Source organism: Caretta caretta, chromosome 14 (assembly GCF_965140235.1).
Source record: "Caretta caretta isolate rCarCar2 chromosome 14, rCarCar1.hap1, whole genome shotgun sequence".
Classification (NCBI taxonomy): Eukaryota; Metazoa; Chordata; order Testudines; family Cheloniidae; genus Caretta; species Caretta caretta.
Genome location: NC_134219.1, coordinates 14,659,985 through 14,712,256, shown reverse-complemented (window position 1 = coordinate 14,712,256; position 52,272 = coordinate 14,659,985). Strand labels below are relative to the sequence as shown.

Here is a 52,272-nt window from a genome sequence, read left to right as displayed (position 1 = left end):
GCCCAGAGGTGCTGGGGCTATGAGCTTCCAAACCGAGAGATGCTGGGCTCAGACCTGGCAAGCCCCGGCACAAATTAAGTTGACTGGTCTATAATTCCCTGGGTCCCTCTTTGTTCTCTGTTTTAAAAACAGGTACCATGTTTGCCCTTCTCCAGCCCTCTTGGACTTCACCCGTCCTCCGTGAGTTCTCAAAGATAATTGCTAATAGTTCCGAGATTGTTTCAGGTAGAAAGGACAGTGTACGTGTTCGGAAGAACAGCGGACATTGTGCATTCCTAAATGCTGTGATATGTATCAGAAGACTCTGGTCAATCCATGAGCAGCACTGTTTGGCTCCAGAGAAGCTTTCTACTAGAAGATGGGTGGTCACAATTCAGAGGGCCTCATGGACCATGGTGGGAAAGGGAAATGAAGGGGGGAGGGATAACGAATTTCCAAATAACTTCTTCCCTATTCCCTCCCACAGCCTAAAAAAATCAGTAGCCAATTTGTATGTCTCCTTCCTTCCTCTAATCAAGCTGCAGATGAGGATCAAGGATTGTCTTTCAATCCTGGGGATTGTTACAGTATCCTGCATTGTTGAGTTAATGTGATGGGTCTGACATCCATGCCCGGGACTCAGGTGATCCTGCACTCCAGCTCCTTTCCACAGGCAGTTTAATGAACAAATTAAAAAATCTTATCTATGAAAAATAAAATAATAATAATAATAAAAATGATTCTGCTCCCGGCTACAAATCAGCCTCACCTATCTATACAGTGTGGCCATTCTGAATGTGTGAATGATCGGATGTAAACTCCTAGATCATTAGAAGGTGATAGTCATGCCATGTGACTCTGGGAAGGTAATTTCCTCTAGATCTACACTGAGGTCTCAGATCTGATCTATGTCCTTGATGTGACAAGGTAGTGAGGATTTCTAGACAGGTAATATGCAGGCAAAATAACCACAGAATTATGCCATCTGCGGACCTGTCCACAATTTTGTTTTGTAAGTTTGGTAAACTTTTATTATTTTATAAGAATAAACTCATTTAATTGATCCAAGCCTTTAAAATGCAATTTACTTCCGCCAGAGAGACGTACTTCTAGTCCAAGGAGCACTAAGAAGGTGCAAAACATGTTGCCAATAGATTTAAAGACAATTGTAAACATAAAAATATAGTCCCCTTTGCCATCTTAAAAACGTACTGTCCTCTACCAGGTGCTTGGTACCTCAGTTCAGAGCACACTTTGAACTGCTCAGTATTGGCCAAATCTTTTCTTAGACCCTGATCTTGGAAAGAGCGCTAGCCATGTAGATCCATTCACTTGTGTGAAGAGCCAGTGACTCCATTGCAAAGTGGCTTTGTACTTAATCAAAACTTTCTTTGAAATCAATGGAGTGAAAACTGAGTGAGGCCCTTAGGATTTGGGCCTCAGTTAAGGTAGGAGAAAAGCAGGTTCTCTCTTTCTTTCTGCCAACCCTGCCTCCCCTTCCATCTTCCTGCTGGATCTTCCGTACAATTCACAATCCTATTCCACACAAATGTTATTGCCTCTTGGATGTGAAGGATTTCATGATAAATGGTGGCAAGATGGTACTGCTGATAAAGTTTGGGCCTGAGACCAGCTAAGCATAAGGCATGAAAGGAGAAACACGCAGACATATGGGAATGAGAGGGATATGGAAAGAGGGATAGGATGATGAGGTGATGGGGCAAAGGAAATGGAGGGGGAAGAGGATACAATGAAGGTGAAGAAGTGCTGGGCTGCTGGCCTACCAGAGGCATGAGGAAGAGCAAGGAGATGAGAGATTCAGACTGTGTCCTATTAGCATAGAAAAATGTCCTTGGAGATGAAAGCAAAGAGAAGGGAAGATAAGATACAGGACACAACCAAGGGAGTGGGAAGAATGACAGATAAAGCAGGTGAAGGCAAAGAAGGAATGATGGAAAAAGCAGGAAGGGGAAAGAGAGATGAAAAGAAGAGGAGATCAAATGAAGCAGGGAAAAGGCCAGGTGAGGAAGAGGGAAGGGGTGTAACAGAAAAGAGGAAGGTGACACAGGGAGATGGAAAGGGAGTGATATAATAGGGAAAGGATAAAGAAAAGGGCATTGGGAAATTGAGAGGAGAAATGAAAAGGGAGGGAGGGAGCAACAGAAGGGGAAAGAGATTGAGAGAGGAGGGGATGAAAGGGAGGGATGAGACAAGGAGGAGGAGGAAGGACTCTGAAGGAGGGAGAAGAAAGAGTGGAGGTGGAACTGGCAAGGATGTAAAAGACAGAGGAGGAAGGATGATTACAGAGAGGAGGACCAGTTAGAAGTAAAAGGTGGAGAGGGGAGAATGGGTAAGATAGGGACTTTGAGGGTACATGTAGGAGAGGAGAAGGGAGACTCAAGGGTTGAGAGAAGATGGGGCTGTGGGAGAGAGGAGATGGCAAAAAACTGGAATGGAGAAGAAGGTTGGGTAGCACCAGATATAGGAGTGAAAGGCTGTGTGCAGGGGGAGAAAGGGATGGGGAAAAACAGCAGTGATGAAAGGATGGGAAGGGGCAGGCAGGGATGGGAGAGGAAGAGGGGCTGTGTGTGGCAGCCTGGAAGGAGGGATGGGGAGGAGGAGGGGCTGTATGTGGCTAGGAGGGAAGGGTGGAGGAGGAGGGACTGTGTGGGGGGGGAAGGAGGGGCTGTGTGCTGTGGCAGGAGGGAGGGAAGGGTGGAGGGGGAAGGAGAGGCTGTGTGCTGTGGCAGGTGGGAGGGAAGGAGGAATGAAGGGAAGGGTGGAGGGGGAGGAGGGGCTGTGGCAGGAGGGAGGGAAGGAGGGATGAAGGGAACGGTGGAGGAGGAGGGACTGTGTGCTGTGGCAGGAGGGAGGGAAGGGTGGAGGGGAAAGGAGGGGCTGTGAACTGTGGCAGGAGAGAGAGAAGGGTGGAGGAGGAGGGGCTGTGTGCTGTGGCAGGAGGGAGGGAAGGAGGGATGAAGGGAAGGGTGGAGGAAGAGGAGGGGCTGTGAACTGTGGCAGGAGGGAGGGAGGGAGGGATGAAGGGAAGGGTGGAGGAGGAGGAGGGGCTGTGTGCTGTGGCAGGAGGGAGAGAAGGAGGGATGAAGGGAAAGGTGGAGGAGGAGGAGGGGCTGTGTGGAGGGGGGAGGAGGGGCTGTGTGCTGTGGCAGGAGGGAGGGAAGGAGGGATGAAGGGAAGGGTGGAGGAGGAGGGGCTGTGTGGAGGGGGAAGGAGGGGCTGTGTGCTGTGGCAGGAGGGAGGGAAGGAGGGATGAAGGGAAGGGTGGAGGGGGAAGGAGGGGCTGTGTGCTGTGGCAGGAGGGAGGGAAGGAGGGATGAAGGGAAGGGTGGAGGAGGAGGAGGAGGGGCTGTGTGGAGGGGGAAGGAGGGGCTGTGTGCTGTGGCAGGAGGGAGGGAGGGAAGGAGGGATGAAGGGAAGGGTGGAGGAGGAGGAGAGGCTGTGTGGAGGGGGAAGGAGGGGCTGTGTGCTGTGGCAGGAGGGAGGGAAGGAGGGATGAAGGGAAGGGTGGAGGAGGAGGAGGGGCTGTGTGGAGGGGGAAGGAGGGGCTGTGTGCTGTGGCAGGAGGGAGAGAAGGAGGGATGAAGGGAAGGGTGGAGGAGGAGGAGAGGCTGTGTGGAGGGGGAAGGAGGGGCTGTGTGCTGTGGCAGGAGGGAGGGAAGGAGGGATGAAGGGAAGGGTGGAGGAGGAGGAGGAGGAGAGGCTGTGTGCTGTGGCAGGAGGGAGGGAGGGAAGGAGGGATGAAGGGAAGGGTGGAGGAGGAGGAGAGGCTGTGTGGAGGGGGAAGGAGGGGCTGTGTGCTGTGGCAGGAGGGAGGGAAGGAGGGATGAAGGGAAGGGTGGTGGAGGAGGAGGGGCTGTGTGGAGGGGGAAGGAGGGAGGGCCGGCCGGAGCATCTGCGAGGCTGGGTTTGACAGGCGGGGAGCGCCGCGGCGGCAGGTGAGGGCCGGGGGGATGGAGGCCGCGTAGGGAGAGGAGGAGGGCGAACGGCGCTGTTCGTGCTGACGGAGGGGAGGAGACGGCCCTGCCCGCCGCAGGGACTCGCCGGGAGGAGCCGAGCCGAGGCGGATCTGGGCTCGGGCAGGTCCGGCCGGGAGAATGGGCAACGCCGACTCCAAGCTGAACTTCAGGAAGGCGGTGATCCAGCTCACCACCAAGACCCAGGTGAGCGGCCGGGCCGGACCGAACCGAGCGGGGCTGGTGTCCCGGGGACACCGGGCCGGGATGTGCCTTGAGATCCAGGACGGGGGGGCGCCCGTCGGGCCCCTCTCCCCTAGGGCCTGGGCGGGGGAGGCACCGGGAGAAGCGGCCGCAGCGATCTGCGTGTCAGACGGGAAATAAGGGGGCCGGTCCGCCATGAGCCAGGTGGGAGCCGCCTGGCGAGGGGGGCAGCTGAGGGCCGGGCGCAGGGAGTGGCTGTGGGGTGAGGGCAGCCTGGGGGTTGGGTTAAGGGAGGAGGCCCCTGGGGGGCTGGTTGGGACCCTGGAGGCTCCTGGGCGGGTGGGTGTTGGTTTTGGGGGGAGACTCCTAGGAGGTTCCTCTGTGCGTTTCCTGGATCCCCTGGAAGGAGGTAACCCTGCCCTTTAATAACAGCTGCTGGGTTTCCCTCAAAGCCCTGCATGGTGGCACCCCTCCTCCCTATGCCTTTAAATAGCACCCACCAGAAGGAAAGCCAGTTGAGGGTTCCCAGTTTCTAAACTGTCCCTCTTTGGGGCTTAGACTGGCAAGGGGGTGGGGTGGGGGGTTAAGGCAGGATCCTTGGGGACTGGGCCTTGCAGGTAGAGGGGACCTGGCTGGAGCAGAGGGTAGCAGGGGGCAGTGACAAGGAAGCCACAGCCCATGTGCCCGAGCCATTCCCATCACACACCTTTCACAGTATCCCTACATCTGTGCAACCCTGCCTGGCAGCCTGGATAAATTATATGAATTTTATAATCTCCCCTAGCTAGTGCTTCTCCCTATAATAACTGCCTTCCAGGCACAGGTGAGAGTGACTGTAGGTGTAACAGCTGTTGGATGTCAGCACCATCCCACACACAGAGCCAGTTAGCTTGCAGTACTGCTTATGGACAGAGGTGGAGAGTTATCGTGCCATGGGATCTTTAACTTGTACCTGGGCAAGCATGAAAACCTGAGTAAGGGGAAATTCTCTGTGGGAGAAAGGCACATTCACCACTACACTGCTCCTTGCCATGCTATGTAGTTAGATTATCTCCATTTTCTGAAGATTAGGATTGGAATTTGGGACCTGTGGTTTTAATGTATTGGTGCTAATCTACAGCCCTTCTGCTTTGTATCTGCTGCCTTGTAACAGCTGGGGGATTCTAGTTCTGAGGAAAGTGAGGACCTAGTTTCAGAGTAGCAGTCGTGTTAGTCTGTATCTGCAAAAAGAAAAGGAGGACTTGTGGCACCTTAGAGACTAACACATTTATTAGAGCATAAGCTTTCGTGGGCTACAGCCCACTTCATCGGAGGCATAGAATGGAACATATAGTAAGAAGATTATATATACGTACAGATAAGTTGGAAGTTGCCATACAAACTGTGAGAGGCTTATTAGTTAAGGTGAGCTATTATCAGCAGGAGAAAAAAAACTTTTGTAGTGATAATCAAGATGGCCCATTTAGACAGTTGTCAAGAAGGTGTGAGGATACTTAACGTAGGGAAATAGATTCAATATGTGTAAAAAGAAAAGGAGTACTTGTGGCACCTTAGAGACTAACCAATTTATTTGAGCATGAGCTTTCGTGAGCTACTAAATTGGTTAGTCTCTAAGGTGCCACAAGTACTCCTTTTCTTTTTGCGAATACAGACTAACACGGCTGTTCCTCTGAAACCTGTCAATATGTGTAATGACCCAGCCACTCCCAGTCTCTATTCAAACCCAAGTTAATGGTAATAATAGCTCATCTTAACTAATTAGCCTCTCACAGTTTGTATGGCAACTTCCAATTTATCTGTATGTGTATGTATATCTTCTTACAGTATGTTCCATTCTATGCATCCGATGAAGTGGGCTGTAGCCTATGAAAGCTTATGCTCTAATACATTTGTTAGTCTCTAAGGTGCCACAAGTACTCCTGTTCTTTTTGAGGACTTAGTAACTATAGTTAGAACCAGGCTGTACAAGTTTCCCTATCTTGCTCTGTCAATGCATTTCAATCCTGACCACCAGTAGCCCATACTATTCCACTGCTGAGCCTTCCCTGTATTGAGATTGGCAGTTATGTGCTAAATTGTGTGATGACTTTGTGACATGGATTAACATCCAGTCAAGACTCAGTTTTAGCTGTGATGAAATCTGTATATGAACTCATATCTTTAGATGTTAGATGCATTTATTAAAATAAGGGAAATCGATACTAATCAAATCTTATGCTTCAGGGCACCAGCTCATCACCATAGGGGTCGGTAAGGATTTTCACCCTATTCAACATCTCACAATTACATAGGTGCATTATGTTTTTCTTCATTATCCTCTGATGCGTCTGCCTTTGGCTATTGCCAGAGGCAGGTTACTAAGCTTGGTGGACCAATTTTCTGATCTGATAAGGCAGGTTCTGTCCTCTTATGGTATTCAGCTGCTCAAGGTTTAAATCAACAGAGGATTCCCCCACTTTTTCTCATGTCTATGCATTTTCATATAGCCCCTTCAGGAGAATCCTCTCTGTTGGACAGGAGGTAGCTGAATGAAACTGACATAGCTGATATGATTGTTGTTAGTTTCATTCTAACCCTGACACACTGATGGGGAAGAGCTAAGAGCCACTTGTATCAGAGGAGGATCAAATCTGTTGTGCTCCAGTAGATGCTGTATCTCTGTAGGTTTAATCGGGAGAAGGAAGTGAAACAAAAATCGGAAGTGTATATTATAGGGAAGGTGGCTGCCCTGGTGAAGTAGCAGCTGTGGATCTTAGTTTGGGACTGAGCTGAAGTCTCCTTTTCTTAGGACAGCAGATAATGGGAGTCTAATGGAGGCAGCACATGTTACTCGTTGGACTCTAGCATCTCTAAGCATTTCTGAGTACAGTGGAGGGCTGCCACCCTGAAGGATCTCTGATGGCAGGGGGATGATGGATCGTCTGAGACTAATTGGAGGTGGTAGTGGAAGGAAAGGTGACTGGAGGAGAAGAGAAATGAGGGAAGGGTGGGGGAAGTGAGAGACTTATTAATAAAGGGGTGCAGGGTAAAGGGAAACATTTATGAACATAGGGGTCTAGGGACAAAGGTTTGGTTTGGGGAATGAATAACAAAGAGAGAATAGCTTCATTTTAGTGAGGAGTGCTAATATAGTCATAGATGCCTAATCCCTACAATTCTGGATTCTCCTTCCACCATTTGAAAGCGTGTTTATAGAAGGCAAGATTGCAAAATGAATGCAACACCTGCCCCTCCATCACCTAATCTTGTCATGTCCGGAGCTTACAAATAAAGCTCTAAGCAGGGCAGTCACCTGTACTGCAGATCCAGAAGGCTGCGTGGCTCCTCTGGTTTGTTGACATATGTAGCGAGATAAAGTTCACCGTGACACTGAATATAACAAAGACAATCTATGTTCTTGGCTGGATTTGTTAGCGGAGTCTGTAGAAATGTAGGTGAAACTTATGCCATGCGTAAAAGAGGGTGGGATAATGAAACACCCATATTTACATACCTTTGTTAGTCTCTAAGGTGCCACAAGTACTCCTTTTCTTTTTGCGGATACAGACTAACTTGGCTGCTACTCTGATATTTGAGAAGGGCACTGGTGTTTGCATGTGCAATACGCAACACTGGGCTTCCTTGCAATCTTCTGAGCTTATAGAGGTAACAATCTCCATGTAACCTCCCAGTCCGCTGAGTTGCTGGAATTAAAAACAAAATATTGTGTTGGTTTGGATAGTTTCCCCACAGGTATTTACCCAAACTAAGCATTGCTCTCTCAGCAGCATATCTACTCTTTCTACTTTCTCTTCTAACACTGGGCAGCAGGACAAATGGAAGTTTACATTTCATTAAATCACTGGTAACTTAAAACCTTTAGCTGAGCAAGCAGGAAGTCACACATGGAGTCAGTTTTTAAAAAATCAGCAAATAAACATTTCCTTTCAACCCAAACAATGAGGGGTCCAGAACCTGAAAGTGAAATTGACTGTAAGCAAAAATGAAATTGACTTAATCAATTATAATGGCAAGAAAAATGCTAAAAGCCAACAAATAGCATAAAGTGTGAATAGTACATTGGATTTTCAAAGTGCTTTCAGTTCTAATTATATAAATTGGTGGTAATCACAAAGGAAAGATATGTGTTTATAATGCTCGTATACCTGTATTATAATCAGATCTGTCCCCTGAGCTGTTTGGATAATTGGAATTTATCTAGATATGATTTTTAAGTTGTTAATGCCCATTTAATAATACTAATTGTGCCTTTCATCTGAGGATCTCGGGATGCTTTATCATCATGAATGAACTATCCTCTCCCTTCCCCGCAACACTCATGTTACTTAGATGGTATTTTATAGATGGCTACTGTGAAGCACAGAGAGGTTGCAACCTGCCAGGGTATCACAAGAAGTCAGTTGCAGAGCTGGGAATCAAACCGAGGAGTGCTTTAATCGTTAGACAAATTAACTTTCCCTCTCCCTAAATAGATTAATGATAAAATAGTCTTTAGAGTTTCAGGAAGTGACCAGTCTATAATATAAAATTCACGATCTTCTGATATTTTCTTGTCATGTTTTAGTGCCAGCCACGTAACTGTTTTTAAAGAGATGAGAGGGAGCAAATGGAAAAAAAACATTTGGGTCTTTCTCACACTGGTGTGCAGCTGCCTTATCTTGATAAGGTGTTAATCTGAGCCTGATAAAATAATGCCCGGTGTCTAAAGAGACATCAGTTTAGTAATCTATTAACCTGGTTCTGAAAATTTTCAAGCAACTCAGTCTTGGCTTCATCAAAAGAAAACCTTGAATGCATGGGTTAGCCTTTCATCTGTCAGGTGCACCTGTGCTTTTAGGACTATATTTTTATACCGCTGGTGTTTCTCTATGCCCCTGCCAAAGTTCCATGACACCCCTTTCCTCCTCCTCAAAAGCCTGTGTTATAGCCACCATTCTTCTAGCAGTGGAGAACTGGCAAAGGGCTTGCTATGGAATCTCTCCATGCTGTTCCATTGTTGACTGCAGAGGGCGCTGTTGTGAAGCTCAAGATGCTCTTCCCCCACACCTGCCCCCCACAAATGAGTGTGCAGCCTCTGGCCTGGGCAGGTAAAATCAAAGTGGGCTCTCTAACTTGGGAGCATTAGCACTAGGTCCATCCATAGACCTGCTTTAACCTTGTGTGTGCGCCCTGGGTCAAAAGCAGGGACACACCTGTAAATGCATATTAGTTGTCACAAAGTAACCATCAGGCTGTCCAGGCTACCGCAGGGGTGGATGGGGTCTCGTGAATCCTTTTTCATGGAGCTCAGTTAGGTGCTCCAGGGTGACTTTAATAGTCTTCACATTGCAGTTCTCCTTCATTTCATCTCTATGGGATTGCATAGACTGTCCTATCTTCAGTGTCTTTGTGGGTACGAGAGGAGAGGGCGATGTCTAGCCTGATCATAAACAAGGCAAGTCACTCCTTGGGGCCCTGGATTTTTGGTGTCCCCTGTATCCCCATCATGTCATGGCCTTTTTGATAGTGGGATTGATGGGGGAGACTGCTCATGGACTAATTCCCTTCAACCCACCTCTGTACTTGGAGGTGGTGGTCAATTATTATGATTTATTTTATTATTTGTATTGCTGTTGCACTAAGGAGCCCCAGTCATGGGAGAGAACCCCACTGTGCTAGGTGCTGGACAAACACAGAACAAAACCATGGTCCCTATCCCAAAAAAGTTTATAATGTAAATAGACTGGATAGTTGCAGTGGTGAGAGGGGAGACAGTGGACAAGAGACAACAGGTGGATACAGAGGTCAGGCAAGTGGCTGATTGAGCTTTCAGAGCACCCTCTGTAGGGCTTGTCTACACAGGGATACCCAGGAAAAATAATCTGAATTGAATTTACTGTGTATTAGTTAAACTGCATTAAACCCCTATGTGGACGCACACATTCAGAATTAAATTTGTCAATTAAACTAAACCAGATTAAGGCCACTTTAATTCTGAATGAGTGTCCACACAAAAAGCATCTTAACGAAGCCATGTTAAATTCACACCTTTAGTTAGCAAGCCCTAAATTTCTGCCTTACTTCTTGCAAATTGTAAGGCCAGTCCTGAGCTAAGCTGAATGGACTCTTGGGGACAAACGTTTTATTTAAAGGAATAACTCCCCAGCAGTGCTGAGCACTGGTATTTGGGATAAGATGGTAAATGTTGACTGTGACTGAGGTCATGTATGACAGTTTCTGAGTGACAGCAAATTAGTATATTAGCCAGATCAACACAATGATGACAATAACAAATGAGTGGGGCAGGACCGCAGGGCCTTTTCCTGTTTATAGGCCATTATTCGTGCAGCTCTATTCTTCTGTTTCCTGTGACGTGTCCTGTTTGCACAAGGATCCTTTTCAGGGCTGTGATTCTGTGTTTGATAACTGGCAAGATCACTGACATCCAAGCTGCTTCCTCTTTGAATTCCCACAATAAAAAAAACCAAACCCAAACTTTTAATGCAAAACTAAGACTGAGAAATAAGACAGAAAACATGCAGGAAACTTTCAATTAAGGTGCCTGGTATAATTGATGCTCTAACCCTGTGCGTTCATCTCCCCTTTCCCTCTCACCACACCCTTCGTAACCACGTTCACCCTCTGTATCTGGGTTGGAGATAGGAGTCCTCTCCACCCCACCCCCATGTGCCACATCAGCCTTAACTCTGCCCACTGTACTCTCAACAACCGCTTCAGGCTCCAACAACCCTCTCTTTAGCACTTTACCCTGGAAAGCTCAGCTCAGACAGCTGTATATTTGTTCTGTGGCTGTCTCCTTTTAGAGAATTGCAACCGGGCAGCCTGTGTATTGACTTCAGGCCTTTTCTGTCCAGATGACCTAAGGCTGTGGTCTCAGAGGATAGACCTGGCTGTTAGTCCTGTAATACTAGGTTTTTGCTGCAATGTGACCCCACTGATCATTGCCTGCTGCTCTTCGTCTCCCAAGAGCAATACATTTGCAATGTATTGGAGCCAAGTCTGGCTTCTCTGTTGTTTGGTGCACGCTACCATGCTGTGTTACGGTTCGGGACCAAGAATGGCTTAATTGTTTTGAGCCGTGTGCTCATTCTGAAGAGTTAAGGCTGCTGAAGTTAATAGCAGTGCCAATGGGTATGCTGAGCCTTGTGAAGCAGGATTACCCAAACATCCTTTTACGAAGGCCCCAAATGCACACACAGGCCGTTGTGAGCCTAGCTGCAATGGTATTTGTTACTACATTCTGTGCCTAAATGTTTATAATCAGGGTTTCAGATTTAAGATGCTCATGATGGATGAGTGAAGTAGCTTTCTGATTCTCCTCACCTCCCCACTTTAGAAACCAGATAGCAGAACACCTGGTGAACTCAATCACAGTTTGGGCCAATTGCTGTTTAATCCCCCCTGAGACTCTGTGTGAGCAAACCAAAGTCTCTGTAAAGATCCAATAGTGCTCTGTCAAGGGGATGAGCATACATATATTGAGCAGTATTTGGAGGGAGGCTCCTAAGAAAAAGCCAGGGGCTGCAGGAAGTGGTGTTAATGACTTAGTAAAGCGAAGTCTTTCTCCTGAGTCAGTATTGAACCAGTGTCCCAGGATTGTACTCGTAAGTGGTATGGTGCTGGTGCCACCTGTTTTGAGGCGATGTAAAATTGACTTCTTGTGATCATGAAGGAACCAGGAAATGGTGTGTTAATGTAACCCATTGGGCAGCCATCACGTTAACATTAGTGCTCTGATCAAAATTCTAGCTGCTATTCCGCATCCCTAAGTTTCCCTTGTAGTTTTGGTTGAATATGTTATTTTTCATTTCCTATCTTAAACTGATCTGCAATATTGTTGTGCACTGTAAAACAGCAGCTGTGTGTCACCCCAGAGATGGCTGCATTTCAGTGCTAGATGAAGTGATTATATAGTTTGGAAAAGGTATGGGATCCTTCCGCAAGGAAGGTGCTATAGAAGTATGAGATATTATGTGTGTTACACAATTAGAGCTAGGGATATTCAAGAGTTCAGAGCCAGAATTTCAAGTGCTCAGCTCCCTTTTAAGCATGTAAGTAAGGCTCAGATTTGCAAAAATGCTCTGTACCCAGCAGTTCCCACTGAGACACTTGTGGGCAAACTTTCAAAACAGCGCAGCACCTAATGAACTGAGTTCTTTTGCAGATCTGGCCCTAAACTCACGAGCATTTACAGCGATCTCCTATGGGAGGCAGCATGCTGGATTCTTTGGAAAAATCCCTTGGAAAGGGGTCTGATGGGGACTTGCTGGGCTGCCCATCTGGTAAAATGAAAAGGGTTTCTGTACTAGAGCAGTCACCTGTGTCTAAGCACCTTTTTTCCTAGGTGGAGAGAGCCTGGGGGATTCATTTCATGGCTGGCAGGAGCAAGACAAGGGCAGTGATAATAGGAAGGTTCTTGGAGAGTGGTCAGTTTAGATGAGCTATTACCAGCAGGAGAGTGAGTTTATGTGTGTATGGGGGTGGGAGGGATGTGATAAAACCTGGATCTATGCAGGAAATAGCCCGACTTGATTATGTAAAGAGTTGTCACTTTGGATGGGCTAGCACCAGCAGGAGAGTGAATTTGTGTGTGGGGGGGGTGGAGGGTGAGAAAACCTGGATTTGTGCTGGAAATGGCCCACCTGTTGATCACTTTAGATAAGCTATTACCAGCAGGACAGTGGGGTGGGAGGAGGTATTGTTTCATATTCTCTGTGTGTATATAAAGTCTGCTGCAGTTTCCACGGTATACATCTGATGAAGTGAGCTGTAGCTCACGAAAGCTCATGCTCAAATAAATTGGTTAGTCTCTAAGGTGCCACAAGTACTCCTTTTCTTTTTGCGAATACAAACTAACACGGCTGTTCCTCTGAAACAGGAGGGGGGAAGTGAGAAAACCTGGATCTATGCAGGAAATAGCCGGACTTGATTATGTAAAGAGTTGTCACTTTGGATGGGCTAGCACCAGCAGGAGAGTGAATTTGTGGGGGGGGGTGGAGGGTGAGAAAACCTGGATTTGTGCTGGAAATGGCCCACCTGTTGATCACTTTAGATAAGCTATTACCAGCAGGACAGTGGGGTGGGAGGAGGTATTGTTTCATATTCTCTGTGTGTATATAAAGTCTGCTGCAGTTTCCACGGTACACATCTGATGAAGTGAGCTGTGGCTCACGAAAGCTCATGCTCAAATAAATTGGTTAGTCTCTAAGGTGCCACAAGTACTCCTTTTCTTTTTGAGGAAGGTTCTTGGCATCAGAGTGTTAAGGAACAAAACCACAATTAAATGAACCTGCTCTACCAGTTTTGGCCTGCCCGGCTGCTCCTCTTGCTTTCTGGCCTTTGGGTTTTAATGACACATCACCTGTACAGAGCTCTTAAGTGCCTCTGAGGTTAGGGCTGCTAGTTCAAAAGATGCTGTTTCCTCATACCCGGCTAGAAGAGTGTGAATCTGAGTGCTTCCCTCTGTCTCAGTGTCAGAGCTGTGAAGAAGGCAGCCTCTAATTGAGGATCCTTGCATGCATTTAGAAGCTTGTTGCAAAGGCGGACAAATTAACAAAAGAATTGTAGCAGATGTTGGGAAAATGTTTTAAATTAAACTCACGTTAATCTCTCCCCCCTGCGTTCCAACACAATGGAACCACTCACTGCACAGTAACAAGCATGTTTAGGTAAGAGCTGTTGTTTGTCTTTGAGTTTTTATTACGTCAATTGCATGAGGCACCAGGCACCCTCTATTCCTAACCTAAGGGTCAGGAATGTTTAGTGAACCTGGCATTCTGGCTGACTGAGCACTTGTTAGTGTGTTTTAATATTGGATATTCCCCTTGTCTTCTGGTGATCCAGTAATACTGTACACTTGCATAGCATCTCCTGTTCAAGGAGCCCCCAATGCTTTACAAACTCACAACGCCAGTCTTCGCAGCTGAGAACGTGAGGGAGATTCCCAAACCTGAGCCATTCTTTTTAGGTGACAGATCTGAGGAACTGTCCCAGATTGAGGTGTCATTAGAGGAGGTTTGAAACAAATTGATAAATTAAACAGCAATAAGTCACCAGGACCAGATCGTATTCACCCAAGAGTTCTGAAGGAACTCAAATGTGAAATTGCAGAACTACTAACTGTAGTCTATAACCTATCATTTAAATCAGCTTCTGTACCAGAGGACTGGAGGATAGCTAATGTGACACCAATTTTTAAAAAGGGCTCCAGAGGTGATCCTGGCAATTACAGGCCTGTAAACCTGACTTCAGTACCAGGCAAACTGTTTGAAACTTTAATAAAGAACAATGTTGTCAGACAAGTAGATAAACATAATTTGTTGAGGAAGAGTCAACATGGCTTTAGTAAAGGGAAATCATGCCTCACCAATCAACCAGAATTCTTTGAGGGGGTCAACAAGCATGTGGACCGAGGGGATCCAGTGGATATATAGTGTACTTAGATTTTCAGAAAGCCATTGACAACATCCCTCACCAAAGGCTCTTATGCAAAGAAAGCTGCCACGGGGATAAGAGGGAAGGTGCTCTCACGGATTGGTAACTAGTTAAAAGATAGGAAACAAAGGGTAGGTATAAATGGTCAGTTTTCAGAATGGAGAGAGGTAAATAGTGGTGTCCCCCAGGGGTCTGTTCTGGGATGAATCCTATTCAACATATTCATAAATGATCTGGAAAATGGGGTAAACAGTGAGGTGGCAAAATTTGCAGATGATACAAAATTACTCAAGATAATTAAGACTCAGGCAGACTGCGAAGAGCTACAAAAGGATCTCTCAAAATTGGGTGACTGGGCAACAAAATGGCAGATGAAATTCAATGTTGATAAATGCAAAGTAATACACATTGGAAAGCATAATCCCAACTATACATATAAAATGATGGGGTCTAAATTAGCTGTTACCACTCAAGAAAGAGATCTTGGAGTCATGGATAGTTCTCTGAAAACATCCACTCAATGTGCAGCAGCAGTCTAAGGGATAGATAATAGGACAGAAAATATCATGTTGCCTCTATATAAATCCATGGTATGCCCACATCTTGAATACTGTGTGCAGATGTGGTCACCCCATCTCAAAAAAGATATATTGGAATTGGAAAAGGTTCAGACAAGGGCAACAGAAATGATTAGGGATAGAATGGCTTCCATATGAGGAGAGATTAATAAGACTGGGACTTTTCAGCTTAGAAAAGAGACGGCTAAGGGGAGGTATGATTGAGGTCTATAAAATCATGACTGGTATAGAGAAAGTAGATAAGGAAGTGTTGTTTACTACTTCTCATAACACAAGAACTAGGGGTCACCAAATGAAATTAATAGGCAGCAGGTTTAAAACAAATAAAAGGAAGTATTTCTTCACACAATGCACAGTCAACCTGTGAAACTCCTTGCCAGAGGATGTTGTGAAGGCCAAGACCATAACAAGGTTCAAAAAAGAACTAGATAAATTCATGGAGGATAGGCCCATCAATGGCTATTAGCCAGGATGGGCAGGAATGGTGTCCCTAGCTTCTGTTTGCCAGAAGTTGGGAATGAGCGACAGGGGATGGATCACTTGATGATTACCTGTTCTGTTCATTCCCTCTGGGACACCTGGCACTGGCCACTGTCAGAAGACAGGATACTGGGCTAGATGGACCTTTGGTCTGACCCAGTAGGGCCATTCTTAATACTCACTTGTCCAGCGAGGGGCAGAAAAACTTATATTATCTTAATTTGACAGATGGGGAAACTGAAGCCCATTGGTTAAGTGTGTTGCTTCAAGTCACACAGTAAGTTGGTAGCAAAGCCAGGCATAGAATCTTAGAAATGTAGGAGTGGAAGGGGCCTCAAGAGGTCGTCTAGTGCATCCCTTCACACTGAGGCAGGATTAAGTATACTTAGAGCAGGACATAGACCCCAGGAGTCCTGACTTCCAGGCCTCTAATCCTGGTGCTGAGTTCTTATGTCCATTGGCTGCAGCCACTCACATGCCTCTTATAGCTGGCTTTTGGGCACTTTTAAATGAGATGATCCCATTTCTTTTTCATATTGTGGATCATGTCTTGAAAGGGACAGTGTCTCATGATGTCACTGTTCCCATCTCCAGTCCCATGGACCATCTCCAATCCCAGTTGTCATCACATAACATCTTTGCGGCTACAATGGCAGCCGCTTACGTGGAAGAATAACATTAGCAAAGTGGTCAGTATAATTTCAGCTTCTCTAATGTGACTTAGAAGCTGGGAGCGAGAATAAGAGCGAGTACCATGGACCAGCCACCTCTCTACAGACCACAGCAAGTGCTCTGCAGTGGTCCATGGAGCAGTTTGAAAACTGCTGCTTTGCACCAAATATAAACATGCTTCCCCAGCTGGAGGTTCAGCAATGAGGACTCTGTGTCAGAGAAAAATCTAGGTTCTAATCATGCAATTGGATCCACCTGGAGCCCCATAGACTTTGGTGTGTTTCCACAGGAGTCCACGGGTCCATGTGGTTCCAGTTGTAGGATCCAGGGCCTTTGTGTTCATTGGTCATGATCGTCACAGTTTTATCAAAACTAACCCTGAGTGGGGAGCAGGTCTGGGTGGGAGCCACACACAGAGCCTCAAAACAACAGTGATGGTGCCATGTCAAGCAACAGGTACAACTGACATATTTTTGGTTCATTTATTTGAATGTTTCTGTTGGGGTGTGGAGAGGTGGATATTTTTTTAAAGACTATTTTTAACCAAGTAAACCTTGACCAACCTCTTTCACACTATGCAGTATAAATACGCAAGTAGGTGAATATCTCACCTGCATTTAGACCTTGGAAGCATTGTTGAATTGGGTGATCACTCCCAGGCTGTGGGTTAGTTAAGGATGCCTGCATTTGTGGCGAGGCTTCTCTGCAGTGAGTGGCAGGTTTTCTGAGTGTCGAGCGATGTTTGGGTTTGAGGTGAATGAAATGTTGAGCCCTTTCTGAGCTCTTCAGAGCTCTGTGCTCACTTGCTTCTGATGCTCAGAAGAGTCCTGTGTAACCGTGGCAGCCTTCTTGCTCTACATATAGTGTCTGCTCCTTGCAGGCCCAACCCTTCCACAGCTTGGTAAATTCCTATGCAGACAAGTCCTTCCACTGATTGCAATGGGAAGGGTTGCACATCTGGGCCCCGTGTCTCTCCGGTTCACACCTGCTCACTATTGAAAAATACAGCAGTTGTTTCACTGTTGACAATTATCCCCGTTAGCCCTGTAGATCCAATACATCTACAACAGAGAGAAGTGGAGTCTAATCTGCTTTGATTATCATCACTTAATCTGACCTGAAAATTTTAGCATCTCTATTAGTGGTAATGATGCAAGTGGCAGAGAGAATGCGGCTTGAAGAATCATTGTTCTGACTTATAAATTGAGGACACTTGGTCTGTAAGTGAGTGGGAGGGAATAAGATTGGAATCCAACACTATCAGTTGCACAGAGTAACTTTTCTGAGTATAGATGGACATTAAGGGGAAACCTGACAAACTGCTCTCGTTTCCAAGGATGAGAACTCCTGTTCTAACCTCTGTAAAAGGACTTGGAGAAAAATATGTGCTCCCATCCTCTGAAAGGGAGACAGCAGTGCTGGGAAGAGAGGCATGTCTACCCCTCATAGAGCCTGAAGACTGGATAAGGAGAAGTGTGTTTCCAGATGTGGAGCAGGCATGTTCTTGTGGGACAGGGAGCCATCAGACTGTGATAACTCGATTGTTTTGTACAGTAGTTTTGCCCGCTTTACGGTTGCCTTATCCTTCCCCTCTCAGCCCCAGTGTCTCATCCACTTGTTGCACCTTGGCGTGACATAGATTGTAAGCTCTTTGGGGTGTGGGCTCTCGTTTTACCCTGTGTCTCTAGCCCAAAGGGCCCTGATCCCGCCCCAGAGGCATTACTGCAATACAGACAATTACTCAGAGCTTCCTCTATATGCCCAGGAACTGGCAAAGTGCAAAGAGGCAGCTCAGCCCGCATGCTGTGAAAGTCACGGAACTTGCCATGTGCATCGTGGGTTGCAGACACGCCGTTCTGTACATGGACTCATGTTTGTGTACAGTCTCTTTTGGTTGTTGTTAGCACTGGCCCCTTAAAAGACTCAGAGTCCTACATTCATGCAGATGATACAAATATGCCATGTAAAGAGTCTGCCTGTGCCCATTGGGCCTCTCCAACATAAACACAGGTATAATGTATATACAGTTTAGTAGTTCTGGATCCAACTACAGCTCTGTCTAATAACAGTTGAGGTTTTGGTACCAAGAGATGCCACTATACAGTACTGATAGATTGATACTGGTGCATAGTCTCTCCTTCCAGCTCCTGAGCACTGACCAGGCCTAGCTTGGCCCCATTGCTGACCAAGTTAGAGTGGCTTGTGTTTGGCCTCCATAGAGCGATCTCTTCCTCTGTGTCCTTGCTATCCACGTCTGAAACTCTGGGTTTGTCTCTTCACAGCCTGTGGAGGCAACGGATGATGCCTTCTGGGACCAGTTCTGGGCAGACGCTGCAACTTCAGTGCAGGATGTCTTTGCTCTTGTGCCAGCTGCAGAAATCCGAGCAGTGAGAGAAGAATCTCCTTCTAACTTGGCCACTCTGTGTTATAAGGTAAGGTGCCTTCTCCTTCTCACCTGGAATTAGTGAGAGTCAACCCTATGGAGAGTCCCCGCACTGAAGTGGATCATAGGCGTTGAGTTGATCTGCACAGGGATCAGTTTCACCAATAGGCGCCTCTCACTTGTATTACCATCATGCCTAGGAATCATGGAGAAGAACCCCATTGTACTGGGCGCTGTACAAACACAGGACAACAAGACAGTCCATGGTGCTGCTTTCTGTGATTAGCAGCTCCCCATATGCTTGCCAAGTCCAGACTTGGCATTTGTAAGTATTGGCCATATGAACAAGTAAATGGTTGCAGCAGAAATGCGTGTTGATTTTTGGAGCAGATACAAAAGTGATCCAAGTCCTTGCAAATTCCATTCCCTGCCCTACTCCCTGTGATCCTTTTCAGGGCTGCTTGCCCCTGTATCCTCCTGAGGTTTAACTGCAGCTCCCCTCTCTGCCCTGCAGGGCATGGGCGGTTTGCTCACATTTCCTCTTTTGGTTTACCACAAACCACAGGTGGCATTTGATCAGTTCAGTCATCACCCATCACCTCCCCAACTCTTGGTTTTAACATAGGCTGCCATATATTTTAAGGATTCTGACATGCAAGCGTTGTGTATCCTTAGTGGAGCCAGTGCTCCTGCTTCCTCATCAGAGCATCTGATTGCTCCTCAAGGTTCAACAACAATCTCGGCTTCTGGAACGCAGAAAGGCCCTAAGGGCCTGAGCCAACTATGGTGCTGGTCACCCTAAAAATGCCACAGATGGATAGATATGGGAAAGAGTCTTAAGCCTATTTCCCCATTTCACTGCCCTATCTCCTTTGGCATTAGCACTAGAGTTGGAAAGTTTTTTCATTGGAAAACGCAGATTTGTCAAAACTGAAACAGTTCACGAGAAAGAGTCAATTTCAATGAATCTCCCGATTCAAAACATTTTTGGAAAAAAATGTTCTGAAATTGTCAAAGTGTCCCATTTTTGACACTTTCTAAACAAAGTTTAGTTTTCCATAGATTCCAAGGCCAGAAGGGGCCACTGGGATCCTGTAGTTTGACCTTCTGCATAACACAGACCATAGAGGCCTTCCCTGAATCAATTCCTGTTTGAATTAGAGCAGATCTTTTATAAAACATCCAGGCTGGATTTGAAAATTGTCTGCTTTGATTGCAAATGACTTTTTTTGTTTTGAAATTTTAGTTAATTTACACTAAAAATTCAAAAATAATAATAAGGTCAAAATTGATATGAAATATTTTGAATGATCCAGAGTGAATTTTTTTTTCTTCATTTTTCCCGCCCAAGATTTTGAATTTTCCCATCCCAAAACGGGACAACAAATCTTGAAATACCAAATTCTTGCTGGACGGGAAAACCGTTTCCCACGCAGCTCCGATTAGCGCTTCCCTTGATGCTTTTCTGTCGCCCTTGCCCTCTTGCTGTCTGCAACACAAGGGACATCTATTCATATTTCTTTCCGTGCCAGAGCTTGTCAATTGTAAAGCCAGTAGGATATGGCTGGCTGCTGCTGCTTGGGGAATAGTCTGGTCAGCAAGACTTAGCCTGTCTAGCCAGGCCTTGGCACTAATAATGCTTCAAGTTCTTGCTGCACTATGGTTTGCACCATGTGAACAACAAGCGTGTTCAGAAATAATTGAATGCAGATCTAGCAGAGCAGCGCTCGGCAGCCATTTTCCACCATGGCTGTTACTAGCATGGTTTCCTTTTCTAGTGTAGACAGACTATAGACTTCTGAGAGAACCATGCTGTGCATTTGTCACCACACTTTGTTCCCCACAAAGCAACTCTATGGTCTTCTACCCAACAGAGGCTAATGTGCTGGGAGACCTGGTTCTAACATGGTTGTCCCTCCGGATGGTTAAAGGATGGTTAGCTCTTGTGATGTAAATGGGAGCTAAGTGCATTATTTTAACCACGTTGCTGATCTATGCAACAGCGTGGATGTGGGTAGGGATAAAGCACAATTTGGGACTACGGTTTAGTCCTGCGAGGTGGAGCCTGTCTTACGTGTGGTGTTAATGGATTTTGTAACACTGTTGTTCCTTTGGTTTAGATGGGGCTATGGCACAATTGTAATGTCCTTTGCAGCTGTGTTTGGTGCAGACTAGGGTTGTGTTACAACATACTGAGCTGTAACTGTACCTGGCAATAGATTCAAACGCAGTCCCAAGGCAGAGCACAGCCAGGCCCCAGGTAGCACAAATATGTCTGTTAAGGCAGTGGTGCAAACTGACAAAGTCAATGAACCAGAGATGTCGCTGGGAACCTCAGCAGAGAGGCACAGCCTGTGAATTAAAACCAACAAGTCAAATCCTGAGTAAATGTCCCTGGCTTTCATGCTGAGAGGAGAGGGGGAGGGGGAGGACTAGGACAGGAGACCCTAGGAGGGAAAAAGAGCTTCACCTTCTGTCATGAAAATAAAGTGGTTTGCCTTCAGCCTCAGTAAGCTGCAGTGGCTGTTTGGCAAGACAAGTGTCCCCATCCCAAAAAACCAGCAGTGCAGTGTGACTGACCCCAATTTCCCTGTCATCGGTGGCCTCAGCAGAGAAGCCAAGCACTGGATGGCCCTGGGAATTGAACCCCCCCTCTTAGCCTAGAGGTGGGCTCCCTGGGTCAGTGCTAAAGCACATGGAGAGCATGGGGGGAGCTTGGGCTGCTTGGCCACTGGCCAGGCTGCCCTTGTCCTGTAGATACCAGAGAACTTTCAGTCTACAGGGTTTTCAATCCAGCACCATCTACCAGTGCTAAATTCACTTCTTCTGGGAGAGGGCAGAGGAGGCGGGAGGCTCTGTTTTGGAGAGCTACACTTTCCAATTGGCGTATTCTAAGAAAGTGACTTCTTAGCATACAAGCTTTTGGGGGCTAGCACAGCGTCTGGGCTATGGCTGGGGCTTCCAGGTGCTATGTCAATACACATAATTAGTAATAACAACAGGCATTCTCTTGGCTTCCACATCTCGCGCAAGGAGAGATGCCTGCTGCGATCATAGGAGCGTTTAGAATAATTGTACATTTCTGCGGCTCGTTTCTAACTGCAGCATAGAGAGAGATTTTCCCCAGAGGAACCATAGAGAGCCCTTGGGAAGTGGAACCAAATGCTGTTCATAATTCTGTGGTAGTGGGGCCTGTGTGTCCGGAAACCATACAACTCCAGATTAATGCCTTTGTTTTGTTGCCATCAGGCGGTAGAGAAGCTGGTTCAGGGAGCGGAGAGCGGCTGCCACTCGGAGAAGGAGAAGCAAATTATACTGAACTGCAGCCGGCTCCTCACCCGCATCCTGCCCTATATCTTCGAGGACCCTGACTGGAGAGGCTTCTTCTGGTCCACTGTCCCTGGGGCCGGCCGTGGTGGGGTCTGTATCTACTGGGTTAGACGGTTCCTCTTTGGGAGGGTGGGAGGGAGAAGCTGCAGGAGGCAGAGAGCTGCAGGAGGTAGGCCCAACATTAATCAGCTGGGAACAACCTTGTTTCAGTGGGTTCAAACTTTGTGGGAAGGCTTGTAATGGAGTAAGGGATAGGATGTAGCCTTGAAACATAAACGTGCTGATGACAAAGCCCCTTCTTCCCCCTCACCCCTCAGCAACCGGAAGCTTTGCGCTAGCTGCCTCCATCCTGAGCATGCTGGGATGGACTGAAATTAACAACACAGCCCATCTATAGCGCCAGTTTTATTGCCTTCCTTCCCTTCTCAGCTATGTTTGTTTAGCGTAGGCTGATGGGTTTATTGGAGCATTTCAGTCACTTGGGTGTAGCTATGAGTAAGGGCTTGTTCATACAAGAAAGTTGCTCTGATGTAACCTAATTTGTCAATTTAAACTGATATAGCTACACAGGTGCAAAAGGCTGTGTGGACCTTCTTATTTCACCTGAAGAGAGGCTTCTTTGGTTTAGCTTAAGTGGATTGGAAACAGGCTCAATTAAAATGGACATATGCCACTCTTAAATCAAAATAAGAGTGTCCCAGGCCTTTTGCGCCTTTTGCAGAGGCTTAACTATATTGTGTTAAAAGCAGATTCCAGTTTTACCAGTGCAACTTAATTGTGTAGAGAAGCCATAAGAGACATGGTCAGTGGCCCATTCATGAACTGAGCTTTTCAGTTTTAAGCTGGGGGTATGGTCTAGTTGTTGGAACCAAGGACTGAGAACTGGATCCTAGCTTCTATTTCTGGCTCTGCCACTGACTTGTTGTGGAACCTTAGGCAAGTCACTTAACCTCCTGGTATGCCTCTGTTTGTCCCTATCTGTAAAATAGGAATAATAACGTTTCCCTTCATCACAGGGGGAGTCGAGGTAGAATGTTTATGAAGCACTTTGGGATCCTTGGCTGAAGTGCAAAGTATCATTATTACTGTGAATATTGACATGTCAGGAGGGGAGCAGTTACTGTGCCTTGCCCACTTGCTGGTACAGCAGCCGGGTCTTAACGTACCAGAAGCACTGTCCTTGCAGACTCTGCATCTGCAGACTGGTCCTTTTGTGTTCAGCTGCTCCCACCATAAGCTGAGTAGTTCTACAGTGCTTTTCGTTGAGGTTTAACAGAGGTTGGCAAGGGTGGGGGCAGTATTGGTGCAGTCAAATCCTTGCGCTATCTCAGCCTGTCCCTTCTAATCTTTTTTGCCTATAGCAACTTCAATGGGAAGATCTGGGCAGCAGGAGGAGGCAGGTTTGATGCCCTTTTTCTCTGCTGTGGGTTTGGGCAGGTGTCTGGGGACCCAGTTTCCCCTGTGGGGACCTGAGTCTGTGTGTGCTGGGTGATTAGATTTGCTTTGGGAAGGACAACACAATGTGCTGTGTGTGGGGATACAGCCAGGCCATTGTTAGGAACTGAATTTGCACTTTATTCAGCAGTTGCCTGGGCCAGCAGTGATTGACCCTAAGCATTCTGGCTTCTTGGGGGGGGAGGAGAGGTATAGCTAGGACTGACTGTGCAGTTGACCTTCTCCTGGCCCATTTGTCCTGTGCTCGTGCCTCATGCATACTCTGTTTGGGCCCCTCCGATGAATCAGGGCCCCTCAATGGTGAATGAACTAACACTGTAGTTTTAGCAGTTCAAACCAATCCAATCTTACCCCGCAGCAGCTGAATAAGGCTGGCCATAGCGTGAGGCAGGAGATCCGTATTCAAGGCCGGCCTGGGATGCCGTGGGGAAGCCAGCAATTTGATCCAGTAGTGATACCTCATCTCCACTTCACCCACTAATTTGGGAACAGCCCCGATGCACTTCGAAGGGCGGCTCCATCCTCTCAACTGGGGTGGGGAAGAGGAGTTGCTGGGACGCTTGGCCTATTACCAGACAGGACAGAAATGAACATGTCCCCCACCTTTTCGTTGAGGTGAAGGTCACCAACGTGTGGTGAAGAAAGCCCCTTTACCGGGAGGACAGACTTGCCTCCTGGAAGGGGCTGTGGTCTGTGTGTGGCTGAGGTCGAAGGGGTGGCAGATGTCAGTTTTTGGATGAGGAAGTGGATGGTAGACCCCAGTTTGCTGGGGTTGTGAGTGGAAGTAGGGAAGATCCCCGGATGAAAGTTCTGGGGGTTGCGGGGAGGGGAGGGGATGGGGAAGGAGGAAGACCACAGTTTTGTGGAAGTGATAAGAGACCCCTGGAAATCTCTTTGGGAGCCAGGGACCTTCCCCAGCTTCCAGGGTGGGTGGGACCTACTGGCTTGTTCTATTTTGTCTGAATCACGGCTGCCTGCAGGGCAGATACCCCCAGTGGGGAGATGATTTGTCTGGAAGCCCAGGCTGAGGTGATGCAGATCATCCTTTTTATATCCCTTTTGAGTTCCAGGCTCCTCTGTTTCATTTCTGATTTCAAAGCCGGAATGAGAAGCGTCTCTGCTGATTGCTGGCTCCCCACCCCCGGCCTTGTTCCTGCGTCTGGGATCCTGTTATTGGCCTCCCCAATGTCGCATTAAAAGACGTCAATGCAGTGCAGGCTATTATCTCCCTTCGGCTTGCCTGCTGTTATTTAAGGGCTTTGTGTGCGCACTGACGGGGGCCTGGCTGTCACAGATAAGCTGCCGTTGCGCCTCGCCCCCTCCTGGCAGAAGCCTGGATTTAGTCGTACTGGGGAAGACATGACATCCAGGATGCTCTTTGAATGGCAGGGCTGGCGGCTTACTGGAGACGTTCCCCTGGCAACGGCTGCAGAGGAGTAACCACGTGTGATGCTAGCAGCCGTCTCTGGATAGGCGGAGGTTTGCTTTGAATGCCAGAGAGAGCAAAATCCACTCTGCAGGCAGCTGCTCGCTGTGCCATGGCTGACTGAGACGTCCCCCCCGTCTCCATAGCAGCCCCTCAGTTCTGTTGCCTGCTAGGTGACTCCAATCCCTGCGCCACATTGTACATGATCTGATCACCCGCCTGGTCATGGTGGGGTGACTCCTTGCTCCCCTAACAGCTGTGGTCCCTCTTCTAGGTAAATGGTTCCCTTTCCTCCAGCATCTGTATTAACTGGAGCATCCCAAGCAGACGAATAGCTCTCTGATGACTTCTTGTAACCCCCAACAAAGCCCGAAGAGGCAACTTCATGTTCCCCCTACATCTGTAGGCCTTGAGTCCTTCTCCTTCCCTCAGCTGTTTGATTGGCCCATCCTCACTGAAACTGCTCCCTCTCCGACTACATCTGCCTGCTCTCAGGGATGGCTTCTCACTCCTCCCTACCATACCTTCCCAACGGGTGGGTTGCCTACCTCTCCATTTTCTCCCCTCCTCCCCATCTCTCTTTCCTGCCTGCTCTTGGGGAAAATCCTCCTTCCCTGCTGCCATGTTATATTAATATTACTGTGCACTGACTCTCAAGCTTGGGCTGAGAATATTCTACCGTATTTATCATTTTCAGGGTGATGAAGAGGATGAAAATGCCCGGCCCCTGGCTGAGTCATTGCTCCTGGCAATTGCAGATCTGCTCTTCTGTCCAGATTTCACTGTCCAGAGCCACCGGAAGAGCACTGTGGTAAGCTGGGGGATCTGCTATTTAGCTCCAGGTAGCTGAGCAGGGGGCCTGGCTTTGATTCAGTTTCTAATAAGGCAGCCATCTTTTCTCTATACCAGTCCAAATTAGGTTTCCTTCCTGTCCACCTGGGTAAAGTTGGACAGCCCTTCCCTTGCACACGGTGGGTATGAGCTGATGGGATGCAGAGGAAAGGTGCCAAGCTGAAGATCACCCAGTTAAAATTGAGACAGAAGGGATCCTGAGAAATGAGGAAAGGGTTCTTAACTAGGCATATCGACCTGGTTACTCTGTGAGGGATGCAGGACAGAATGCCAGTGTGCTGGTATATAACAGGGATGAATTGCGAAACATGCTGCTCAGTAAAGAGCTCTCAGGAAAACCTAATTGATTTATTGCCCTGTGGCCAGTGGATGTGTTGGTTTGAAATAAGTCTACCCTGGGCAGCATTGTACTGTTAAACAAGAGGAGCTCACACATGACATTGGTGGGAGCCATATAAGAACTTAGATCATGGAGCAACAGTAATGATACAACTGAGCTAGGCCTGAAGTTGAGGCTGAAATCCACAAAAAGTCGGAGCAGTCTCCAAATTGGTGAGCAACATCTGGAGCTAAGGGGGGATTGTGTTACAAAATCTGAATAGAATTGGATAAGGAGTTCCTGATTCTGCCAACCTAAAAATAGAAATGCTCACCGAGAGGGCCAAATGTCTTCTCGTATCTTTGCCACTTTGTAACAAAAATCCCTCTGAAACGTAAAAGGGCATTTCCTAGGCTTCCCTAGCTGAGATCTAGTGAGCAGCCCCACATTTCTGAAGTTGAAATCTGATTTCAAAAGCGACTCCCTTCTTAACTTAGTATTTCCTGGGTTTCTAACGTTTAAAGTGTTATTTGAACTGTAACATTCTTGAAAGGCCACTGATCTGTGCCTGCAACCTTCATTCCACCTCCACAATGTGTTCTGTGTGGCAATAACACTACTGACCTTCATTGTAAAGCACTTTGACTTCTAAAGATGAAAAGCTTTGTATAAGAGCTAAGGATGATTATTGTTATGTTACCCAGCTGAGGCCATTAGGACTGTGACGTTCAAACTTTGCCCCATTGATGTCGGCATTGTCCATCTTGTCAGGAGGCAAATGAATGGAACAAATTGCAGATGCTGTTATCTTTGATACAGATGAGAGAGCCTGTGGAGATTATTGTTTCATTTGCTAATGTTTGTACAGTGCTTTGAAAACATAAACCACTACATAAGTACTGAGCATTACAAAGCCAGCCTTGCAGTGTGCAGGCATGATCCAAGCAACCTTCATAAATCACATGTAATGCTCCATCCTAATTCAACCATCTCTACCATTAAGATGGAGTCTTACAACCTGGACCTGGAGAATCCATGGACCCGACTGCCATGTTAAAGGGGGATGCAGTTGTAGCTGTGAATTCAGAGCTACCTCTGAAGTAGGATATCAAGGAAAACCAAGACCAAAACTGTATGAGATGGCCTGGATTGAAAGGGCTCTTGTGTCACTTGCTAAGTCATCCTGAAGGGTCTCAGGCTGTTCTGCATAGCTGTAGGCAGCAGAATGGTGCACCACTATGATATGACCTTGCTGTGACTAATGGTGGAGCTGCCGTCTCTGTCCTTCTGCAGTGCTCAGCACTCGCTCCATGGTGTCCATTTGTTGTAAAGGGGGCATTGATTAAAACAACCCCTCATGATAACTTAAAAGATCAACCTGGTGTTGTCCCAGACTAGGAGTCAGCTAGAAGCCACTGCTAAGCTTCCCAGAGATGGGAATTAATGGAACTGTATACTTCCATGTGGACAAATTACAGTGCTGGGTGGTTCAGTTCTTTGGCATCAGTAACATTTTTTGTAATCTCATTTTCATGGTTCAACTTCTAAAATCAGACTAATCTATGAAATTCCAAATGATCCTGCCAGGCCCCTCTGGAATTGGAGGTAAATATGAGGCTGAAATAAGGGACTCCTGAGTGGAATGTGAGGTACTAGAGTAGTAAAAGCAGCTGGAACCTTGGTGCTATACACTTCCACATGTGGAGCCTGATTTTCAAAGGTGCTAGACACCAGAAGGTACCACTGATTTTCACTGGAGTTGGGTGTACTCAGAATCTCTTAGAATTAGGCCCTTGGCTCGGAGGCCAATGTTAGACACCGTTGTAATTAGTTGGTCTTAATTTAATTAATTTAATCCCTTAATTTAATTTAAACCTTTTCCACGCTTCCTAGATCACAAAAGGTGTTATTGCATCATATCTGTCTGGCTTGGTTTGTGCTCACATACTAGATCTTGCTAAGATCCTGTTCCTTCCCCCATTAGACTAGATACGGCAGTCAATTCATTTTCTGGGTCAGTGTCAGTGGAGTGATGATTGTGGAGTCTTGATTTTCTAAGAAGCCCTACTCTGAAAAGGGAGGAATTGACTTGCATATCTCTTCATTTTGCCTTGAAGGAGCACCTGAGCAGCTTGTTGCCTCTGACATGCAGCTGGAGGTATCTAATGTTGGCTTTTTGAGGAAATATCAGTGCAGTCTAGTAAGGTATAGAACAAATTCTCGTGCTCTTGGTCTCTGGATTCAGTACTGCCTGAATGAAGGAATGATGATCTTGTGCCTAAGGCCTGGGCTACACTGCGGGGGAGGGGGTTTCGAACTAAGGCCACGTCTACACTACCTGCCAGATCGGCGGGTAGTGATCGATCTATTGGGGATCAATTTATCTCGTCTAGTGTAGACACGATAAATCGATCCCCGATCGCTCTGCTGTCGACTCCGGAACTCCACCACTGCAAGAGGCGGAAGCGGAGTCGACAGGGGAGCAGTGACCGTCGATCCCGCGCTGCGAGGACACGAAGTAAGTGATTCTAAGTTGATCTAAGGTACGTCCACTTCAGCTACGCTATTCTCGTAGCCGAAGTTGCGTATCTTAGATCGATCCCCACCCCCAGTGTAGACCAGGCCTAAGATACGCAACTTCAGCTATTCTATTCGCGTAGCTGAAGTCAAAATATCTTAGTTCGACTTAGTGAGTACAGCTGGCCATCCTCATGGCGGCGAGTCGACTCGCGGCGGCTCCCCCGTCGACTCTGCTTACTCCTTCTGCTGAGGTGGAGTACAGGCATCGATTTATCTCGTCTAGACGAGACGCAATAAATCGATCTCCTGGTCCGGCGGGTAGTGAAGACGTACCCTTTGATGATATAGGTCTGGGAGACAGGGACCTTGGTTCTAGTCCTGGCTCTGCCACAGACCCTTGGACACATCACTCACCCAGATCCACAGCTGGTGTACATCAGCAAAACTCCATTGAAATCAATGGACCTGCACTCATTTACAGCAGCTGAAGATCCAGGCTTTGTCTGTAAAGTGGGGATAATGTCTATGCCACAGAGGAGCTATAAATTACTGGATGTCTGTAAAGTGTGCTGAGGTCCTCACGTGGAAGGTGCTATAGAAGATTGTGCAATATTGTGTGTCTGCTTCTGCTTGACACTGTGGATGCAGAGGGATAACAGCACTGATCTTCTGCACTCTGGCTGGCTGCATGTTCAGGGGTTAACTCCTGAATTCTCTGCAGATCCATCTTGGAAGTTTTCAGAGTAAGAAAACTCTAAAATTACTAACCTTCCCCCCTTCTCACTGGGTAACAAAGAAAGCCTGTGGCATGAAGAAGGAAATAGACTTCAAGCTGCAAGCCAAGTATGTGTGATGATGCAGGAAGTTTCTCTCCTACCTGATTGGCCTGTGATGCCATCACTGAGATCAGAGCTGAGTTGCCTGGTACAGGCTGGGTGAAGAGTAGCAATAGCCGGGTGGTCTGATATAGCCGGGTGAGTACCAGCTGGAATGGCTGGCACTACCCCATCGTTACAGATCAACCCCTCCAGAAAATGCAGTCATCCTGGCAAACAAACACTCTTCCATTGTTCCCTCAAGAGTGGAGAACTTTAGTATCTTGTTCCTTTCACCGGCATGTGTTACAAACCAGGGACAGCATTAACCCAGTGTTAGCACAACTGCAGGGCTCTTTCATTGGGATTGTAACTCAAGTGAGTAGAAGGAGCCTGTCAAGTCTCAGCTCCCTCTTCATAAAGTTGTATTGTCGTAGCAAATGTGCTGCAAGCCCGATGGCCTGGCCTTCAGAGCACCTACAGCTTCCATGAAATTCAAAGGGGTGTATTGGTGCTCTTCATCTTTGGAAGTCAGATCTTGGGCTACTCTGTTTTGTTTTAGCCTCTCCCGTGTTGAATATTTTTTCTAAAAACTGCAGTATTTATACCAGGCCCTGCCTGTAAATACAGCAGTGTGGAACCCTCCTTTAAAAATATACAGATGAAGGAGCATCAACATCACATCAGACTAGGGTGTATTTGATGACTGCAAAATTCACTGGGAGATGGGGGTTTCCAAAGAACCCATGACTTGCACTTCGTGCTCTACAATAACGACAGTAATGGGGCAATAATATCACTTAAAACATCCCAAAATGTTAAGCAGCAAACAGTGTAGCATGGACTCAGATGAATAGGCAGAAGCTTGAAATAACCCCTGGGGTTTAGGTCCCCACTGGGGCTAAGTAGGGGGAGAATTCTTTATGGCTGGTTGGTTGTCTGTGTGGCCTCTCTCACTGCATATGGCTCTTGTGCTCAACTCCCCAGCTGACTGCAGTTTAATCATCAGAGGGCAGGGATGGAATTCTCTCTCTCTCATTCACACGCACACGAGATTGTATGTGCAGGGGATCTCAGGGGAGCTCATGACTGTTGCAGTCCCAGCAGGAGTTGTTGTGAGGGGTCATGCAGGAATCCCGGCAGCAAGTGAGTTCCAGTCTCTGTCAGCAGGAGGCACTGAAGGGGTAGTACAGGAGCCGTGGCAGCACGGGGAGCTTGCAGTTGCTCCAGTCCCAGCAGGAGCAGGTGTCTGTGCGCTAGCTTTGTGGGAGCTCGTGGTTGGGAATGAAGGGATGGTGGTGTGATTGCACTTGAACCTCTCCATACGGAGAGCAGTCCTGGAGGTGCGGGAGAGAGGGTTGCATAATGGATCACTTGATGATAACCTGTTCTGTTCATTTCCTCTGAAGCACCTGGCATTGGCCACTGTCAGAAGACAGGATGCTGGGATAGATGGACCTTTGGTCTAACTCAGTATGGCCATTCTTATGGGAATCCAGGGTAATTGGAAGCTGGACTGTGCACCGTTTTGGGGGGGGGGTGTAGGGGCGAGAGTGTGTTGGGGAGGGGAGGGGATAATACGTCAGACAATTAAGAGTAAAGTACGTTTTGACTCATTAGCATCATGGCTCCCCCAGTGTGGGCATCTTACAGCATTCCCCAGTGGGCTGTTGACTCAAGCCTCTGCATGCTGGAGCTCTGACCTCTCTCCTCTCCCCAGGACACGGCGGAGGATATCCACTCTATTGACAGCTGTGAGTACATCTGGGAGGCTGGGGTGGGCTTTGCTCACTCCCCCCAGCCCAACTACAACCATGATTTAAACCGGTAAGACAGTCCAGAGGTGCAGGGCAGTGTGCTAAGTGTGTGTGTGGTGTGGCCCTGATGGAGATTTTCATGGAGCTGGGATCTGCTCTTCCACTTCCCCAGGTGTCCAAGGTTGTCATTTGCTATAAGCAAGTGGGGCCTTTGTCCCACCAGAGCTCAGTTTGCCCATGCCCTAGACTTTTCATAAGTTTATGTCTTCCACTCCCCCCACCACTCTCCTCTGGGACTCTACAGGATATGATGTAATCACATACAATTTTCTATATGGTGACACAACTTTGCCCGCCCACTTTGTTTGAAATGAAGCCCCTGCCAGTATCTGTGACTCCTGCATGGGTTTGCTCCTTGTTTTGGGGATGCATCTCTTTATTGCTACCTATTATACCAACAGAACTTGCAGTACAGAGCAGGGAAGTACCTAACGGCTGCAAAATACGCTGCCATGTTGGGCTTGCAAGCTCAGATCCTGGGCTCCCCATTGCAGTAGGCGCTGGGAGTACAGCAGAGGTAATGCACCTGCTTCCTCCTGTTGGGGGCGGAGTGGGAGGATCATCTTGCATCACTCTGGTTTCCCATTCAACCCCCTACCTCCCACAGCCTGGGTAGCATGGCATGGCTTCGATAGGCCCCGAAGGGAGCCACATTCAGCCTCTGCTGACTGGAATGTGGGGCCTTTGCAGGGAGGGGCTGCTGAGTGGCATAAGGCGGCTGAGGGAAGTTGGTGGGGATGCATGGAGGGCAGGGGCAGGTTCTGTTCTGTGCGGTGGGGGTGGTTACCTGGATTCCAGTGTGTTAGCTGCTGGATGGCCCAATTCACCGCAGACCCACCGAGAAGGGTTCTGTGTTGCTGAGGATGAGACTCCTTGAAGTGTCTGTTGCTGGTGAGAATGGTAGTTGTGTGTCTGGGGTCTTAAAAGGATGTTTCCAGCTGGCTTGAAAATAGCTGTCCAAGGATGCAACTGAGGACTCTTTACCCAAAGGACTCCAGGACTCGTCTTCCTGCTTTTCCTCTTTCAGGACAGAGCTGCTGAAACTCCTGCTGACGTGTTTCTCAGAGGCCATGTACCTCCCCCCCTCCTCAGACAGCAGCAATGCCAATCCCTGGGTGCAGTTCTTTTGCTCCACAGAGAACAGGTGAGAGGGACAGAGGGCAGGTAGCAGATGTTTTGGAGTGGGGGAAGGGGATGAGTTCTGCTCCTGGCTCATCTCCCCAATACACAGGATAGTTTATGAAGCACAGCAGGCTTAGAATTTGTTCCCCTAGGCTGGGCAGATGGTGGCTGTTTTCATGGTACATCCTCGTCATGTGACTCTCTCTCCTGCCTCCTTCTCCATACTTGGCCCACTTTGTCTACCTGACACACAGTCGCCAGTGTGAGTTAGGTCAGTATTATCCCTGGGTTACAAGTGGAGAAACTGAGGCACAGAGAAGTGATGTGCCTTGCCCCAGACCCTGGAGGGAGTCTGTTGCAGAGCTGAGTGGGTAGGACTCAAGCATCCTTGGTTCTCAAGCCTGTCTCCAATGAGTAGGCTGTCCTTTTCCCTGCCTTGGTTTCCCACTTCCCCTCTTTGTTAAAATGGGCACCTTGTTAGTTGTAATGAGTACAGTGCCTGGTTTGCTGCATTTTGTTATAGGGGAATGCTGCCCCCTACTGGCTGAGCAATGAATCTCCAGTGTGACTATCAGTCTGCAAAATGACAGTTGCCTGTTTCTTTGACGCTACATTTCACAGGCCTGAGGAGTCCAGCTTCATCCCTCTGTCTCGAGTGCTTCAAGAGTCCTGCCATCTTTCTTATGTTTTGTGTGTGTGTTACTTTAATTAGAGAAGGGAGCTGCATTGACAGCCGTGGAGGCTGAAGTCCTTTACTGGGTCACAGAACAGGCAACCCCCCCAGGCAGGATCACCACAAATGTCCACCATCCAACACCACAGCCCTGACCTGGGAGGCTAGGAATCAGACTGGAGATCAGTTTCCGTGGCCCATTCAATCCTCAGCCTCTGCTGAAATTGACAACCCATTTGTCAAATTGGGGGGTGATTTTTGTGATGTACACACTTGTCCCTGGGAACTAGACTGAGACCTTCAAACTCATTCCACATAGGCCTCCAAACAGCCGCCAGTAACACCTTCTTATTTGCTGTGGACTTGAGCTGCATTTGAGCCAATAACCCGCTGTAGAGGCGAAAGGCTCAATAGCTCATTGCCAGATCAAGATGGCCTCCATGTCCTGAATGGTAAGGACTTCAACTGAAAGCCTGCTCTGTCTGTGAGGCCTATATTCATAGAATATCAGGCTTGGAAGGGACCTCAGGAGGTCATCTAGTCCAACCCCCCTGCTCAAAGCAGGACCAATCCCCAGTTTTTGCCCTGGATCCCTAAATGGTCCCCTCAAGGATTGAACTCACAGCCCTGGGTTTAGCAGGCCAATGCTCAAACCACTGAGCTATCCCTGCGCCCCCCCCCCCCAATGTATACACTGTTATTAAGTGACTCCTCCCCCGCCCCACACACCTGAGTATGACTGTGTAGATTCTCAAGCTAAGCTGCTGGTTGTGCTCCACATAGGAAGCCTGCTTCCTTTTGGAAGGGCATTGATTAGGGTATTGAGTGTGCAGGCCTCTCTCTGAGGCTATGTCTACAGTGGCACTGCTATAGCGCTTCTGGTGAAGACACTCTCCCGTCGGCTTAATAACTCCGGCCTCTGCGAGAGGCAGTAGCTGTGTCGGCGGGAGAAGCTCTCCCACTGACATAGCGCTGTCCACAGCTGTGCTTAGGTCGGTGTAATTTTCGTTGCTCAGGGGTGTGGCTCGTAAGTGATACTGAAGCGGTTTGTAGTGTAGACATAGCCTAAGTCTCTGGAGTTCTCTTGCAGGCACGCACTGCCGCTCTTCACCTCACTCTTGAATATCGTCTGTGCCTACGACCCAGTGGGTTATGGGATCCCTTACAACCACCTGCTCTTCTCTGACTACCGGGAGCCCCTCGTGGAGGAGGCGGCCCAGGTGCTGATAGTCACTTTGGACTACGACACCTCCACCAGCTCAAGCCCCTCAGTGGATGGCACCACTACCGGCACCGCCATGGATGACGTGGATGTAAGTTACACCAGGTTCCTCTCTCACCTTGCTCCCTGTCTCTAGTGTCTTTGCAGCAAATCTTTTTTCTAGGTCTTTCTGATGCTGCCTCCTCTCTACCAAGGGCTTCTCTAGACTCACACTTGTGTCTCGTCCCAGCTAGGACACTCTTTCTCATATCCTACAGTGCAGGTGTGTGGATGGGTAATGCTCGTGAATGATGCCAGCAGCCTCAAGTCCCTGAAGGTTGCAGTCCTCTCTTTATATACAGCCCAGGAAGTACAGGTCTCCCCCCGCTGACCCGAAGAGGCCCTCTTTAAGGCTACAGAGAAGTCCAGTCCCTCCCCACAACCCCGTTTGGCCTTTTTGCTTTTCTCTGGGGCCAACTGAGGTGGGTTTTATGCTGTGGACACTTGTCTACAAGGGCCCAGTCTGACACAGTCCAACCTATTTCCCGTAGTCCACTAAACAGCATCAGGTGGTAATGACTTTGGTCACAGTGGCTGGTAGGTGAAAGTCCCTTATCCTGTTCCCAATCCCTTGAGCCATCCGGTCCCCTGGCATTTAGAAGTGGAAGTATTTGGGTCACTCACTGAGAAGCTGACAATCGGAGAGCTGATGCAGGTGTTGCTAGCCCACGGCTCCAGTTGTTGCTGGTGGTTTGGCTGGTGGTGATGGTGAGCATCCCCTTGCTGTGTGCTTACACTTGGCTTCCCAAGAAAATTCTGTTACTAATACGGAGTTCTTAAATTTTCTTTTAATGCAGCCTCCAGGGCCAGACAACCTGTTTGTGAATTATTTGTCTAGGATACACAGAGAGGAGGTAAGGAGTTCCTTCATTAAGACTCTTCCTGATTGATTTCCTGTATATTAGGCTAACCTGTGCCACCGCACATTGGTGTTTCTTTACTCTCTTGGTTGTGTGTCCCAGGACTTCCAGTTCATCCTCAAAGGGGTGGCACATCTGCTTTCGAACCCATTGGTCCAGACCTACCTGCCAAACTCAGCCAAGAAGATCCAATTCCATCAGGAGCTCCTTGTTCTCTTCTGGAAACTCTGCGACTTTAATAAGGTGAAGATAAACTAGCACTGTGTGGGGAGGGAGACAGACATCACGAGTCAGTGTTGGAACCAGGAGGTGGGGATAGGAATGGGAGAGGGGCTTGGTGACCTCGGAATACAGAGAGTTTCTGGGGAGCACCGAGCTTGTGCCCCAAGATGGGTCTTTTTAGACTAATGAAATTTCAAGCATTTAGAGGTGAGTATGTGATGTACGTGGTTGGTTGAGCTGGCCCCTGCTGACAGGGGTGATCACGTGACACAAGAAGCTCTGGCTGTTGCCAGGGGTGATTACATAAACCACAGAGCTCTGGCTGCATTGGCCCCTGCCCAGCAGTTAGTGGTGACTACATAAACCATGGAGCTCTGGCTGCGTTGGTCCCTGATGAGCAGGAAGACGTGAACATGTGACTTATGTCAGTCCCTCTGAGGAGTTAATGGTGATCTTGTGACAGATGGGCTCTGACTCCTCTGACCAAGGACTAGGGTGAAACCCAGAGCAGTGCGTGAAAAAATTCTAACAAGAATTTTAAAAGGATTAAATCCTCACGAGATGGAAGGGCTGGATTGCTCCCCCAGAAGCAGGACGCATGCAGGCCTGGATGGCTAGGCCTAGCAGAGAGGCTGCCCTGTTCCTTTCCTTTCTCATTACCTGCTGGCTGGGATCAGCGATTAAACAGTCACAGTCATATTTTAAAAAGCAGCCACTGATTTAGATGCCTCAGATTTTGGGTGCTCAGCTTGAGATACATAGAGCCTCCCAAAGGGACCTACAAATCCTCAGTCCCTCTGAAAATCAGACCCTAGATAACTCAAACTAACAGCCACTTCTGGAAATGCAGGTCTGGGTGTCGGTCTCCTTTTTCTAGCTAGGATGTGAAAGCTTCTTTGACTGACTTGTCAGGGCTGATACCAGGACCTCCTACAGCACAGTTCCTGGAGAAAACAGAACCTGTCTGAGATCATCTTACCTCCTTCCCTCTCTTTCAGAAATTCCTCTTCTTCGTGCTGAAGAGCAGCGATGTGCTTGACATTCTGGTTCCAATCCTCTACTTTCTCAACGACGCCAGAGCAGATCAATGTAAGTTCTATATCCGCAGTTCCAAAGCCTTGGGCTGCAGATTCAACTCTGGAAGGGTGTCCCTGATCTGCTGGGGAGAGAGAGACAGACAGTGGGTCCCACTTCTGCTCTCACCCACCCCCAGTAAAAAAGGAGTTTCTCCACTGAAATTACTATGGCGTAAGTGAGAGGAGGATGAGGGCAGGTGTCTGCAATTCAGAGACTTTAGGCCTCACACAGGAATTTCATGGAGGAAAAAATGAGTCCATGCGAATCCTTCGCTATCCTGGGGTCAACCTCAGAAATGTTCTGGACCCCAGGCCGCTGGAAGCAGGAGAGATTCGTTACCTTCCTCTTCCAGCTCCATTCCTGGAGGCAGCAGGAGTTTCTGCCAATAGGTTGTTTCCTTGCCTTCCTGTGCTACTGTGGGAGATGGAGATAGGGTCCTCCCATGCAGACCCCCTGTGTGGGCAGTTCTGTTACGTTGTGGTTTCTCCTTTGGTCTCGCTCTGTTTCTTTTCTCTTCTCCCTGCCCTTTCTTCTCCACTGGCCAGCTGGCTTCAGCATTGTGCTTCTTTCTGCAGCTCGAGTGGGATTGATGCACATCGGCGTCTTCATCCTATTGCTGCTCAGCGGGGAGCGTAACTTTGGCGTCCGCCTGAACAAGCCGTACTCTGTGCGAGTGCCCATGGACATCCCCGTCTTCACAGGGACGCACGCGGATCTTCTCATCATAGTGAGTATGGCTCTGGCTGGCACTGCCTGCCCCTGCTAGCTCCTGCTTCATCCAGCCACACTTCACCAATCCCCTTCCTGCTTTTACCCTCTGAATGCTGGTACACCCTAGGCTGCCAGCCAGTGAGGAGCCGGAAAGACCTGGGTGCCTGTCACTGAAGCGTCTGGAGCATTAGTGGGATCCTTGCATCTCTTGCAAGGAGCATGAGAGGAGAGGTTTTGTTAGAGGATGGTTATTCCAAAGGGCAGGGTACTGGTGTGGAGGTGGACAGGTGTCCCAAAGAAGTGGTGGGGTGGGGTGGGGTTAGCACTGCTGGGGCAGAACTGGTCCTTAGGAAAGGGAAGGATGGTCTAGTGTTTTAAAACAAATGATCTGGAACAAGTCATTTCACCTCTCTGTGCCTCAGTTTCCCCAGCTGTAAAAATGGGGACAGTAATACCCACACCGCATTGGGCTGTTGCGAGGTTAAATTCACTCATTGATGTGTATGAGCTGCTGAAGTACTGCGGTGCTGAGCACCATAGAAATGCCTGTAAACAAAGCCCATGTACTCTGGCAGCTGGTCCTGAAATCAGCTGCAAAGCCCCATGGTTTCTGTTGTACTTTCTGTAGCAGCTTCAGGTAGAATTAAAAAATGGAGGCCTGTACTGAATGAAATATGAAAATGAATAACACAATCAGTAAAAAGAAAAGGAGTACTTGTGGCACCTTAGAGACTCAAGTACTTAGAGACACAAGTACTCCTTTTCTTTTTGCGAATACAGACTAACACGGCTGTTACTCTGAAACAATCAGTGAAGTGTCCCCTGTGCTTTTTATTTTATATTAAATTCAATGTATTTTATACTACATCTAAATTATCAGTGGGCTGCAGACTCTTGTGTTGACAGTGCATTACTGTAATGGAGTGGGGGGGGGGGGGCAAGATGAAGTTTCTCTCAGCTGAGGGGGCAGCTGAGGCTTTTGGCACCTGGGGAGGCATGGGAGTGAGTTTGAGATTGTGGGATAAGTGCATTAACTAGATGTTTCTGCTAAAATTGGCAGCGAAATTGTTAGCTCATATTGATGTTTAAATGCCATCACTGGGTTTCAGGGTTAACACCTTATTGAGATTAATAGGGCAGGTCACACCTCTCTTATTTTAGGTTGTCTCCAGACTTCAGGAAGATGGCACTGCATCAGCTTGCACTCAGTTTCTGTTTTTAATATGCCCTTAACCGTAAGGGCTGGAAAGGAGTCTGTATAAATGAAAGCTTAGACTCCTGGAGCACAAGTCTACTGCAAGAGCTGCATTCCATGCCTGTGTAATTGCAGAGTACACAGGCCCTGCCTAGGAATGAATGTTGTCAGGAAGCTATTAGCATGGGGGTGGGACTGGTATTTGTGGGGATAGTTATTTCAACAGTGCAGCTGTGCTGGCTCTCCCATTGCTCAAGTCCTTCCTTGCTGTAGGTCTTTCACAAGATCATAACCAGCGGGCACCAGCGGCTGCAGCCCCTCTTCGACTGCCTGCTCACCGTCATCGTGAATGGTAAGCAGCCCCGACTCGGAGTAAAGCAGCCTCCGGGGGAGGGTCTGGGTTTTCCTGGTAATTTGAGTGTAGGAATCTAACTGTTGCCTAGGTTTGGTAGCATTGGCTGGTCCAGTTTAACTTGTAGTTAGCATAGAAGGTGGCAGCAATGGTCAGGGCAGGAAGGTGCTGCAGGGGAATTAGCCTGCGCAGCTTTTGGGGTAAAGCCGATCTGGAAGATCCCCACTTCACTGGAGAGCACCTGTGGAAACGGGGCTGGGTGGGAAGAATGCTGGTTGGAGTTGGATGGCTAATGAATTGGACCCCTCCCCTTGCGAGCTTTCCCTGCAGAGGAGGGTGGGAACAAGGTGCCAGAGGGGTAACCTGAACAAGGGCAAAAAGAGCTAAAGGAAGTGTTTGGGACAGGACTGAAGAGGTGTAATACTAACTCTTCTTCAGCAGGTGGCGCCAGTGGTTTTCAGATGAAGGTAGCTGGGTCTGAATTGTAGCCAATGATGTCTCTTCTGATGCTTTTTAAAAAAAAATCTATAGAGAGCATCTCTCTCTCTTCAATTCTATAGGTTTTTAGAGTGATTTCTATAGGACCCTATTGGGTTCATCCCTGTAAAATCCCATGAGACTTGTCAATAAGGAGTATGTGAGCAGATCAGTGAGGGCTTACAGTGGGACTTTCTTACGAATTAACCTACTTCCTCTAATCAGTCTTCTCTCTCCACTCTGCCCATTCCTCTCTCTTCCCTTCCCGTAGTGTCTCCCTACCTGAAGTCTCTTTCCATGGTTGCTGCCAACAAGCTGCTGCACCTCCTGGAGGCCTTTTCCACCACCTGGTTCCTCTTCTCCACGGTCCAGAACCACCATCTCATCTTCTTCCTGCTGGAGGTTTTCAATAACATCATCCAGTACCAGTTTGACGGTAAGTAGCTAAAGGTGAGCCAGCTCTGACTTCGTTCTGCTGTCTCCGTCCAAGGAGCCTGGGGAGGAATTTCAGAGAAAATATTGCTCTGAGATACAAACTGTTCACTCTCTTTTGCCCAGGAAAGATGGTGCAGAAACCAGCTAGCAGCGGGCTTGTCTAGATTAGAGAAGTTTGTACCAATGTAGCTACTCTGGTGCCAAGCCCTAATGTAGACACACCACACTGGTGCAAAGTGGGGCTTTGCTAGTTACCAGTGCAAAGAAAAACCCTGTACACACAAGGCCTGAGATGGATGATAGGGTGAGGCAGGATCCCTCCCTTGAAGTGTAAGCCACAAATGATGGGTACAGTGAGTGTGTGTGAGGGGGGGTGGGAATACCCAGAAACATGGCTTAGTGATGGACTCAAACTGCTTAAATTGTTCAGCTTTGTAGAGGAAGGAGGAAAGCAGCCTCTCACTTTTTTGTATAATTTTTAAATGTGCCTCCTAGCTTTGCAGCTCTGGGTGTTTGAAATGTTCCTCAGTTAGAGGAGAAACTCCTCATTACTTGGAGGAGGTTGAATATTTACTGAACGAGTTCCAGCCCTGTCCACCATTCTGACTTGTGCAGAAATGGAATGGTATCTGACAGCCTCCTGGGTGCTCCTGGACTCTCCTGTTCAGAGATAGTGCAGTGATTTCAAAAATAAAAAAGAACTGGAAAAGGGAGCTCCATTTTTCTTCAAGTGACTGCTTTAACTGACGGAGTTGTGCCCTTTTACAGTGCTTTGTGATGGGTAAAAACAGTCCACGATGAGGAAGTGGGTGTATGTGTGTGGGATTTTTTTAAAGTTGTTTTATTTTCCCCTTAGGAATATCAGGCATTTTGACTCGGTCTTCCATGTGGGGTTTGTTTGGTGTTTTTTTTTTTTGGAGGTCACATGTTGTGAGCTCTTAATCAAAGAGGGAGGGATGTGGCGTTATTAACAAAGACATCCTTTCTCCAAAATGTTAACTAGGCACTTGAATTAAATATGTGTTAACAGAAAACAGTTTTAAACAGTCTGACTAAAAATCCCTTCTGCTCTCAGTTACTAAAATGTCACTTTCTTGACTCTTGTGATATTTTACTAGTTCTCCAATCATCACAGTGAAGGTAAATATCGTGTCATGGTTATTTTTAGTAAAAGTCACGGACAGGTCACGGGCAATAAACAAAAATTCATGGAAACCCATGACCTGTCTGTGACTTTTACTAAAAATAATGGAAAGGAGTCTGAGGAGGGATGACTGAAGCCTGAGCCCAGTGCAGGGAAGAAAGCCCGAGCACTGTTGCAGTGAGTCCAGCACCAACTGCCACAGTGGCTGACGGCTCTGAGGTCCCTGCTGCAGCCCCAGCAGCTGACAGCTCTGGGGTCCCCACTGCAGCCCTAGTGGTTGATGGCTCCGCAGTCCCCACAGCTGCTCAGTGCTCCGGATGTCCCCATGCCTACCCACGGCGGCTGGGAGCTCCAAGTACCCCCCACCAACTGACAGCTCCAGCCCCACCACCCTGGGGCTGAAGCTGAAAATGTCTCGGAGGTCTCTGGAAGTCATGGAATCCATGATCTCCATGACATAACCTTATCGTTAATCATAGTGTCTTCCAGCCTAGACAGAACCTGAATTTCTCAGATCTTTATATGTCATAAAGGAGCACAAAGGATGCAAGTCCAGTTTTCCCCTTGTGCAGGTTGCCTTTGTTGGTGGAGGTGAGGCTTTCTGAACTGCCAGGTGCCCTGCTAATGCATGCTGGTTTACTGTGTTCCCTTTGGGATGCCCGGGTTCCTGGTGGTAGATCATGTTAGAGATCTTGGAACCTTTTCTCTCTGCTCATTTTGTTGCTATGATTCCCAGGGAACTCCAACTTGGTCTACGCCATCATCCGCAAGCGGAACGTGTTTCACCAGCTGGCCAACTTGCCCACGGATGCTCAGTCCATCCAGAAAGCTCTGCAGCGCAAGAAGAAGACGCCAGAGCCCATTTCTCGCACCAACTCGCAGGACGGGCTCTCCATGGAAGGGTCCCGCCCTGCTGCTCCTGCTGAGCCAGGGACATTGAAGACTAGTCTGGTGGCAACTCCAGGTCAGCCTTGGCTAACTTTTACAGTGGAGGTTTGGTGAGGAGGGCCTGGAGGCCTTCTCTACAAGATGTGGCCAGGACTCAGCCTTTGCCTGGGTTTTGGAAAAGTCTAAGGGCTTGTCTATAGGAGCAAGTTACACCAGTGTAACTGTATCGGTTTAAAAATGATTAACATCTGCTTAATGTGCAGCAGCAGTCAAAAAAGCTAAGTGAATGTTGGGAATCATCAAGAAAGGAATAGATAATAAGACAGAAAATATCATATTGCCTCTATATAAATCCCTAGTATGCTCCCATCTTAAATACTGCAATCAGATGTGATCTCCCCATCTCAGAAAAGATATATTGGAATTGGAAAAGGTTCAGAAAAGGGCAACAAAAATGATTAGAGGTATGGAACAGCTTCCATATGAGGAGAGATTAATAAGATGGGGACTTTTCAGCTAGGAAAAGAGAGGACTAAGGGGGGATATGGTAGAGGTCTATAAAATCATGACTGGTGTGGAGAAAGTAAATAAGGAAATGTTATTGAAATTAATAGGCAGCAGATTTAAAACAAACAAAAGGAAGTATTTCTTCACACAATGCACAGTCAACCTGTGGAACTCCTTGCCAGAATACGTTGTGAAGGCCAAGACCATAACAGGGTTCAAAAAAGCACTGGATAAATTCATGGAGGATAGGTCCATCAATGGCTATTAGCCAGGATGGGCAGGGATGGTGTCCCTAGCCTCTGTTTGCCGGAAGCTGGGAATGGGTGACAGGGAATGGATCACTTGATGATTACCTGTTCTGTTCATTCCCTCTGAAGCAACTGGCACTGATCACTGTCGGAAGACAGGATACTGGGCTAGATGGACCTTTGGTCTGACCCAGTATGGCCGTTCTTATGTTCTAATGGACACTTTTTTCTCAGGATAAGAAGGGCTTGTTGCAGTTTAGCCTAAGTCACTTAGGAACGGGTTTAACTAAACTGAAATAAGCCTCTCTTAGGCTGAACGAATAGGCTCCACACAGCCTTGGGCCCCAGTTTATTGGTTTGGATTCATGCCTGTTGTTATACCAGTGACTCTCGCTCCTGTAGATACAGTCACTCCTTTACCTATGTGGGGTGGGGGTTAGGGCAAAGGGAGAGCATTTCAGATGGAAACAGAAGTGCAGGGAATTTGTTTTTGTAGGACCTAAAGGATAGGCCACTTCAGAGCTCTTGCTTAGACTTTCTAACTCTCCCTCTGAATTCAGGCATTGACAAGCTCACAGAGAAATCGCAGGTATCGGAAGACGGGACCATGCGCTCCCTAGAGCCAGAGTCATCACGGTCTCCTTCGGAGGGTAGCCCGGCTGCGGTTGTTAGTGACCCAGAGTCCTGGAGCGGGGTAAGGCCCTGTGCTCCTCTCCTGCATGGAAAGGTCTGTAAAACAGCACTGAATGGGTGAAAGTCTATGAACCCCGAAGGAGAGGCCCTGACAGGACGGCCTTCATCCAAGGGGTAAAGTGTATGGTCCTAAGGCAGATTGCAAAGCAGTAGAATTTTAAAACCACCCATAGCCCAAGGACACTGTGGCATAGAAGCTGCCAACCTTGCCTTCTCTCCTTGCAGGGCTTGACTGAGACTTTCATCTAAAGCAGCAGCAGTTCCACTGTTTGTGCTAAGGAGACGCTTCACGCTCTGTGAATCACCGTAGTGCTTGCCTCCCAGGCCCTTGTCACAGTGTCGGCCTGCTACTTTCCCATCAAGAACCCACCAAGCTGCACTATTCCAGTTCCAGCAGAGCCAGTCTGCTCTTTTATTGCATGCCGTTAATTGTTCAGCCAGCCCTTTCCGTGCAATACTGCAAGCCCTGAGGCGCTTTCTCAGGGCACACCTCGTGTGCTGTCATAGGGGTCCTCTCCCTGATAGGGAAGGCACGTTTATAGACATGGCTCTGCTTAAGCACTCGTTCCTAGAGCGGGAAATTCTTCTGATGTTTGTTATAATCTTTCATTTTATTTTTCAGGAATTTCTTGCTATTTCATTTTATCCTGGCGTCCTGCCCCCTGGGGGTGTGAGGCGCTGTGGGGGTTGAGGTGTAGAGCAAACCACCCCACACTCGTGCTGTAGTGGCAGTTCCTATCCTGCAGGGCTGGGGCTGGCTACCCACTCTCTGTGGCGTGACCTGGCAGGGCCACGTTGCAGCGCCTGGAGCAGGGAGCCGGGCCCAGCCCCATGGACCGGAGCTACACAGCCGCTGCAGTGGAGTTTTTGTTTTATGTTATTGGAATAGTTTTTCATTTTATTTTGTGTTATTTTGCATTTGTGAAAAACATGGTGCTCTTATTCATTATCCACCATGGTGTTTTGCTTCCCTATGGACATTGCACCTCCGGCAACTGGAGGGCAAGACTATCCCTTGTACAATATGTGAGCTTTCCCCAGCTTCTTTTCTGGGTTCCCCGAGCCTTGTTTGGAATGGCTGGTCAATCACACCCATATCATAGAATCATAGAATATAAGGGTTGGAAGGGACCCCAGAAGGTCATCTAGTCCAACCCCCTGCTCGAAACAGGACCAAATCCTAGTTAAATCATCCCAGCCAGGGCTTTGTCAAGCCTGACCTTAAAAACCTCTAAGGAAGGAGATTCTACCAACCCCCTAGGTAACGCATTCCAGTATTTCACCACCCTCTTAGTGAAAAAGTTTTTCCTAATATCCAATCTAAACCTCCCCCACTGCAACTTGAGACCATTACTCCTCGTTCTGTCATCTGCTACCATTGAGAACAGTCTAGAGCCAAAAATATAAATATAAATTCACCCAGTGTAGAAGAGAAGTGGGAAGGGGGCAGTGGCTTGGTTTGGTATGTATGTGTTGGAACCTGCCTAGAGCGAACCTGGTTAAGGTAAAATTCCATCTGCAGTGAAATTAGTATTTGTATTAGTACCTAAGAGCCCTAGTCACAGACCAGTAGCCCTGGATTGTCTCAGCATTGTAATGTGCAGGCTGCTCTTTCAAACATAGGCAACCTCTGCATAGAGTGAAGTTGCCAAGGCTGATCTCAGCTCTCATTTAAAACAAATCCAGTTTCTTCCCTTTTCCCTTGAGAAATGTAAACTGCTTTCTTGGTCTGAAAGTTTGTCACAGATTTCCCTTTAAGATCACAGGTTATTCATGGCCCTTGTCCCCTCATCCCCCTGGCTGCCTGCGACTTTGAGATGTGTGAAACCTTCCAACATGGGCACCTTGATGGTTGCATAGGACCCAGTCCAATGACCATCATGGGGAGCTCAGGCTAGGCTGCTGCTTATTTGCACTTGGGCTGCCACAGATTCCCTTTCCCTTGCCAGCTGGCTGCCTACAGCTGAACAACTCATACATCACTCACACATTATCTTTGAAAACTCATGGCGATTGGGGGAAGTCAAGGACGACTGGAAAAAGGTTAATGTAGTGCCCATCTTTAAAAAAGGGAAGAAGGAGGATCCTGGGAACTACGGGCCAGTCAGCCTCACCTCAGTCCCTGGAAAAATCATGGAGCTGGTCCTCAAGGAATCAATTCTGAAGGTCAGGCTTGACAAAGCCCTGGCTGGGATGATTTAGTTGGGGATTGGTTCTGCTTTGAGCAGGGGGTTGGATTAGATGACCTCCTGAGGTCCCTTCCAACCCTGATATTCTATGATTCCATGATCACAAGATTTAGCAGCTCAAAGGCACTGTTGCGGTCTAATGCACTGAGCAAGGGACTCCATCTCCTCTAATGACTCTCTCTGTGGCTTTAGTTATACATGGGCTTAGGGGGTCTGATCACGTGGCTGAAAAGGCAGGACTGAGGCAAAGGAGCCCAATCTTGCAGACACCTACACATGCGAGTAACTATGTGCATGAATCCAACAGGACTACTTGTATACCTAAGCGTTGGCAGGACTGGGGCCAAACAGTAGACTTGATGAGATGAGCAGCAAAACCTAGGGAGTGGTGGGGTGAAGAAGGGTCAGGGTTATAATAGTACAGTCACATGGTACTTCAGTTTAGGCACATGCCCGTCTCCATGGATCCACATTGATCTAGTTGGTTCAGACCATCTAAACAAGTGAGCAGGGAACACTTGCGTAAATCATCTCCCTTTTCTAAACTGGCTGTTTCCACACTCCCCCGCCAAGACCCTTAGCCCAGTAGCGTGAAGTTCAATCTCCTGCCCACACTAACTGAGTTAAAACATTCCATTGAGCTTACTGCATGATCTCCTTTTATCAGTGGGAACCATTTCGAAAGCATCTTTGTTTAACATATTGTAGCATAATTCCATCCAACGTACCCTAAACATGTCAGCAGCCAGCCAGCTGCTAGGCGATGGCAGGAAGTGGGGAAGAACTATGAGAGAGAGAGAGAAAGAGGAAAGGGGTCAGGGCGGGTCTGCTAAAACAGGTATTTTTATGAATTTATTTTTAGAAGCTTAATTGAAACAGGATACTGAAGCTGAACCATAAGGATGTTATAACTGCAAACATTGCAAAACTGCCTTATCGTTCAGATGTTGAATAGACCAGAATAAATAGAATTCCAGAGAACTGAGATTCCCCCCACTTGTTTTCCTGACCCCCTCATCCAATAAGGTGTGGTGCTGGTTTTGGCCCTGAGTCACCAGGTTACTTAAGTGAGTACCTGTCTTTAAGCATGAGTAGGACAAATCATGGCATATCAGGGTTGGAAGAGACCTCAGGAGGTCATCTAGACCCCCTGCTCAAAGCAGGATCAATCCCCAATTTTTGCCTCAGATCCCTAAATGGCCCCTCAAGGATTGAGCTCACAACCCTGGGTTTAGCAGGCCAATGCTCAAACCACTGAGCTATCCCTCCCCCCAAAATCAAGGCCTGCATCTGCCAGGGTTCTGTGGAATAAGGTCACATGCCTGTGGAGAATCAGTGATATTCCCTCTGCCCAGCAGCAGAAATGAACCATTCCTAAGTACCGGCACTTCTGTGATTCTGGTTGTGAAGATGACCTGCAGGAACTCACGCAGAGCTGGTTTACTGCCTCTGCGAGTATAGATGAGACAATGACCTTAGGAAGTGAGAACTGGTTTCATTAAACTCAATGGGGAGTGTTGACGCTAAGCCCTAATAATGACAATATAAAGGTGACTTACAAAGGAAATTTGGGCTCCTTTTTACCCTGTACAAAGAAGGCCTGAAATGATTTTATAAAGGGGGTATTTTTCCAGCTTTTTGAATGAGAAATATTCAGGTCTAGTCTTCTAGGAAAACATGGCAGACTCTGAGTGACCACAGAACTAGGAGGATTATGACAGCACTAGTCTCGAAGGTGTAAAACCAGAGTAGTTGAGAGAGGAAGAGGTTTGTAATCAGACTATTTAAAACTCTTTGGCCAAGGCTCTCCAAAGTGACTAGTGATTTTTAGGGCCTATGTTTTGATTTCTCTCTTAAGACACCCTAAAGAGGCATGGCTTGTTTTTCACAAAGTGCTGCTCACCCAGTCTCAGAAAATTGAGCCCTGTTAAGGTGTCTCAAGTTGGGCACCAAAAAATGGCAACACCCATAAATCGCTAGTCGCTTTGGAAAGCTTTGGCTTCTCTTTTGTTTGTTTAATCCCTGTATGACTCGGACCTTCTTTCCATATCAGAAAGAAGCAAAACACAGGCCCAAACTCACTTTTCTCCGTCACATAGGTTCCATTAACTATTCCACTGCTCATGGGCTTAGTAGCAACATCAAGGTTTGTGTCCAGAGTTGTAACCTTGCCACTTCCTCATGCAATTTGACCCCTGGCTAATCTCTCTTTGAACCCAGGCCATTTCAAAGTTAAAGGCTAGTGCATTAGACCAAACAGCGGGTAATGAAATGCTGGTGGTGTTACCTTTTCCCTGGGGACCTGGCCAGGCTGCTTTGCATAGTGATTCTCCGGGGTGGCCAGGAGGAAGAGACGGTGTTCAGCAGAAAACAGATACTGCTAACTATTCCATGCTCATGCTGACTCTGATTGTATTATTAATAGGAGGCATCGCAGCCCAAACGGGATCGAAGGCGTTTGTCCAGTGCATCCTTGAGTGGGCAGTGGACGCCGACTTCTGACTGGGTGAGAGGAGCCGCGACAGGGGAAATACCTGAGGAAGGATTGGGATAGAATTCCTGTCTCTGAAGCTGGGATGTCCCAGCTGTGCTGAGAATAGTGCTGCAGATGAATCTCTCTGCAGTGATTTCCACTGATTTGGGGCCTGATCCAAAGCCAGGGGAATGACTCCCATAGAGTAAGCTTTAGGTCAGTCCATTGGTGCATATCCAGGCTTCTGTACTAATGTGATAGGCCTTAGAGAGAGACCCTAAGTATGGACAGATCCTTCTCCAGAGATTCCCACTGACTTGCCGTTTATCCCACTAGATACACATCCCTCTTCAGGGACTTCCAAATCTGAATACTCAACATACTGTAAGCAGAGATACTTGAATTGCTAAGCACTAACATAACCTGTGAGCTATTCAGACCCTTCTCCATGAGGCACTCATCTCCTTTGGGGGGCGTTTGCACCCACAGGTGCTGTCTTGGAAATCGAAGCTGCCTCTGCAGACAATCATGCGGCTCTTACAAGTGCTGGTTCCCCAGGTGGAGAAGATCTGCATTGATAAGTAAGCTTGTTGTGTTCTGGGAGGTTGCAGGGTTTTGAGTGGAGGCTGGTTGTGAGAGGCTAAAGGATATGCTGTCATCTGGGAGACAATCTAGGATTTTACCAGGGATGGACTCGAGTGCGTGCTTAAAGCCCAGGAAATCAGGCCACTAATTCAAATTCATCTATTTCTTTACTCTTGCGGTGTGTTCAGCTATATTTACAACTCCAGCAGATACCAGGTGCTAGATTCTCCCCAAGCTTACTGTTTATCTCGTCACTTACATAATCTCCTCTTTTCAGTGGGAGCAGTTCAGGAGTCAAGTCCACGGGCTGTGTGTATCTGTCCAAACATGGCATGTATGTGTTTGCCTGGGTCAGTAATTTCTGCTGCAGCAGATTCCACAAACGGCAACTGACGATGTCCTGGATGCTCACATTCTCTCTCTCTCTCTCTCTCTGCAGGGGCCTCACAGATGAATCTGAAATCCTCAAGTTCTTGCAGCATGGAACTCTAGTGGGACTGTTACCTGTTCCTCACCCCATCCTGATCCGCAAGTACCAGGCTAACTCGGGCACTGCCATGTGGTTCCGAACCTACATGTGGGGAGTTATTTATTTAAGGTAAACCAGCTAGATGCACTCTAAGCCCGTCTTTTCCTAGCAATAGCAAGGTTTCGGTGCAAATCCCTAGTCTGTAGAGCAGCCAGCTCTAGACCCTCCCTCCCTTAGTCGGTGTAGAGTGCTGGGAGAACTTGCAGCTACTCTAGGACTTTCCTTTTCCAGCAGCGGGTGCTATAGGGAATAGTGTAGACACGCTGGTAGTGGGAGAGCAAAACTGCTCCAATGCCTGTATCTCCAAGCAGGAGGTATTGCAGGGAAATGATGGAGGAGTGCTGCCTGCCTGAGGTCTTGCAGCTCTTCCTGTCCCTGCCTCTGCTCATAGGAGGCACTACAGGACATTGGGCCAGGAGTGCTGGCTTTGTGGGAGCTCACAGCTGTTGATTCTCCTCTTTGCCAAGCGATAAATGTCTCAGTTCTTGTTATCCCAGCTGGCAAGATTTGAGTGCCATCGACATTGTTTTGTTTCATGGCAAGTGACGTGACCGTCTTTTTCTCTTCCAGGAATGTGGATCCCCCCGTCTGGTATGACACAGACGTGAAGCTATTTGAAATTCAGCGAGTCTAAGATGAGAGAATGCACTTACCTCTGCTAAGAGAGAAACACTGGAAACAAGGACCTCACTGTGCACTGCTCCATCACAGCTATTCGTGCATTTCACAGCCAGCTGAGAGACCAAAAGGACAATCACTTCCATTTACCTACCTGTCATTTTAAGCTTTAATCAGGGTCTGCTCAGAGATACCTGCCCCTTAGCCCACCTCCCTTCCTACCCCTCCCCAGGAACCCTGAGTGAAAGATACCTAGGGAGTATCCATTGTGGTTGTTGCACTAGAAACCAGATCGTTCTTAGCTCTTCTGTCATTCTCTCACTCCTGGCTTTGGTCTGGAGATAAACCTGAACCTGACCAGCTGGAGGCTATGACCTCCGCTCCCTCACCCACTGGTCAGATTCAGCATTTGATTAAAAGACTCTGAATGTAAAGAGTTAAACTGGGTCAGCGAGGGAAGCTGCTGCTACAGGAGGTGCTTTTTTTTTTTTTTATTGTAGAAATACATAGTTTTTGTGGTTCTTTTCCAAAGAATTTATTCCAAGACTCCATCAGGTTTCAGGTCGTCTTGCTGCTGCCTCTCCTCACTGTCCATGGCAGGGCTGGAGGATCTTTATTTACCAGCTGAATGAAAAGGGAATGCTAAAGGGAATCTATTTGTTCATCCACTTCATGTCTGTGTTTTGAGTCCCTCTTTCCTTCCCCTTCTTTGGTTGCTGTAAGCCAGTGCTTCAGTGCGGAGTCCAGAGCTCTGTCCTTTCCCCTTCTTCCCCACTTTGTCACTCACTGCCCTGGAGGTTTGCAGACCAGGAATGATGCTGTGCCCTTAGAGATGGGCTCTTTAAATGACCAGAGTGTATGTGTTTAAAGCCAGTTTGAATACCTTACTCAGACTAAGGGGGTCAGTGCAAAGGCTAGGAGGAAAGGGCTGGACCTGTAGGCATCAACAGGCTTTTCCTTGCAAGGAGAAAGGAACAGTTTGTGTCGCCCTCCATTCCAATTGATTGAAGGGTCACCATTGTCTAGCCTTGGAAAAAGCTATAACCCATCTTCCTTGCTGGGCATGTTGTCCTGGCATGTGGGGAATGGTGGAAGGGATCAGTTGTGCACTGCTTTTTCAGGGCAAGGGGCTGAAGGAAGGTCTCAGGGAAGTCTTAAGCAGCATGTTGAAGGCAGCAGGAGAAAAGCAGCTAGGCACTGGTGGGAGTGACCACTGGAGTGAAGTTGGATCCTTCAGGAGGCCTTGATGGCTTCTGGATTAAAAAAGCTAGACTGTATTGGATCCCAGGCATGGTAAGTGTGGGAACCTATAGTTTGCTGGGATATTGGGAGATCATCTGCCTCAATCACAAGATATTGTGAAGTTGTGCTTGATGCAGCAGTGCAGGGTTGCAGTTCTGTAGATTAGGGTGTGAGTCAGAGATGTTTCTGTTCCACTGGAAGGTCCTCATGGTGCAGACATGAGCCACAGGATGAGAGGGATCCTTTCACGGACCAAGTTCTAACTCCCCTACTGCTTAGTCCTTAGTGTTTCGTTCTGCAGACCACCAAGGACAGCCATTCTTGATCCCTAGTTTTAGAACCACTGCTGTAGATGACTCCATGTAAACCATTCTCCCTGCCCCCGTATGCAGGGGGCAGATGTGTTATGGGGCCGCCACCCTGTAGCTCTTCCCCTTATGAGGAGGTCCATGCTGTGGTATGGGCAGCCGCCGTGCAGTAGCCCTCTTTCTGGTTTAGTATGGGTAGCTCACTGATCTAGTATCAAAGCAGTCCCCCTCCTGTGGTGCTGGAACTGGACTAAAACCCCCAGCCCAGTTTGGTACTGGCGTATAGCCTGGAATATCCTTGAAGGACAAGAGATAGATGAAGGGAACCTTTTTTCTCTTCACCCCCAATGCATTTTGTCATCATTTCTGCCACCTCCCCCGCATCTGTATAAAGACATTTACAGATTGAAGTCTCTATTTTGCTTGGAATATCTCTCATCTGAAGAATGTGATTGATGAAGCCCTGCGATGGGCTGACCTCTGATTGTACCGCACCTGCACGTCACAGCTGGACAAGGGACTACTTGTGTCCTGGATGCTTGCTTTTCCCCTGCCCCTGTCATGCACACTGGTTTTGTGGTATCTTCCGTCCTTTCAGTTTGCTTTGTGTATCTTCTGTTCCTTTGGGAGTTCCTCTGCAGTTTTATGTTTCTTGATGTTTCAAGTTCAGTCTTTGTTCCATGGAAATCAAATTGCACTGTAAACTATTTGCTAACCTATAGAGATATAAAATTATCTTAAACATGGCACCTGCTTTGACTCTGTCTGTCCCAGAGGGGGATAATGATCTTGTTTATGTTACTTCTGGGGGCCTACTGTATGATTTATGTGACTGGAGGATATGGTGTCCTGGTTTCCTTTGCAACGGGTGGCTTACCACCTGGTTATCCCTGGTAAACTTACCTGACCTGTGCATTCCCAGCCTTTGATATGCTGTGAATAGGGTCTGTTAAAATGACTGAGTCCAAGGGCTTCACAGGATTCCAACACAGGATTAGATACTTATATGAATAATGAGTACATAGAACTATAGAAATATAGGGCTAGAAGGGACCTTGAGATGTCATCAAGTCCAGCCCCCTGTACTGAGCCAGGATCCAGTAAACCTAGACCAACCCTGACAGGTGTTTGTTCAACCTGTTCTTAAAAACCTCCAGTGTTGGGGATTCCACAACCTCCCTTGGAAGCCTGTTCCAGATCTTAACTATCCTTATATTTAGATTTT

General features: G+C 47.7%; 1 protein-coding gene across 2 annotated transcripts; it reads left to right on the top strand.

Annotated features, from left to right (window-relative positions):
• Positions 1 to 3,913: 3,913 nt before the first annotated feature.
• On the top strand, positions 3,914 to 51,793 carry HID1 (HID1 domain containing). Of its 2 annotated transcripts, none has more exons than XM_048817973.2 (19): positions 3,914 to 4,160; positions 18,604 to 18,753; positions 21,954 to 22,124; positions 25,613 to 25,726; positions 31,142 to 31,248; positions 32,266 to 32,382; positions 34,124 to 34,346; positions 35,092 to 35,148; positions 35,257 to 35,397; positions 36,375 to 36,465; positions 37,029 to 37,180; positions 38,633 to 38,711; positions 39,460 to 39,624; positions 41,504 to 41,731; positions 42,971 to 43,137; positions 47,718 to 47,798; positions 48,255 to 48,346; positions 48,790 to 48,948; positions 49,450 to 51,793. In XM_048817973.2, exons 1-19 carry the CDS (start codon positions 4,095 to 4,097, stop codon positions 49,511 to 49,513), a joined length of 2,424 nt encoding a protein of 807 aa, XP_048673930.1. In that variant the 5' UTR covers positions 3,914 to 4,094; the 3' UTR covers positions 49,514 to 51,793. The 2 variants fall into 2 exon arrangements, with proteins under 2 accessions (XP_048673930.1, XP_074975364.1); XM_075119263.1 differs by having other exon boundaries at positions 3,915 to 4,160; positions 42,971 to 43,104.
• The last annotated feature ends 479 nt before the right edge of the window (positions 51,794 to 52,272 follow it).

What these genes read in the sequence shown, in the direction of transcription:
- HID1 (XM_048817973.2), top strand. Translation starts at nt 4,095, where the DNA reads ATGGGCAACGCCGACTCCAAGCTGAACTTCAGGAAGGCGGTGATCCAG. An exon ending in TAGTCTGGTGGCAACTCCAG is followed by an intron (nt 41,732 to 42,970) that starts GTCAGCCTTGGC and finishes CTCTGAATTCAG; the next exon opens with GCATTGACAAGCTCACAGAG. An exon ending in TGGGGAGTTATTTATTTAAG is followed by an intron (nt 48,949 to 49,449) that starts GTAAACCAGCTA and finishes TTTCTCTTCCAG; the next exon opens with GAATGTGGATCCCCCCGTCT.